Below are 71,483 nucleotides of genomic sequence, written 5' to 3' on the forward strand. Positions count from 1 at the left end.
GAATAAAATATCTGAGTCCAAACACGAAATTCCGTCTCTCGAGCATTTAATCCTGACTCTAGAAAAACACAAAAGAAGATTAAACGCGATACCCCCCTCCCCAAATTCTCCTGGCGGTGGGCGCTGGGGGCGGGGCGCGGGTGGAGTCCAGGTGAGGAGCTCTGGGCGCTCTGGGACTGCCTGAGGAGTCATCAGCGCCGCGCGCTCTGATTGGCTCAATTATTTTGGTGCCTTCTCTGATTGGCTGAGGAGAGGCCCGGGAGTTGAGAGGAGGAGCAGGAGAGATCCTGTCCCAGGCTAGCGGTGGAAGAACATCCAATTAACAAGGCATGCAGATAATTTCCCAGTGGTGCCCACACTCCTGTAGGAACTAAATGCACCGAGGATCTCACGAGGGTCACCAACTCTCTGGCGGCCAAATCCAGCCCTGCGCTCCCTCCGGGTGCGGGCACTCTGGGAAGGGCTCAGCTGCGGGTCAGATGGCCGGAGAGTGGCTTGGTGGTCACCTCGTGTGTGAGGCACTGATGGGCTGGGGAGATGCGTGGACACTGCAGATCATCACTTCCAAGCAAAAATCATTCCAGGAAGGAGTAACAGCTTCTGACAGAGACCAAGTGTTGCCACCAGGTGCTCCTGCCAACAGCCGCCTGCAGAAAGGAGCACACACACCAATGCACGTGGGCTTTGGCTGTCCTCTGGCAGAGAAGTCCCCAGGGGACACAGGTCTCTGTGGCAGGAGCAGGCACCAGCATTGGCAGGCCTTGGGGGCGGCAGGTCTCCTTTGGCAGGGACTCTGCCACACCTGCTGATTTCACTGCTCCCAGGGCTCAGAGCAGCATTCGTGCCCTGGGCCATACGTCCCGTGTCTGTGTCACACTCCTGTGTGTGTGACGGCCACCCAGCACCGGGTCTTGTCCCAGAGCGGCCCTGGCAGCTGCTGTGGAAGGCCCCGATGCCCTTCCTGCTGCAGCTGCTTCGGCAACCGTGGGGGCTCCTTCTGCTGCCCTGAGCAGGCAGAGCAGAGGAGCATCTGCTTGTTGTTTGAGCCATTCCTAAAATCCCTGTTGGGCTCTCCTCGAACCTTGGGGGAACGTCTTCCTTGCAAGCTGGGCCACTTTGGGGGGGGTGGGGGTGTCCCCAGGGCACGTGGAGGTGTGTCCTAGGGCTCTTTGTGACACAGTGCACCGTGGTCACCGTGCAATAGGAAAGGGACAGAGCGTACAAGGGTGACCCTTTGTGACACGTCGTGACATAGGTGCTGGCGGTGACACGGCCACACCACAGTGCTCGGTGCACTCGTCGGGACAGGACGGAGAGAGCGGTGCTGTGAGGAGCCCCCACACAGCCAGCTTGTTCCCTACTGACCCGGAGCTTTTCCAAAGCGTTTCCTCTGCAGGTGGCCTCGAGGACAGACTGCAGGACACGGTGTCCTGTAGCCTTCCCAAGGCTTCTCTGTTGCAGCTGCCTACAAGGCACAACTGCAGCACTTGCTCATCTGGAGCTTTTCCAAGACATCTCTCCTGCAAGCAGTCCCAACTCCAAACAGTGACATGGAGCAGACACCACCCAGAGTGCCCAAGCTGGCCTGGGTGAAAGAGGAAGAGGAGGCTGCAGCTCCCTCAGCACAGCAGCCTGAAGAGCTGGAGCAGATCCAGCTGCTGCAGGAGGGTGAGTAGCAGATCTGGGCCACAGAGCTGGTGCCTGCAGCCAGCTTAGCCCCATCCCATCCCATCCCATCCCATCCCATCCCATCCCATCCAACATGCCCATGGATAGGACAGAAGAGGGGCTGGGGCTGAACCCCCAGGCAGCCACACCCCATCCCTGGAGCATCCCAGGGCTGTCCCTGCCTGGAAATGCAGGGCTGGCCTGTGTTCTCCGGCCTCTCCCACAGCCCCTCAGCCCTGGCTGCGCTCGCTCTTTGCCAGGTGCCGCCATGGACCCGACACAAGAGCAGGACCCTGCCCGTGGCCGCTTCCGCAGAACAGCGCAGGTACTGCAGCCATCCCCACCTGGGCTGGGCCTGCTGTCACTGCTCAGCCCAGCACCGTGCTTGGAGCACTCCATGGATTCTCCCTCTCTTCCTGCCCTTCTCCTGCAGATGATCTATGAATTCATCATGTGCATTTGGCGGGAAGAGACCACCGGTGTGGGCACTGGGCTCTTGGCAAACTTTCCCCTCTTCACTGCTGAGACCGGGGCTGCCATGCTGGATTTGCTTGTGGAGAAGGGGGTCTCCAATCCAAAGCAAGTAAGCAGCCTGTGGCCAGGAATTGTGTGGCGCCTCAAGCCAGCTCTGCTGGGTTCCTTCAGTCTTTGAGGCCCAGCCCAATAGGGTGGGAAGGGCAGCACTTCTCAAGGGAAGCTGGGGAACCTGCTGCTCGGGCAGGTGTCCAAGTCTCCCCGGGCCTTCTGCAGGTGCCAGCCATGGTGAGGTACATCCACAAGTGGCTCACGGCCAATGAGTCTGCTGGGCACAGGCTGGACAAGGCCCTTCTGGAGCTGACCAGGGAATACCCCTGCGATGTGCTGATGACTCTCTTGCGCTGGGCCCCATCGGGTGACAGGTACGGCAGCCCCACCTGCCTTGAGGGTTTAGGGTTCCCCGGCCTGTTACCCTGTAGAGCCTGTCCCTGGTGACTGCCAGACAGGGGGACAGTTCCAGGAGCCTCAGGCGCCTCCGTTTGCCAGTGCTGCCATGTCAGCCCCTGAGCGTGCTGCCACGCTCCCTCCCTGCCCCTCAAGATGCCTGCACCCCCGTGGGCTGGCTGGGTGCTGCCAGCGAGGGCCGGTGGGCAGAGGCAGGGCTGACGGCCAGCGCGGGCCCCTGCAGCAGCCCAGGCCACAGTGCTGTGGCCCAGACCCCCCTGACACAGAGCTCTGACCCCACAGAGCTGCTACGGCCATGTGGGGAGTGATCATGTCCTCCACTGGGACTGCGGAGCCGGCGCTGCAGATACTCCTCAATGTGCTGAACGCCTGGCCAGTGGACAGTGTGTACACCTCCGATGGGGACAGCACAGGAGTCTTTGCCCTGGCTGTGAGTTCCTGCAACTGACCTTTGCTTGTCCCTAGGCCACCTCTCCAGCAGCTAGCTCTCTGTCCTCCCCCCAGCTGCATCTCTCTGCCTCAGGCACTGCGCTGAAACCTGCCTTAGGGGCAAGGTTCAGGGGCACCAGGCTGGGTGACCCCGCGGTGTCTCCCCCGGCAACTCCCTGGCATGCTCGGGCCCTGCCACACGGATGTCTTGGCACTGAGTGTTGTCTCTGGGTGGTTCATTTTTTGCAGGCAACCGTGACACTGTGGAGGGTCTTCAACCTGACCTGGTGCCCACCTATAGTGTTGGAGTATTTTCCCCGTCTCTTTCTGTGTCTGCTCTTCCAAGTTTACATCAGCGCACTGGATACACCAGAGGAGGTTGATACCTTCTGGAAGGGGTGCCAGGAGCAACTGGGCCTTGCCACCAACCCCCAAAGGTGCTCCATCCCAGTCCTCCCAGTCTCCCCATCCCTTCCAAGGCAGGAGCCAGGGCTGCCAGCATGACCTGGGCTTTGCTCTGCACACAGGTTTGCAGTGCAGACCCTGAAGGTCCTGCTCTGCCGAGTGCACTGTGAGCGTGTTGTGGTAGCCATGGAAGGCAAGGCTGGCTGGGACACGCTGCTCTGTACTGACACCCACCACTATGCAGTGGGACTCCTGGCCAGGTGAGACCCCCTTCTCCCTGCTGCCCCCGGCACTTGTGCCCAGGGTGCCCCACACAGTTCCCATGGGCATGGGTGAGAGGGCTTTGTCACAAAGAGACGGACGAGCAGACTGGAAAAGGCTGGCACAGGAGGGTGCCCGGGAACAGCCGCCTCCCAAAGCACCCACGGGGTGCTTGGGAAAAGACCAGAACTCCGTGGGTCACTCCTGGGAGAGCTTTGCCCTCCCGGCTCAGGGGCAATGATGCCTTTTCCCCCCACCAGGGAGATGCGCTGTGTCTCCATGATCTGGTGTTGCGGCTTCATCTCCTGCCTCTTGGAGCTCCTCAGCCAAGACATTTCAGACTGGCAGCTGCCTGCCATGGCGTTCCTTGTGGAGGTGAGCCCCATGGGCAGCACAGCTGAGCTGCCTCCCACCTCTCTGCCCTCTCACAGCCGCAGCTGCCTGGGACGGTGCCCGTGCCCTGTGCTGCTGCCTTGGCTCAGCCCTGTGCAGTTCTGAGCTCCTGCCAGCTGGGCACCCCGGTCACTGCTTTGTGCCTTTCAGGTCCTGGACCTCCTGGACATCAAAGAATGGGGTGACAGCCTCCTGGAGATCATGGCAAGGCGCCTGCAGAGCACGTCCAGGGAGATGCGTCGCCTGGTGCTCAGAGGCCTCGTGCAGCTCAGCAAGGACCCCTCGATGGTGAGAAGACAGCAGCGGCTGAAGCTGTGCTGGCAGCGTGGGGCTGGGGAAAGCAGCCCCTTGGGCTTGGCTGGGCTTTGGGAGCTGTGGCAGCTGCTCCCAGCTCTCCTGCGTTGCTGTTCAGCTGCCCGAGTGCTTCAGGACAGGCCTTCGGCCCCTGGGCTCCACGGCAGCAGCAGCAGCAGCAGCGTGGGCTTGCCCCGCCTTGTCTTCCGTGCAGAACATTAGAATGTACAGCCTGACAGAAAGCCTTGCGGACCTGTTGCGGGATGCAGATGAAGACATCGTTGAGATGACCGTCGCGGTGCTCAGCTTTCTGCTCTCGCACAGACACCTCGCAATACCCAGCCCCATCGCCCTGCGGCTGGCTGGCGCGCTCTGGCCACTGCTGGACAACGTAAGGCTCTGTGCCCCCAGCCACGGCCACTGGGTGCTGCCCCCAAGTGTGGTGCCCCGTGGATTTTTGGGTCTGTGCACAGAGGGGTCTGGAGCAGCTGATGTGGAGGGCTTTTGCTTCCTTTCCAACAGGACAACCGCCATGTGCAGCTGCTCTCCATTCGCCTCTTCCAAGAGGTGATGAGGTTGGTAGCGGCCAAGGGTAAAAAGCCCCTCAAGATGCTTGTGAGCAAGAGCCTGCTGCCACTCTTCTTCAACTGCCACCATGAGAACATGCGTGTGGCAGAGGTGAGGACTCCTGGGCGCTGCTGTCCTCCTGGCAGGGGACTCAGCTGTCTCCCTGCACCCGGGCACCTCATGGGCTCCAGCCTCCTCCTGGCCTTGGCACAGGGAGGCAGGTCCTGTGCCCTGGGCCGCCGTGCCATCTCTTGGTCTCTGCTGCTCTGCAGGCCTCTTGTGAAACGCTGCTTTCAGCAGTAAGCTTCCTGAAGAGGAGAGATCTTGAGCAGCTGCTGATGGCGGATCAGATGTGGAGGTTTGGCGAGTGCTTGGTAAGAACGCTGCTCCCTTCCCTGGGCTGCCCACGCGGGCTCTTCTCCAGGCTCCTCTGGCCCCAGGGCCGGAGCTGATGGAGCCCCGAGCTCCATCAAGCCCGCGCCTTGCCGGGCCCTCTGCCCCGCTCAGGGATGTGCGGGCAGGGCAGGCCGGGGCCAAGGGACAAAGCCCGCGCCAACCCTTCCCTCCGTGCCCTGCCGCTCTCTCCAGCTGGCACAGGACAGGAGCCGAGCGGCCGAGCTGCTGCGCCAGGCGCTGCCGTACCTGCGGAGCCCACAGGAGCCCCTGCGAGAGGCGGCCCTCAGGTTTCTTGGTGAGCCACAAGCCCGGCTCCCTCCCCGCCCCGCCGCAGCTCGGCCCCAGCCCCGCCTGCTGCCCCGGCAGCGCCATCCGGGCCGGGGCTCTGGAGCCCCGCCTGCCCTCGGCGCCGCTGCCGCCCTCTCGCAGCCGTGTCCTTGGGCGTCAGGATGCGGCGAGGGCCGGGCCTGAGCCCTGCAGGGGAAGGCGCTGCTGTGGCCGCAGGGCTGGCAGCGCCGCTGCGGGGCAGCTGTGCGGCTGGGGCCGTGACAGGCTCTGTGTTGGCAGGGATGGCCGGGCGGTTCCTGAGAGAGCAGCAGCGAGAGTTGCAGCTCATGTGCAGGGGTGAGTGAGGCCAGCGGGCTGTCAGCGGGGGCTGGCGCTGGCAGCTGCGTTCCCTGCCCCGGCTGGGAGGGCTCTGCTCCCTGCGCGCACGAGGGGCGGCGTGGGCAGAGCACAGAGACCTTCCAGGGGCCTGCGGGAGGGACATTCGTGGCCAGCGCCTTCCAGCTGATCCTCGCTGTCTCCTGCTTCCTTCAGGCTATGGCAAGAGCTGCCGTGTGGGAGGGATGGGGCAGGACGGTGTCCCCAGGTCCCTGCAGATGCAGGCTCTGACTGTGGCTCTGTTCCTCTCTCTTCCAGCCCTTCAGGACATGACAGATGACACCAGCCCTGCCATCTCATGCCTGGCTCTTCAGACTCTGTACATCAACAGAGCTGTACAGAGCATTCCCTCCTCCCGACTCCAGCAGATGCGAGATGGATTCCGCCGCCTCTGGAAGTCACGGCCTTCCCTGTGTCGCAGGGGCTGGTTGTCCTGCGTGAGCAGTGTGGAGAACTGATCTGGGAGGCTGCGTCTGCTGGGGCCACCTGATCCTGCAGGGAACATCTCTGCACTTCAAGGACGTTCTTTCACCCCACTGTAGGATTAGTAAATTGCTGTTGTCATACACAGAGGTCCAGGAGCTTTCTTCTGGTGCCAATGGGGAAGAGGGCAAAAAGGGTGCTTGTGCTCGCCAAGTTGGCCGAGCGTGCGGTGTGGAAGGGAAAGTGGCCAAAAGGCTCTTGGCCTTTGGTGGTTCTGTGGAAGCCTTAAGGCTTCCGACAGAGCGGGCGGGCAGAGGCCGGAGCTGCGGCGGGGATCCCTGAGAGACCGGTCCCTGGAGATGGCCGGCACCCCTCTGCCAGCCTGGAAGCGCCATCTGTGTCCTGCCCGTGTGTTGCTGGCTGGATTGCTGAGGGCTCTGAGGTGCCTCTTGATGCGGCTCCTCTGGAGCTCCTTCAGCAGCCAGGCAGGCCTGGGGGAGGCGTGGAGGGCACGGGACAGTGGGAGGCCATGAAGGGCTGCGGTGCTGCCAAGGCCTGCCCGGAGAAGGCAGTGGGAAGGCGTGAGGGGGATGCGTGTGGCGCTGGGTGGCGGGAGGCTGTGATGGGCCAGGAGGACTTGTGTGGATGGGTTGGTGGGAAGCCCTGAGGAACTGGGTGGCAGAGGCCATAAGCAGCCCCCAGACAGCCACCTTCTTCCTGCCAGCCGGCTGCTCTGGCGCTTCCCCGACGCGTCTCTGGTGCCTGTGGCAGAAGCCCTCGAGGCCTGGCCTCAGCAGGACGGTGGGGACAGCCCCGAGGTGCCCAGGCTGCTTTGGCCAGGGACAAGGAGAGACAAGGAGGCCCTGCTGGAGCACGGCCACTGGCTGCTGCAGGCGAGGAGCAGTGGGAAGTGGCAGCGCTGGCGATCAGCCCGGGTCCCCAGAGCTGTCCAGGCCACTGTGCTGTGTGGCCAAGACTCCCCTGACACTGAGCTCGGGACCCACAGAGCTGCTGCCACCATGGCAAGAACGATGTCTCCTAGAGCTGGCCTGTGGAGCTCCTGCTGTCAGCGTGGCTCTGGACACCAGAGAAAAATGACCAGAGTGTGCACAGGAACAGCAGCACCCAGAAGGCTTGTACCTCCTCAGGAAGACATGCACACCAGACAGGATGCCAAAAGAGGGGATGCTATGGGCACAATTTTTCGTGGCCTGGCAGAGGCTGTCAGGGAAAGTGGTCACCATGGTTTTCTCTTGCCTTGCCAGAATCACAGCAACGCTTGGCAGCTTCAGCTGCAGCCTGTCCCCCTGACTGACCTCAGCGGCTCTGCTCGAGGGCACACTCGCCTTCCAGAGTCGGCTGTTGCAAGGCAGCAGCGTTGGTGCCATCGTTAGAGACTCTGATGGGACACGAGCCCTTAGCTGCAGCTGCTGACACTCTCCTCCATTGTTATAGTTTTGACTTGCCAATTTAAATATACTCATTTTTCTGTTGTGAGACAGAACCAGGAGCAAAAGAGCAAGGCAGGCCTAAAAGGTAAAAAAGGTATAAAAGACTTTATTAACTACACAAAGAAAGAGAAAGAAAAGCAAATTCAGAAGAAGATCTCTAGAGCACGCATTCCTTCCCTCTCCCAACCTTCATAACAACAAAACAAACATACAAAAAACTACTTCAGTCAGTTCCCAAGTTAAATAGTCCTTTTCAGTTCACTTTGGAGAGAGAAGTTTCCTCTTGTCAGGCCATAGGGACTTCACCACAAGAAGGGAAAAAAACAGTCCCCTCGTGGCTTCACTTTCACGATTTGCATCTGCCCGGGAAAAAACTTGCAAAGTCGTGAAGTTCCTCCCATCTTCACAGCTTTCCCAAAGCTGTGCTTATGGGCCATACTCATGGGGTATTTACTTTTAAGAATAAACTGTTCCAAACCAAACATTTTCTTCATCTCTCTTTCTCTCTGCTCATGCTCCATCTCCAGAAAAAGAGATCCCCTTTTCTCCTCGGGGTGAAGGATTCTCAACACAGATGCATTTTGATTAACAATCTATCAAATGGAACATCTCTAACCTCCCCGTGTCTTTCTCCGTGGTTTATAGGAATATTCAGTACATCAGTTCATCCCTACAATCTTACAAAAGGATTTTCAGCCATCTTCACAGCATCTCCTCATTCTCCTTCCATCTAAAGAAACTTAGCTCTTGCTTCACTGACTTTGGAGCATCTCCTTTTCCCCTCTCATATTCAAAGGAAAGCCGGAGGTCTGCAAAATCTTACCTGAGCACTAAAGAGTTAAAGTTTCACACAGAAGTCACGGCGCTGGGTGTGGGGGCGGCTGAGATGTTAATCAGCTTTTCTGGAGCTTGCTGCAGCCCCGCACTGCCCATGGCCACCCCTGCTTCCAGACAGGGCCCGGCTGCCTCCCCCAGGCCGTGCGGGGGCTGGGCGGGCTCGGCCCCTCCAAAGCTGCTCCGAGCCAGCAGCAGGAGCCGGGCCCCACCAGAGCCGCGGGCTCGTAGGGGAGGAAGCCGGGCTAAGGTCTCATCAATGAGCCTTTCCTCCCCCCGGCCATCGGGTTCCCTGGTTTGCAAACGGGGCCCAGCGGCCTCCCGAGCTCCCCCCACATGGGAGGGAGCCCGGGCTGGGCCGTTGTTACCTGCTCAGCCACCGGAAATGAATGAGAGTTTTTTCCCGGGTTACCGCCTTCAAAATGTGTGCTCACCGAGCGAACTAACTTTCTCCAGTTGGTTGTTCAGGCTGTCAATAACCAAACCAGCCTCCAATTGGTCCCATCAACTCCCAGAGGGAGTTCTCACAGAGAGAATTTCTCTCTTGAGTTTCTTCTCCCCAGGTGTAACTAGCACAGAAGTTGATATTAGGGAAGATCCTGGTGCTTTCCACCAGTTTTAGAGGGTCATAAACGCTTTGGGGGATTTCCCGGTTAGTTTATGGGCAGGTGTGACCCCTATTTTGGTGTTGATGCTTTCCGCCAATTTTGGGGGTTCTAAACGCCTTGTGGTGGACTCACTTCCGTGGGTTCTGGTGCCGCCCGCCCACGCTTCCAACTGGTCCGGACTGGTGCTCCCAGTGCCGCGTGGGGCGGGGCCGCGGGGACCCCCCAGGGCACAGCGCGGCTGCTTTGGGGCTGGCGGCACCGCCCGGCGCTGGGCATGGGGCGTGTCGGGGGAGCTGGGGCCCTACTGGTGCTACTGGTGCTGCTGGGAGCTCACCTGTCTGGGGGCCAGCGGGACTCGGGTGAACGTGTGTGCTCCCCCCGGGGACCCCCAGCCCCGTGTCACTCTGCCCCCGAACGGCTGCTCCCAGTATTCCCAATAAAGCTTCCCAGTTTGCCTGGTCCTTTTTATTGGGGGCCAGTGGGGTAGGACTTGGAGGGACCCCGCAGGGGGAGCCATGATTGGGGGGGGGGGGGGTCGCAGAACTGGCCCCAGCATGGATCAGGAATGGGGAAATGGGGACCCCCAGGAATGGTCGTGTCCCCCCCTTCTCACCCTGCTCTAGGGGACCTTGGGAAGACCCTGAACCCCAACATGGCACCGCCCCAACCCCAAAGGTGCCAGGATCCCGATAAACAAACAGGGGAATTTGGGGAGGGGGTGCATGGGGGGGTGCCCAGGCTGGCCCAAGAGCCCAGCGCTGCCCCAGCCTGACCTGCCCTGGCTCCATCCCAGCTCCTACCACAGGATGTGACGGTGTTGGGAAAACAGGGGGATGAAGGGTGGGTGCTGGGCACAGGGGGAGCAGGAAAAGGGATGGAGGCAGAGGAGGGCTCAGGAAGGATTGGGAGAAGGACTGGAGAGGAGGCAGGACTAGAAAGGAGGAGGAGTGGGACATCTCTAAATGCAATTTGGCAGTCCCAGGGCCTTGACCAATTCTTTAGGGGTACCAGCCCCCTCTTTTCCCATGCTCTTCCAGTCCTTTTCCACTGTCCCCCAGTCAACCACCCCTGACCTCATGCTTCTTTTTGAAAGAGGTTTCCAGGTCCCTCCTGCTCACTCTCGGGGTCCTATCCCTCTTTTCCTCAATACGGGCAGCTCCTCAAAGATTCTTTCTAGTGGAATACCAGTTTTGGGATTTTCGGTGCTCAGTTTTGGAAGGGGACAGCTCTGTCTGGCTTTCCCCTCCCTGTTGTGGCCTCTCACCTGCCCCTGACAGCCTGGGGGTGCTGGGATTTCCCTGCTGGGGACAAGGACGTTCATTCCCTTCCAGGAGCCCAATGCCCGGCTGGGGCTCCAGGGCAGGGGGTCCTTGAGCAGCTGCCCCAGAACCTCCGCCAGGGTCTCCCAGCGCAGCCGGAGCCGCTCGGCCTGGGGTCCCCAAAGGCCTCAGCGAGCCCCAAGTCCCTGCCAGGAACCCTCAACTCCCTCCAAGCCAGCATCCCCCACAGCCCCTGCAAGTTCCCCCCATGGCACCGGCCGTGGCCGTGTCCCCACATGTCACTGGCCATGTCCCACCATGTCCTCACCCATGGCTGTGTCCCCACCATATTTCCATCCCTGTCACTGTCCCCCACATCTCCATCCATGCCCGTGTCCCCCCATGTCACCACGTATGGCCATGTCCCCCTCCATGTCCATGTGTCCCCATGTCACTCTCCATGTCTGTGTCCCCACCATGTCATTGTCCCCCTGTCCCCACCCATGTCACAGTTCAGTGTCTTTATTTTCAACCCAGTGTTGGATGTTTTAAAGGGATTAAGAGAAATAAAAAGGAAATCAAGGCCAAAGGAAAAGGATTTCTGTGTCCATGCTGGCTGACGATTCATATGCTTGGGTGGGAGGGAAGAACCTTTTCTGGAGGGGTTACCACCCCACTGTCTCCAAAATCTTGGTCTTTGCCCCAGTTCATCACCATTTTTCTGTGGAAAACACCCTTGGACAATCAAAAAATCAAAAATCAAAATCAAAATCCTGGAATCTCTGAGGATGGAAAAGACCACCAAGATAGGACTGAAAACAGAAGATTTTCTGGGGTTGAACATCAACAAATTCACTCTCCCCAAGGAATTCCCAATGTTGGTTTCCATCCCGATGGACGTTCCTGTCCCTGCATTCATCCAGGGAGACAGGATGATGCACAGCCCCCCCAGCCAGGTGTCTTCCCAACACGGATCACCAGGACCACGGATCACCAGGGCTCTGCCCAACGGGGGTCACTGGGGATCATCCAACACCGATCCTCCCATGGGAGATGGAACTGGAGCAGAGCACAAAGCTCTTCCCACACTCGGGGCACTCACAGGGCTTCCCTTAGTGGAGCCTCCGTTGGTGTTGGGTCAAGGTTGAGCTCTGTGAGAAGCTCTTCCCACACTCAGGACACTCGTAGGGCCTCTCCCCAGTGTGGATGCGCCGGTGCCTGATGAGGTGGGAGTTGCATCTGAATCCCTTCCCGCAGTCGGGGCAGCGGAAGGGCCTCTCCTCTGTGTGAATCCGCTCATGTACAAGGAGATTGGAGCTTCTCTGAAACCTCTTCCCACACTTGGGACACTCGTAGAGCCTCTCCCCAGTGTGGATGCGCTGGTGTTTTCTCAGGTTGGAGATGTGTCCAAAGCTCTTCCTACATTCCAAGCAGGTGTAGGGCCGTTCTCCTGTGTGGATCACCTGGTGCTGCATTAGACCAGAGATGTCTCTGAAGCTCTTCCCACATTCCCCACACTCGTAGGGCTTTTCCCCAGTGTGGATCATCTGGTGCTGGATCAGATGGGAGCTGTAGCTGAAACCCTTCCCACATTCCAAGCACTTGTGGGGCTTCTGCCTTCCAGGAGACTTCTCCACCAGCTCTGAGCTCTGCCTGGATCTCCGGCCGCCTTCCCGGCTCAGGGAGGGTCTTTCCTCCTCACAGCTCCCTGGGCTGGGTTTGCAGCCCCTCCTCCTGAGGGATCCCAGGAAATTTTCCTCCTCCGCCATCTGCCCACCCCATGGGAATGAAGAATCCTGGTTTGGGGAAAAAACAAGAGGGGACTGCCTTGAGCTAGAGGTTCTTCCAACCGATGTGCAGCTGAGGAAGACACTGGGCATCCTGTGTTTGTAAGGACCTCCCAAACACCAAGATTCATCCCAAAAATCCTCCAAATATCAAGACACAGATCAAAAACTCCCAAAAAAGCAAGACTCAGCCAAACCCCCTGCAAAATACAAAGATTCAGGCCCAGCAAAAAAACAAAGCACCACGTCTTAGCCCAATAAAGCTCAGAAACAACAAGGTTCACCCCTCTGAAAATGGTGGATCCCCCTCTCCAGTCACCTGCTGAATGTGGAGGGGGGGGCCAACACACTGGGACTGGAGGGACGCTGTAGGTTTGGAATCTTGTGCTGCTTCCCATTTCTGATCCTCCTGTGTCTCTGCTTTTCCTCACATTCCTCTTCCTCCTACTATTCCTCCTTCTCCTCCACAATCCCACCTTCTCCTCCTATATGCATCGTTTGATCATTTTGTTCTTCAACTCTGCTTGTCCCTCCCTCCTCCTGCTGCCCCCAGGCCCAGCACCCACTGCCGGCTCCCTCTTCCCCCCAAACCCACAGCATCCCAGCGCAGGGGCAGCGATGGAGCTGGGGCAGCTCGGGCTGGGGCAGCGCTGGGCTCTCGGCCGCTCCCGCCCGCACTCGCTCCCCACTGCAGCCGCTGCCGCCACCACAGCGCGGGGGGGCCCGGCCTTGGCGCTCCCCCCCTCCCACCTCCCCAAATTCCCCTGCCGGGGGGCGCTGGGGCCCGGGCCGGGCGCAGGTGGCTCCAGGTGGGCAACGCTGGGAGCTGCGGCTCTGCCTGGACACTGCTGCGTCATCACCGCCGCGCGCTCTCATTGGCTCAGCGCTGCCCGAGGGGCGGGGCTGCACCAAGCCGGGACACCCTGCTCCAGGGGGGATGGCCCCAAAACGGGGGACCCCCATGCAAGGAACAACAGCAAAGGGTCTCTACAAACACAGGCTGCGAATCCGCTTGGACACAGGGCCGGGGACGTGGACATAAGGAAGTGACAGCAGAAGCCATCAGGGTGAGAAAATGTTATTAATTGACCACACAGACTGCTGCTCAGCCAAGGTCCTGCTCAGTTCATGAACTCCCAGAAGAACAAAGACTTAACAGAGCCAAGAATATCACTAGCTATACAAAAGTGGAGTGCATATTAAGACCCAAGTACCCAGGGGCTCTCACATCCTTACACCATCTTCAACCAGGTGCCCTCCTCACACTGACACCATTCAGTCCTTGATGGCCAAGATGCTTTCTAGGGAGGCCAGTTACACAGGGTGGTAAACTGTATTTTGCCTTTGAGTGGGAACAAGAGATAGAAGGGAAAATGGAAAAGACATGGACGGTCCTTCTGCAGGGATGCACGGAAGCACCAGCCTTATTGGGGCAAGCCTTGCAGAAAATATCACAAGAATTTACCCCACGCCCAGGGATTGGGTTAATGCAGGATGTGGATGACTTGCTGCAATCAGGAGGACAAGAAGTGGTAGAAGAAGCCTCCGTGAAATGGCTGAATGTTCAGGCTAAACAGCATCTTTAAATATTTGATAAAAAAAAAGGGCAAATGGTGGAGAAAAAGGTAAAATATTTGGGACTTATTTTGACTGCAGGCTTCTGGTGTATTGACCCAGAGAGAGACCAGGGAAGCTCAGAAATAACCCAGGATTAAAAAGGAGTTGCAAGAAGTATGACGATTAATAGGAAATTGCAGGATCTGGATTGAGGATTCTCTGTTCTAGCCAGAACACTTTGTGACTTTTAAACACCAGATAGTCTCAATGCTGTGGTATGGATACAAGAAATGGAACAAAACTTAAGATAATGAAATAAACAAATGATTGATGCTGCAGCCATGGCTCTACCAGACTCAGAAAAAAAATTTGAATTGGATGTGGATGTTAAACAGGGCCATGCCAAAGGAATTCTTGTGCTAAAATGTTTAGCCCAGTGGCCAGAGTGGTCTCATTGTCTGCAGAATTGTGCAGCCACAGCTTTAATGGGACCTGAGGCCCAAAAACTGATGGCAGCAGATCTCCTGTTGTTCAAGTCTGGCACCAAGTGAAAGCTTTGATAACCAAAGGAGCCTCTACATGGATGAGCAGTGCTCGGTGATTACAGAATGAAACTTGTTCAGTGGCACAGGAGGATTTAGAATTGAGGACAGGGCAAGGGTTTAACCCAGGCTCCTGATTGAACAGCCTGCACAGGGGGCTGGGAACAAACCCATGACTGCATTCAAGTGACAGAGCTCCAGAGCCAGGCTGGGAGAGAATTAGGAGAAATTCCCTGGCCTGCGGGATAAAATGTGTTTATGGATGGCTCTGCAAGGGCAGGAGAAGGGAAAAGAGCCCCAAGACACGCTCTGATGAAGGAAAGGGAATTAGACCAAGCTCAGGTTACCGCCTGCATGGTCAGCTCAACCGGCAGAGCTGGGTGTGCTTGGAAGAGCCTGGCACTGAAATGCCCTGAGCAGGAAGGCTCAAATATCTTCTGGTGACAGCATGGCAGCTAACAGGGTGAAAAAAGCAATTCTGACTTCTGTTGAGTCGACTGCTGCTGTACTTGAGAGAGAAAACACAGCACTCTCTGATCCTTATGAAAAAGTCCTCTTTATTTTTCTGACTTTTTCTTAAATATCTTTCTTAATGTTCCCAGGTAAGCGCCTGTGATTGGTTCCAAGTTTAGGCTGCTCAGCCCTCTGAGCAATAGCCCCTGCAGCTTAGGACAGAATTGAAGACAGACAAGGATGTAACCCAATGAGTTCCAGCCTATCTCTGTTCTCTGGGGGCCTGTCTGTTAGGCCAGGCCACTTCTCTTAGCAGAGGCCAAATTCACTGCCCAGTGTAAACCAGCTAACACTGTAACATTGTTCAGCAATCTCTGGATCGCTTATTAAGGTATTTCTAAAACAAATAACTCCAAGATAAGTGATTGTGGAAACAACAGACTCTCAGATGGGGAACTCACTTTACAGCAAAGACCCTTCAGGGGGTTATGGCTGCTTTAGGAATACAATGGGACCTCCACAAGCCGTGGAACCCCCAGAGCTCAGGTCAGGTAGAAAGAATGAATGGGGAAATAAAGAAACTCCTTTGGAAGCTGGTGATAGAAACCAAGATGCCATGGATACAGCTTTTGCCATTGACTTTGGCAAGAATAAAAGCCAGACCCAGGGCAGATATTGAATTATATCCCTTGGAATTGATCTTTGGAATTCCTTACCCTCGTAATTCTCCACCTAGTGGAGGGTGGAGATAAGGGATGTATGGACAGGAGAAAAGGAAAAAAACCTGAGAAAATGAAAAATAACAAAATGATTGGACCACCAGCTATGTCTCCTCCACACTGAGAAAAAGAAATTTGAATTCTAAGTGTGTTATAAGTGTACATTATATTATTGAGTTTTTGCAAATATTAAAATGAATGCTATATGCTGGAAAACATTGCTGTATGAATATAGTTTCTTTTAGTTCTGCAATTAACAAAACTTATAAATACTTGTGTCATAAATATATTTTTCTTGGAGTATAATGTAAAAATCTTTTGTTCATGTAACTAACACAGAGAATCGTAAAAAAGATAATCAGAAAATTATTCAGATTCTTGGAATTATGGGACACCAAAACCCCAGGGAAGGAAAAAATGATTTACAGGTCAGAGGAGAGTGATTCTGAATAATGCATGAAGGTCTATGAATATGCAACATGTTGCTGCATTTAGGAAGTGTTTTCTGAGTCAGTGTGTGCCCTTGGCTGAAGGCCAAGCATCCGGCCATTATAACCTTTGGCCAGAGCCAGGGCAGATATTCAATTATCTCCCTTGGAATTGATCTTTGCAATTCCTTACCCTGGGAATTCTCCACCTAGTGCGGGCTGGAGATAAGGGATGTATATTTCAAGCAGTCTGTGGCCAGAATCCTGTCTCTTGTGAAATCTCTGCCACAGGAAGCTGGGCTGGCACAGAGCCTGCCTTGGCACTTTGCTGTTCACAGCATCCACCCAGGACTCTGCCTCTCAATTACACTCACACACTGGGCTGTCCGGGATTCCATTGTTGGAAAGTATACCAAATTTAAATTTATTTAATATGCCATTTTACTAGTCAGGCTGGGTTTGCCTTTCTCTCAGGAAAGAAATTTTAAAAGATTTTTTTTAATGGATGTTGCACCACTCAACAGAGATGAGTTTAACATCTCAACAGACTGGGAATAGCCCAAAAGATTCCCACAAAGATAACAACATTCAACAAAACATCAAGGAAACATCAGCAAACATCAAGGAACACCCACCCCAGACACTGCCCCGGCATAGATGGAGACACCTGGTCTGGAAAAGACTGAGAAGGAAATCCAGGAGTGGGACCTCATTAACATCATAGGAGGAGAAATCCAGATCCAATATGAAACCAAAAACTAAGAACTACACAACCTGGAAGCAATAAACACTAAACCAATGGATTTCAATGCGTTCAGACTGTAAAATTTCAGGAATAATCTAGCAAAATTCACATCTTATGGAATGATTTTCTCTGCACACCCGGGCTATGTGTGGATGAAATTATTTCTGTTGCACATCCTGACCAGAATCAAGTAATGTCTTAACTCTCTAACACTAAAGATATTGCTGGAGTGTTTTTTATTGTCCCTGCAGTTTCAGTGACAAGATTACACCATGAGAAAAATTTTTCACATTAATCCTACTTTTAGATTGTCAGTTAGGTTTGGGCCAGGGGTGTGACAACCAATTTTTACTCCTAGGAGAAGAGGCAGAAAAGACTTGATTGCATTGGAATATTTTTCTATATATTTGTGGTGGCTCTTAATGACGGCAGAATTTCGGAATGGATCTTTAGAAGCTCACCTTTAAGTTGCATTTTGCAAACCTAGAAGAGTATTAATGGTGAGGCTTTAACGCATAAACTGTTAATAAAAAATGGCTAAAAAAAATAAAAAAAGAAAACTAAAGCAGATTGTGAGGGTGGACGTGTGAATCACCTAAAGGCTGCTCTGGAAGAAAATCCTAGTTCCAGGCAGCCAGGAGAGGAGTTTTAGAAATGCAAATTAACATTGCTCTGGAGAAGTGTGGACAATGCCCAAGGGCCTTCTTGCCAGGGGGAGGAATTTCCCTGAGTCCATCTGCCCCTCACCCCCAGCTCTGCCTGCTTGCACAGATGGAATTTGCACAACTAAAGGCAGAGCCCATAGTGAGGATATCTGACTGCAACAGAAACTGGTTAAGCTGCAAAGGGAAACAGCAAACGGAGAATATTGAGCAAATTTCATGAAAAAAAGTGTGTGTGGGGGGGGATCATCCCTCTCCCCAAAGCAATGAGGTGTTTTTGCTAGTCCAGAGAAATCAGTTGGGAATCCAAACATTTTATCATTTCATAAGATAAAAGTGTTCAATTGATGCAGCCGTGGCAGGAGGGAGCACCTAAAAAAGGGAAAAAGATGAACGGCCACCAGAACAAATGCTACAACACCAGGGACCAGCCCCTGGGAGCCCTAACGAATTCATATCAGGACACAGAAAATCCATCCATAATTTGAGTGGCATAATTAGGTTAAAAAGTGTCCTTGAAATAATAACCAAGCAGACAGCTCCAGCTCCTGACCTTCCTGCTGACCAAGCCGCTGAAATGAGGAACGAGACATTTCACCATGGGATGGAATCAGATTATCTACTTACAGAAGAAGGAGGAGTTTGTGGAAAATTAAATCATTCAAATTGCTGTTTGCAAATAGATGATAACCGAAAAGTGGTGAAACAGATAACAAAGGAAATATGAAAATATCTCGTATTCCGGAGAAAGGATGGGAATGGGACACGTTTTCGTGGTTCCCTGGCAGACCATGGCTGAAACGAATGCTGCTCCTCCTATGACGTGCTGCAGCAACTCTCAGCTTTTTACCATGCACGACGCCTTGGGCCAAAGAGGATGCAGGAAAGGAGATAGAGTCAATGGAAATTAAAAGTTTGTAAAGGGAATTCTTGAGAATATGAGAAAAGGAGGGATTGAAAGCAGTAAGATTAATATCGTAGTGGGGGTGCATATTAAGGGGGACATGCAGTAGGTGGATTGGGAAGTCTGAACCTTCCAAAAACGTCAGCCAGCAGGGAAGGGGAGCGGGAGGTGCAGAAGAGAAAATGAGGATAAAAAGGAGGCTGCGCTTTAGAGACCGCATGGCAAATGCCGCATGGCCTCTCTCTTTGATCATCAATAAAGTCACTTTTACAGGACTCCTCTGTCTCCTTTGGGCACACAAACCTCTGGCCACGGGAATTTTCCCGCACAGCCCCGGGCACAGGGCAGACACCTCTGTGCCACCCACAGCAACCGGGACGAGCCAGCGCTGCTCCGGCACCGGCTCCTGCCGAGGCCCCAGCGGGAAGGAGACCGCGGGCAGCCGCTCCCGCAGCGCCCTCAGCCCAGCGCCAACACGGGCCGGCACCGGCACAACCAACCCGCCAGAGCCCCCTGCCGCCCCCGAGGCCCGCAGCGAGCCCCGAGCCCCCGCACAACCGAGCGCGGCTCCCACCTGCGCTGGGGCCGCCTCCGAGCTCCGCCGCCGCCTGTGGCTGAGGAATTCGATGGGATGTGTTGCCTTAACCTTTCTGACCACTCCCAGCCCATCTATGCCAGCATTCAAGCCCTCAAAGAAGGTGTGAATAAACTTCGGGTAGATCATGGGTACGACTGGCTGAACTGGCTCTTAGGGCACTGGGGACTCACTGGCTGGGTCGGGAATTTAGTGAAAATAGGTTTGTATGTATTAGGCATCATATTATGCATTGTAGTAGTTATTCCTTGTATTTTACAGTGTGTTAAGAATTTAATCGACAAATCGCTTAAGAGTGTATTTTTAGTTAAAAGAAACGGGGGAGGTGTGGATATGGGTAATGCAAATGAGACTGATAATACTGCAGATTTAATCAGCAAATGCAGCCTGACAACGAGGATGCCTGGCAAGAGCAAACAGAGATCTGACTGCAAGAGGACTGGATCACGTCTGGGTTATGGGAAATAAGATTTTACTAAGTCCAAATGTAAAGTTTGTCTATGTGAGAGTTTGTCTATGTAAGGTTTGTCTATGTGATTGCAGTAAAATATTGCCAGCCTTCCTGTAAATGGTATATAAGCACATGTAGTGCTCAGTAAAAATTGGATTTTGATCACCATTCAGTGTCCCCGTCTCGCTCTCTCATCGTTGATAGTTCAAGTCCTCCCAGTGGGCTCCTGGAAAGAGAATGGTGGCACATCTACTGCCTGCTACCCCCCTCTAGGCAATATTCAACTGTTTAGTTCACGGACTCATCTTCCAGCACTCTTAGTGGGGTCAGCAGAGCCACTTCCCACTGGTGGGGGCAAAGAGCACCCTCTGTGCCTTTGTGGTGGGAGCAGACAGTGTTGTCTCAAAGGAAAGGTCAGAGAGAGACCAAGCTGGACCTCTGCCTCCTGCCCCTCACCCCACAAGGGCAGGAGGGCACAAAACTGAGCACTTGTAAAATTTTTTTCTGTCCTGTCATTTCCAGGAGCTTGACTAGCTCGAAGGAGAGGATTCATAGGATTTCTTGAGGATCACTGCCAGTGCACAGCACACATGGCATCCCTCACCCCTTACATCATCATGGCATGGAGGGGTAGGAACCAACAACAGCCCTACCCCACTGCTCCAGAAGCCAAAACCCCCATGCAAGCATTTAGTTATGGCCTTCTTAGAGAACCACATTGAGAGGAATGTTGAATTTTTTCTTTACAAATGAGCTGTGGATCTGCCTGTAGATAAGGCTAGCACTGAGAGATAAAAGAAACAATGGGATGGATTCCACTGATTGATGAATGGAAAAAGATATTTGCCTTTACAAACAAACTGTAGGGCTGCTGATAAATGAAATTAGATATTGAAAGATGAAAGAAGTAACGGGGGAGAAAACTATGAGTTCTGTAAGAATTAAAAATTAAAAGGGAGGGTTATACATTAGAGGGGAATTTCAGGTATCAGGCGTTCCGGGAAGTCTGTGCCTCTCAAGTACCTCAGCCAATGGGGAAAGAGAGAGGGAAATGAGGCCAGGAAAATAGGATAAAAAGGAGGCTGCGTCCTCCAAAAATTTGAGAGATCCCAGGGAAATATCCCATGGCCTCTCCCTTTATTCCAATAAAGTCTCCTTTTTGGACATAAAACTCTGGTGTTTGAGGATTAATTTTCCTGACAGAAAGAACTTTGGGATTCTTACCTGCACAAGCACGTGCAGTGCCTCAGTCATAAGTGCCTCAGAAATATCAGAAGTGTGTCTTCTTCAGAGTGTGGTCACAAGGGTTCAGAGTTGGAGCCAGTTCTGCGGGCAGGCTGATGAATAGTCTGGGGCTCCTCTGCAGAGCCCCATTCATTCTGGGGCTGCTTTCTGCTGGTTCTGCTGGACTGGCTCGAGTGAAACACACACCCAATTAACAGCAGTTAAATTACTCTGGCATGAAACAGTGGGGAACAGGCAGAGCAGTGAAGGGCAGCATGGACCAGTTGTTCTGGCAGGTCTGACGAGGTCTGCTTTGATACAGCACTCACAGAACTCTGCTCCACCTGTGACACTTCCACATGCAGTAGATGACTGTTCCTCTTCACAATATCCAGCAAGGCAGGTCAAAGATACTTTTACCATTTTCATCTTCAAAAGGGAGAAGAAATCAGCAGCAAACATGAAGTAACCAGTCAGAGATCCCGGGAAGAAACAAAAGAACAAAGAGTAGTGGAAAAAACCAGGTGGAGCAGTGATCCTTATCTCTGTGGGAGATATCCTCTGCTAATGGGCCATCTGTTAAAACCAGGTGGGGCAGTGTTCTTTATCTTTTCCACAACCCATCCTTCCTCCAGGGAGATATCTTCTGTTAATGGGCCATTGAGTGCCACTGCATGACTGATAAAATTCCATCATCCCATTGGGAGATGCTCCAGCCAGGGGGAGGAGCCAAGCCTTTCCTACCTAGATAAAATCTGAGATTTGGAACACCAAGGCAGCCCTTCCCCACTGGTTTCCAGAGGACAAGAGCTACCAGAACTTTCTACAGCATCACTACTACAACAAAACCACTTCATCGGGACTGCTACCACCACCCTAACTAGTGGAGTGTCACGTTGTATTCTGATTCTGTCAGTTGTTTTCTTTTATACTATTGCATGTATTTTTTTTCTCTTATCTTTTTTCCTATAGAATTGTATTTCTGACTGATTCTCTCATTGGTTTTGCTTTCAAACCAGCACATGTCTGGAGGGGATTTTGGCTGAAGCTTGTTATTTGGGGAGTTTTTGATCCGTGTCTTAAAGTTTGGAGGATTTGAAGCAGGAATCTTGGTGTTTGGGAGGATATTACAGACACAAGATGCTCAATGACTACCAGAGATGAACTTGGGCAAGTAGGAACACCCAGTTTATGGAGCTCTCTTCTTGTTATTTCCCCCTAAACCAGGAATTTTCATTCCTCAGGTGTGCAGGGATGGAGGAGGCAGAAAAGCCCTGGAGATCTCTCACGAGGAGGGGCTGCAAACCCAGCCCAGGGAGCTGCGAGGAGGAAAGACCCTCCCTGAGCCGGGAAGGCGGCCAGAGATCCAGGCAGAGCTCAGAGCTGGTGGAGAAGCCTCCTGGAGGGGAGAAGCCCCACAAGTGCTTGGAATGTGGGAAGGGTTTCAACTACAGGTCCCAGCTGATCCTACACCAGAGGATCCACACTGGGGAGAAGCCCTACCAGTGTGGGGAATGTGGGAAGGGCTTCAGCAACAGCTCCAACCTGATCCAGCACCAGGTGATCCACACAGGGGAACGGCCCTACACCTGCTCGGAATGTGGGAAGAGCTTTGCATGGAGCTCTGACCTGAGAAAACACCAGCGCATCCACACTGGGGAGAGGCCCTACGAGTGTCCCAAGTGTGGGAAGAGGTTTCACACCAGCTCCAATCTCCTCCTACATGAGCGGATTCACACAGAGGAGAGGCCCTTCCGCTGCCCCGACTGCGGGAAGGGATTCAACCGCAACTCCACCCTCACTGTCCACTGGCGCATCCACACTGGGGAGAGGCCCTACGAGTGTCCTGAGTGTGGGAAGAGCTTCTCCAGGAGCTCTCACTTGACCCGACACCAACGGAGTCACCACTAAGGGAAGCCCTGTGAGTGCCCCGAGTGTGGGAAGAGCTTTGTGCTCTGCTCCAGTTCCATCTCCCATGGGAGGATCGGTGTTGGATGATCCCCAGTGACCCCCGTTGGGCAGAGCCCTGGTGATCTTTGGTCCTGGTGATCCGTGTTGGGAAGACACCTGGCTGAGGGGTTTCTGCATCATCCTGTCTCCCTGTGGGCACCTGGATGAACACAGGGGCAGGAACGTCCATCAGGGCCCAAACTGACATTGGGAATTCTTTGAGGAGAGCAGATTTGTTGACTTTCAACCTCAGAAAATATTCTGTGTTCAATCCTATCTCCTGGTGGTATCCAGGAATATCCAGGAATGGTCTTGGAGATCTTTTCCAACCTCACTAATTCCCGGATTTTCATTTCCTATTGCCCAAGGTTGTCTTCCGCAGCCACATGGTAATGAACTGAGGCAAAGACCAAGATTTTGGAGACAGTGGGGTGGAAAGACCTCCAAAAAATGTTTTTCCCTCCCACTCAAGCACATTGGTCCTCAGCTCACACAGACACTGAAATCTTTTTCTTTTAGCCTCGATTTGCTTTTCATTTCTCTTCATCCTTTTAAAACAAGTAACACAGTTGAAAATAAAGACACTGAACTGAGACATGGGTGGGGATATGGAGGGACAAAGACATGGTGGGGCACAGACATGGAGAGTTGAATCATGGTTTTAAAGAGTTAAGATTTTTGCTAAGGGTAGAAGGAGTTTCCATGGCCAAGATGTACGTTAGGTAGGTAATTACTTGATGCTTAGGAAAGAGCTAATTGGTATAATTATCTGCTATTATGAACTTAGGTATAGAAGAACCTAAATAATAAATAAAATAATAATGCGTTAATCATGAAGCACGAGGCCTTGGATTGTGCCACAGGATCACAGAGACCTGATGAAGACTCTCCTGACTTCATCCTTTGAGACCACTGACCCATTTCGAGAGCACCGACCCAATTCAAGAGAAGAACTGCGCATGCTTGAATGACGAATGGGCTCATTTTAATATGGGATGGGGATGGGAGGTGCTGGGGTTATGCACATGTATTGTATGTAAGATCTGGGGCAATAAATAGAGGGCAAAGAACCTTGTTCGGGGCGGTCACGCCTTTGGGAGGTGACTCCCGTGCCGGTGAATAAACACACCACTTTGTAACTTTAATTAGTTACAGCGCCTTTGTCCGTGATTATTCCGGTTTTTAATGATTCAAGGGGACAAACTGTGGTCACGTGGGGACACTGCAGGGTCATCTTAGTGACCCAAAACAGGACAGGTGACTTCAGGGTGGCCCCGATGTCCCCAAGGCAAAGGCACCAAGGTCCCCAGTGTCCCTCGGGGTGACAGTGCCGCCCCCATGTCCCCACCCTGTCCCTGCATCCCGGGCTGCCTCCAGCTTTCACATCACTTCCTTGTGTCCCTCCACCGAGGTTCCCAAGGCCACCACGATGTCCCCGAGGGCCTGGGCAGCTCTGGGGAACCCCTGTTGCCATGTCCCACATGTGTCACCATCATGTCCCTGTTAACAGCGTCTACCAAGTACCCCAGGTGCCATGTCACCGTGTCCAGCTGCCCCTGGACATCTGCAGTGTCCTTGCTGGTGGCCGCGGTGGCCTCGGCGCTGGCCCTGGCGGTCGCCACCCCCTGGGCACAGTCACGCAGGTGCTGGGCCATGGCCCAGTGCTCACAGGCGATGGTGGCCAGGTGTCACCACGATGTCACCGAGGCCTGCAGGGTCACCTGGCAGGACACGGCCACTGTGCCCAGAGCCAGCAGCAGGTGACTGTCTTTGGTCACCCCCAGGGCAGAGTGTGCCAAGTCCAGAGACACTGCGGGGACATGGGGACACCGCACAGGTGGCACTGGGGACACGGCAGCAGGGCAACCAGCACAGTGGCACCTGAGCAGTGGCACCAAGAACACCCCAGAGCCACCAGCCCAGGGCTGCCCCAGTGTCACCATCCCAGTGCCACCCATTCAGTCTCAGTGTCACCAGCCCAGTGTCCCCAGTTCAATCCCAGTGTCCCCAGTTCAACCCCAGCGCCACCAGAGCTGCCCCAGTGTCCCCAGTCCTGTCCCAGTGTCACCAGCTCAGTGTTCCCAGTTCCTTCCCAGCCCAGTGTCACTGCCCCATTGCCACCATACCAATTTCACCATCCCAGTGCTCCCAGTTCCCTCCCAGTGTCTCCAGTCCATCCCAGTGTCCAGTGTCTCCAGTCCATCTCAGTGTCCCCCATCCTGTCCCAGTGTCCCTGTCCCAGTGCTCCTAGTTGTGTCCCAGTGTCACCATCCCAGTGCTCCCAGTTCAATCTGTGTCTCCAGTTCCCTCCCAGTGCCACCACCCTATTGTCCCCATACCAAAGTCACCATCTCAATGTCACCAAACCAGTTCCCTCCCAGTGCTCCCAGTGCCAGCCCAGTGTCCCCCATCCTGTCCCAGTGCTCTTGTCCCAGTGCTCCCAGTTGTGTCCCAGTGCCACCAGTTCCCTCTCAGTGTCACCATCCCAGTGCTCCCAGTCCCATCCCAGTGCTACCCCCCCATTGTCACCATACCAGTGTCACCAACCCAGTGCCACCAGTTCTGTCACCACCCAAGTGCCACCAGCCTGGTGTCACTAACCCAGTTCCAGCCCAGTGTCCCCAGTCCTATCCCAGTGCCACCAGTCCTGTCCCAGTACCACATCCCCAGTGTCCCCATACCAATGTCATCACCAGCCCAGTGTCCCCAGTGCCATCCCAGTGTCCCCCATCCTGTCCCAGTGTTCTTGTCCCAGTGCTCCCAGTTGTGTCCCTGTGCCAGCCCAGTGCCACCCCGTCATTGACCCATACCAGTGTCACCAGCCCAGTGCCACCGGTCCTGTCCCAGTGCCACTAGCCCAGTGCTCCCAGTGCCAGCCCAGTGCTCCCAGTGCCAGCTCAGTGTCACCAGCCCAGTGTCCCCAGTTCCATCCCAGTGCCACCAGTTCTGTCCCAGTGTCACCAATCCAGTGTCACTGGTCCTGTCCCAGTGTCCCCAGTGCCATCTCAGCATCACCAGTGCCACCCATGGCACCACCCCAGTGTCCCCAGTTCAGTCTCAGTGTCCTCAGTCCTGTCCCAGTGCCACCAGCCCAATGCTCCCAGTTCCATTCCAGTGTCCCTGTCCCATCCCAGTATCCCCCATCCTGTTCCAGTGTCCCTGTCCCAGTGCTCCCAGTTATGTCCCACTGCCACCTGTTCCATCCCAGTCCCATCCCATTGTCACCAACTCATTTTCCCCATACCAATGTCACCATCTCAATGTCACCAAACCAGTTCCTTCCCAGTGCTCCCAGTGCCAGCCCAGTGTCCCCATCCTGGGACAGGGTGGGTCTCTACTGGTCCATACTGGTCTATACTGATTTATACTGGTTTATACTGGTTTATACTCCTACAAAGCACCATCAGCCCCACGGCCGGCCCATGCCCAGCCTGGAGCCCAGCTCACCCAAACTGGTCTGTACTGCTCTATACTGGTCCATACTGATTTATACTGGTCCACACTGGTTTTTACTCACACACAGCAGCACACAGCACCATCAGCCCCATGGCCAGCCTGTGCCCAGCCCATAGCCAGCTCTGGCACTGCTGTGCCCCTTCCTCCTCCTGCTCCAGCATCATCATCACTGCTGCCTCAGCCAGGACCGCTTGGAGCCCCGCAGCTCCTGCTTGTCCTCGTCCCCCAGGGTCCCCCGGGCCACCGCCGGGGCCACCTCGGCCTTTCTGGCCTCCTTCAGCTCTTCCAGGGCCACTTGGGCTTGATACAGCGTGACCTTGGCTTCAGCCAGTGCCGTGGGGACGGTGCTTGGTGTCCTCAAGGCCTCGGCCAGGGCCACCAGGGCCACCAGGGCCACCAGGGCTCAGTGCCACGCGGTGTCCACCTGGGCCAGCTCGGGGGGGAGGGCAGGGGGGGACAGCTGGGGACAGTAAATGGGGGTTAGGGGGCGGGGGAGGGGTTGGGGAGTTCTGGGGAGGGTTTGGGTGGGGTTTGGGTGGTTCCAAGTGAGAATTCTCAAGGATTTGGGGTTTCCCAGATGAGGCTGCAGGAGGTTTTGGAGTTCCCAGGTACCCAGATTAGATTTTTGGGGGGGATCCCAGGTGAGCATTCCCAAGGATTTGGGGTTTCCCAGGTGAGGGTCCAGGGGGAGTTTTGGGGTTCTCAGTATGATAATTGATAAAAGATTCGTGTTAATCACAAAAGCATTGGGGTTTATATAAACCAGAATACTAAGCTCTGAAGTGAAGCATGGACACTAGATAATGGAAATTATATGATAAAATAATTCTGTTTAAAATCACTTTGTTATATTACGTTGTATTATGTTACATTATAATATGTTATGTTATGTTTTCCAAATAAGTTGTATCGGCTACCAGCTTGCAAAATCAGACTTCCCAGAAAGCCCTTCCTGCCTTTGTCTGATCAATGCTGCCTATCTCAAGGACCAGATTTCCAGAACTTCTCTGGTGGATATCTACAAGGACCAGATGGCTATCTGTGACTGATTATCACCCAAAGGCTTTGTGAATTTGTGTAAGGATGTTTATTCAACCACCACTACTTATGACAACAAAAAACCAAAAATTATTGATTACAACGAGAACCCACAGTATAAGAAGAGGCTGCAAACCAAGGTTCGGTGGAGCGTGGAGTGGGCGGTGACCCCTCACGTTCCCCAGCGCCCTGCTTGCTCTTTCTATATCAAATAAAGCAATCTAAATTTTGCTGAATATAGAGACTTTTGTCTCTCATTTATAACAGTAACAACTGTAGTACTCTTTCTAACAGTTCACATCACACATTTTGCTCAAGTCCCTTGGGTTCATGGAGCTTGAGCAGGTAAAACTATCTTGTCAAATACCAGCAATAGTCCAGTGACAATTTTAAGTGCCAAAATCATCAACCAGTACTTTTCCATTGATGATGTGGTGCCTACCAGATCAACAGTGTTACTAATTATAAGAAATACAAATGCTATAACTTATTCTAAAAGATGATGTAGATTGCTTTCTGGTTTTGTTTGAACTGAACACGTGAGGAAGGTGAGAGCCTTTATGTCCACGTTTGCTCTGGCTACACAATGGTTATTAAATACTCTAAGAACAGACATAGTATAACTTCAGAGGATTCCATGGTGTGCAGGTATTCCAAGGAAGACCTTCCCAGCAGGGCTGACAGCACCTTCTTGTACACCTCCCACATAGGCAGGGAGAAGTTTATGGCAGAAGTCAGGCATGGACACATACAAAACCACCGAGAAGAGAGAGAATGTATTCACAGTAAATGCATATAAGACAAAACCCCTCAAAACACTATCCCTTACATACATATACCAAATATTACTATTAAGTTTCTGTTAAGTATTGGGTAAGCCAATTCGGCAGTATACAGATGTAGTGATTCTAGATTACTAATACATCTAACCTGTCACACAGCTCTAAAAATGGATTGCATGTAAGGTTGTCACCCTTTTTTGGTGGGGAGGCAGGACAGTTGGTAATTAGATTCGGCTCCTTGTCCTATTATTTTGATCTTGTGTATTAATATAAAACAAATGGGTACTGTTGTATATAGTTGGTTTTTCTAAAAGAACTCATTAAGGAATACGTCACACAAGCAATATTTGACTACATTCCCTACATATTTAATTTCTAAGTACATAAGCTTCATTTGGATTCCAAAATGCCTTGGAAAGTGTGAAACACCAAAGAGTAAATGCCAGTGCATCATCCACCACCTTTTGTGCAAAAGGATTCATTCAACAGCTGTGTGGGAAACCAGACACTGCATCTGGATCATAAATCAATAATGTACCTGAAAAGTGACACAAAGAGAATAAATATATGCCAGCAGCCACGGAGGTCAGCATGGGAGTCCTGTTCCAGATGTCAAACAGATGCAAGTACAGATGTGGATCAGTCAGAGAGCGCTGGTACTGGGCACAGGACGCGAGACCACGCCGCGAGGGGCACTCGTTATGGGCCACTCACCGGGGCTCGCTCCTTCGCCAGAGGCCACTCAGTTCCTCACCGGGGGCCAGTCCCTCTCTCGCCGGGGGTCGGTCCCTCGCCCTTCGGGGATCGGTTTCTCTCCCACCGGGGGTCGGTCCCTTCCCCACCGCACTCCGCTCCCCCACGCCGCCCCGGCCGCCGCCGCTCCCACTCTGCCGCACCAACGGCCCCTCAGCCGGGCCCGGCCCCTCCGAGCCCCGCCCCCGCCCACCGGCCCCAGCCAATCCCCGCCCGCCCCGCCCGTCCCACGGCTCCCCATTGGTGGCCGAGCAGCGCGAGGGGCGCAGGCCCCGCCCCCGTGGCGGTGCTCGCGCCCAGGGTTCGGCCGTCACCGGGGCAGCGGCGGAGCGGGGCCCGCGCGCAGCGGCCGCTCCTGCAGGGCTGCGCTGCGAGCTCCGACAGCAACAACAGCGGGGGCAGGAGGCGCTTCGGCCAGCGGGCACGAGGGATCCATAAATAAACCCCAACGTTCTGGAACAGTGGGAACTGGTGTCCAAAGAAATAGTTTACACCTGCACTTGGGTTACAACATCCCCCTGTAGGGCTACGGGCTGGTTACTTCAGGCGGCCACAGAGCTCTTAAGGGGAACTGGGCTGACTTGACTTGTTACCAAAGTGGCCAAAGAGTCCCGAAATCAGACTGGGCCTCCTGGAATTGTTACTAAACTGTCCACATTCCACTGATCGTTCCCCGCAGTTTCCAATCATCCCACAGAAAAAGACCTCGAGGTGCTGGCCCAGAGCTGCCGAACACGAGCCCAGGTGTGCCCAGGTGGCCAAGAAGGACAATGGCATCCTGGCCAGTGTCAGCAATAGTGTGGCCAGCATGACCAGGACAGTGACTGTCCCCCTGTTCTGGGCACCGCTGAGGTCTCACCTTAATCCTGGGGTCAGTTTTGGGTTCCTCATTACAAGAAAGACTTTGAGGTGCTCGAGTGTGTGCAGAGAATTGAGCTGGGGCGGGCTCTGGAGCACAAGTCAGATGAGAAGCGGCTGAGGGAGATGGGGGCTCAGCCTGCAGGAAAGGAGGCTCAGGGAGGACCTTCTCTCTTTCTCTACAACTCTCTGGAAGAATGCTGGCTTAGGAGGGATTCCTAGTGATAAAGTATCTGTCCCATGACCCTTTGTGCCAAAAAGATGGTCACTGTGTTTTTAGGATTTGAGAACCACGAAACCTTGAGGAGGACAGAGGGGTTTGCTCTCAGACACGAGTTTTTAAAGGCTGCCTAGGCAGTTTCACATTGTGATAAAGGTGTACGCTCTGCACGAGACTTTGTGGGGGTGGGTCCTGCCTGTCAGAGTCTGGAAAAGGTAATCTTTTGTGAGACATCCTGAGGGGCTGGGAATGTGTGCTAGGAGTAGATCAGATCTCTGGGAAGGTAGTGCTCTGCTCCACGATGTCTGTCAGTCATGGCACACTGGAGGCACCCAAGTGGCCAAGAGACCAGAAATCCCTCTGGGGAGGAAGGCCCAGGATGGGCTGAAAAGGTTTGGGGCCACCATAGGAAAGAAGGATCACCATAAGGCAAACACATGATCCTTTAGCCCTACCTTCATCTTGGAGTTTTACATCACTGGGACCCAGGACTCTGTAGACAGATGTCTGTTTTTCTAGATCTTTCCTGTCTTTCTGGTTCCTTCTTTCTTCTCTCTCACAGAAGGTAACATCAAATGAGTGTAAAGGTTTTCTATGATCAGTGGGCGAAGTCTATGCTAAGTGGTGTTGTGTTTACTCTTTTGACAATGTTCCTTAATTTTATCTAGTTGGCCTTTAAAATTTTTGCCAGTTTGCCAGTAAACTGTGTGCTTTTAACCTCTGGAGAATATCTTGTTGGAATTTTCTCCTAGTAAATCTACCTAGAGCAAAAGAATCTTGGTTTAATCCTGGAGTTCAGTGACTGGGGTGCAGCCCTGGCTGCTTCCCTTCCATCAGTGGATCAGGGCAGTCGGTTGCATGGTTGCTGCGGGAGCTTTTGTGCATTCGGCTTCGGGACTTTGCTACGCTGCAATTCGGCAATGGGATCCAATGTGCCTGCTTTCCCTGCCTCCCTGCTGCTCGGGAATGCAGAGCCGGAGCGCGGTGCGCCGCCTGGAGCCGGGGCAGTGTCCGCCGTCACCCGAGTGCCCGGGGGAATCGCGGCCTTCGCTGCCTTTTGTCCGAGCGGCCGCTGCCCCTCCGTGAGGGCCCGAGCGAGCACCGGAGCGCCCCCTGCTGGCCGTGACTGACCCTGGCCCCGCCCCCTGCTGGCCCTGACTGACCCTGGCCCCGCCCCCTGCTGGCCGTGACTGACCCTGGCCCCGCCCCCTGCCGGCCGTGACTGACCCTGGCCCCGCCCCCTGCTGGCCCTGAGTGACCCTGGCCCCGCCCCCTGCCGGCCGTGACTGACCCTGGCCACGCCCCCTGCTGGCCGTGCCTGACCCTGGCCCCGCCCCTGTTAGCCGTGAGTGACCCTGGCCACGCCCCCTGCTGGCCGTGACTGACCCTGGCCCCGCCCCCTGCTGGCCGTGACTGACCCTGGCCCCGCCCCCTGCCGGCCGTGCCTGACCCTGGCCCCGCCCCTGCCCCGCAGCCTCTCCCAGCGCCCCCTGCCGGGTGTGGTCATAACTGCACCAAAGGGCAAACAGCGCTCAGCAGGGGCAAACTCCTGTGTTTGTGCTGTTTGTTCTGTTCTGATCTGTACATGTTTCATACTAAAGAATTGTCACTCCTTTTTCTGCACTTTTACTTGGAAGCTCCATAACTTTAGAAGTTATATGGATTTGGAGGGACGGGTCTTCTTTCCATTCCAGGAAACGTCCCACCTTCCTTAGCAGACACCTTTCCTTTTAAAACAATAAAGTTTGCTAAAATATCCAAACCTGGGAAAATGTCAAGATTTCGTGTACTTCATGGTTTCACATATGAAGAAACTGGGCTATCTTTCCATTTCAGGGACATTTTCACAAAGGTAAGTGCATTAAGATTTAAATTCTACCCTTTTCTTCTCAAGCAGTGCATTCCTTCAAGTCCAAAAGCAACAAAGTCATTATAGGTAACAGTGGCAGAATATGCTGTCGCTGTTACTGTCACAGGGACTCCCAGCTCACTTCACCAGCTCCTCTCTGTTATCGCTGCCCAGTGAAGAAGAGTCACATTTTCTTTGTCTGCCAGTCGAACATCATATCCTGCTTCTACCAGTTCTTTGCATCACTCTGGCATTCCACACCTTAAATGAGACAAAACTGATTTACTTATCATTTTGTTAAATATCCTCCAGTTTGGAGACAGTTGCATCCAACAGAAAAAATCCATCTCAGGAAGCATCACCCAGCAGTTCCTACTTGAGCAAATTCCACATTGCATTCAAAGGAAGCCTTGTAAAAAGGGTGAGGCTGTGCCCTGAGGAGTAGATGTTTCAATTTAACAAACCTGCCTGAAACGCTTTTGGTTTATTTACAATAGTAGCCGTGATTTTTTCTTCTTCCACTACAGGGAGAAAACGAAACTGAAAATGTTTTCTTTGTAAAAATGGAAACTTTTAACAATGGACATCACACTCCTGGTGAAAATGTGTCACTGCCCTTGGAGAATTGGCAGTCACCGCTCACAGGACATTAGAAAAGGGATAATTATCACTCCCAGCTCAGCCTCCAGACCCGGGCTGACACACAGAGCTCTTGCCACCCCCTCACGGTGGGGTCCTGGCTGGAAGGATCACAGCTCGGGTCAGGCCTTTGGGTAGAGACTTGGAGAGCTATTCAGGGTACAGAAGGGTTGGCAGCTCTCATAAAAGAAAAGAAAAATTAAAGAGCATGTATATTTATTAAAAAAAAAAAAAAAAAAAAAAGAAATGATTTCCAAGCCCTATTTTGGCAGGTCAGGGCAGTAGACAGAAGGTGGCACAGATTTGTAGTTGTTACATTCCTACAACTAGAGCTGTTACTGTGCTTTCCATCTCTGTCAGTTGTTTATAGGGTAAAGGAAGATATTTGGGGGAGCATAATGAGCCCAACACCATGGGAGCAAGTTCAGGATCTCAACAGCCTTCATTTCTGAATGATCGGGAAACCCGAGAGACAAATTCAGGTTATTTGTTTCTGAACGTGGAGAAGGGGAAATTCAGAGCTGACAAAAATATACCATACTGGGGTGATCAACTGCAGGGAGAACTCTTCCTTGCTGGTCAGGAGGTGTGTCTTGGTTTGAAAGTCTGCTAGGGAAAGCAGGACTCTCTCTTGAAATTGAGAAAATAAATCCATTCCCTTTGAATTAGTATAATTTTGAAATTAAGGGGCTCTCAGGCAAAGATATGGAGATAGGAATAACAACAACTATGAAATTAACAACAAAGAGAACACGAGCCCAGTTCCAGTCTCTGGGCCACGGGCACTTTCCCCTTTGGTGCAGTTGCTGTCACCGCTGGCAGTGAGCTCTGGCAGATTCCCGGTGGACGGGGCAGATGTGACGATCCCGGCACCTGCAGGGGCACTGGGGTGATGGCAGCTGTGTCCCAGATGGGAAGGGATGGAGGAGAGGCAGGATGCTGGGAAAACAGCAAGCTGAAGCAGGAGGGCGTCCAAGCAGGGCTGCGGGGTCCAAAACAGAGAGGCAGCTCCCGGCGTTGGGATGGTGGGGGGGTAGCAATGACCTTTCTGCTCCGAGAGCCAAAAGCGAGCGAGAGCCAGCAACTGCCCCCACCCTCCTTTACCTGCTTCCAATCTCACCGTGTTCCCCCTTTCCCTCCCCCCACCCTCCGAGAGAAATTCCCAAAAAAACAGGGAGGCTCTCCCTGGTGCTAGGACCTAACCATCAGTGCTTCTTAGCATGTCAATGGGAAAAAAATTCCACAGGCAGAGAGGAAAGGAAAAACCAACCCCCAACAGACGCTTATCCAGTTCTTCACTGATTTGAGGTTTATCAGCTGTTGCAGACACTGGGATGATGGTACAATGTTTTAATGTTTGGCAATAATCTAATTTCACAAGTGTTTTTAATTATATCTGTTATCGGAAATGTTTTGGATTGTTGTATCAGAATTATTCCCAGATACTGTAAGTTTTTGTTTTAGTACATGTATTGTTTTGTTTTGAACTTCCCTTTACATTCATGGCAAGAGTCATGAATGCTGTTTTTAAAACACGGAAGGGGGAATTAGCTCCTAAATATTTACATATTTATAAAATTTTTTTTCAATATTTATTCCAAAAAAAGGTAAAATATTTTAATGAAAGGCTCTTCAATTGAAGGTACAATGACAAAGTCTAATTAATTCATTAACTTAAGGAGAAGGTATGCACGTGTTTTTATCATCAACAACTTCAAAGTAGTCACCTGTTCATTCAGCCAAACATCAGTTGCCTCCAAGAAAATGAAGCCCAGTGAGAAGAAAAAGAACCTAATCACCATGCAGCCTTCGTGGCCAGAACAAAACCAGAAGCAGGACTGCCAAGACATGGCTGTGTCTGGAAATTTACAGGCAAATTGCCAACAAAAGCCTTGTGTCAACATCATGGTATAGTGTTCCTACTAACCTTCTTCAGTTATTCCCTGTTCCAGGATCCAAGAGCACATTCAGTGATGTCAAAGATCCACATTTCCAGCTAATGGACTATTTGGACTTTAAAACAATGGTCATTTATTCCCATTTCCCTAGGACACACTGGACATTATTATTTTGTTTTCGCATGCTGTGAAACCCTGTGTCAATGACATGATAGAATTTGCTAAGTTTTGTTGATTGTAATCTGTCTTTTATGTATCTTATCCCATATCTAACAGATAACCAGTGATAACCTTAATGAGATAACACCCTCACAAGAGAGAGCTATTTTAACATCAGAACATATGAGCCTTTTTTGAATTAACAAAAAAGGGTGAGATGTTGCAGTCAGGTAGACAAATTATAAAAGGCTTCATAAAATCAGGTCTTGCTCTCTGCTAATTAATAGCTAGCCTGTCACTTCTTCTATGTGCAGCTAAGTTACTTGCTTGTTCCCAGGTGAAAACAATCTTCAGCATGGCAACAATTAACACAACAAGCTATTCTGGTAAGAGAACCATTTGCACCTGCAAGAAATAAGAAATCTGTCGTGCTGGGGACAAGGACGTTCATTCCCTTCCAGGAGCCCAATGCCCGGCTGGGGCTCCAGGGCAGGGGGTCCTTGAGCAGCTGCCCCAGAACCTCCGCCAGGGTCTCCCAGCGCAGCCGGAGCCGCTCGGCCTGGGGTCCCCAAAGGCCTCAGCGAGCCCCAAGTCCCTGCCAGGAACCCTCAACTCCCTCCAAGCCAGCATCCCCCACAGCCCCTGCAAGTTCCCCCCATGGCACCGGCCGTGGCCGTGTCCCCACATGTCACTGGCCATGTCCCACCATGTCCTCACCCATGGCTGTGTCCCCACCATGTTTCCATCCCTGTCACTGTCCCCCACATCTCCATCCACGCCCGTGTCCCCCCATGTCCCCACGAATGGCCACATCCCCCTCCATGTCCATGTGTCCCCATGTCACTCTCTGTGTCTGTGTACTACCGTGTCTTTGTCCCCCATGTCCCTACCCAAGTCACAGTTCAGTGTCTTTATTTTTATCCCAAAGTTTGATGTTTTAAAGGGATGAAGAGAAATGAAAAGCAAATGCAGCCCAAAATTAAAGGACTTCTGTGTCCATGCTGGCTGAGAATCCAGCAGGGAAGGAGTGAGGGAAGAATATTTTTGGAGGGTTTTCCACCCCACTGTCTCCAAAATCTTGGTCTTTGCCCCAGTTCATCACCATTTTGCTGTGGAAGACACCCTCGGACAATCAAAAAATCAAAAATCAAAATCAAAATCCTGGAATCTCTGAGGATGGAAAAGACCACCAAGATCATTCAGTATTCCTTGAAGCCACCAGAAGATAGGACTGAAAACAGAAGATTTTCTGGGGTTGAACGTCAACAAATTCACTCTCCCCAAGGAATTCCCAATGTTGGTTTCCATCCCGATGAACGTTCCTGTCCCTGCATTCATCCAGGGAGACAGGATGATGCAGAGCCCCCCCAGCCAGGTGTCTTCCCAACACAGATCACCAGGGCTCTGCCCAACGGGGGTCACTGGGGATCATCCAACACCGATCCTCCCATGGGGGATGGAGCTGGAGCAAAGCACGAAGCTCTTCCCACACTCGGGGCACTCACAGGGCTTCCCTTAGTGGTGACTCCGTTGGTGTCGGGTCAAGACTGAGTTGTCTGAGAAGCTCTTCCCACACTCAGGACACTCGTAGGGCCTCTCCCCAGTGTGGATGCGCCGGTGGACAGTGAGATGGGAGTTGTGCCTGAAGCCCTTCATGCAGTCGGGGCAGCGGAAGGGTCTCTCCTCTGTGTGAATCTGCTCATGTACAAGGAGATTGGAGCTTCTCTGAAACCTCTTCCCACACTTGGGACACTCGTAGGGCCTCTCCCCGGTGTGGATGCGCTGGTGGTATCTCAGGTTGGAGATCTGTCCAAAGCTCTTCCCACATTCCAGGCAGGTGTAGGGCCGTTCTCCTGTGTGGATCACCTGGTGCTGCATTAGACCAGAGATGTCTCTGAAGCTCTTCCCACATTTCCCACACTCGTAGGGCTTTTCCCCAGTGTGGATCATCTGGTGCCGGATGAGATGGAAGCTGTCTCTGAATCCCTTCCCACATTCCTCACACTCATAGGGCTTTTCCCCAGTGTGGATCATCTGGTGCCGGATCAGATGAGAGCTGTAGCTGAAACCCTTCCCACATTCCAAGCACTTGTGGGGCTTCTGCCTTCCAGGAGACTTCTCCACCAGCTCTGAGCTCTGCCTGGATCTCCGGCCGCCTTCCCGGCTCAGGGAGGGTCTTTCCTCCTCACAGCTCACTGGGCTGGGTTTTCAGCCCCTCCTCCTGAGGGATCCCAGGAAATTTTCATCCTCCGCCATCTGCCCACCCCATGGGAATGAAGAATCCTGGTTTGGGGAAAAAACAAGAGGGGACTGCCTTGAGCTAGAGGTTCTTCCAACCGATGTGCAGCTGAGGAAGACACTGGGCATCCTGTGTTTGTAAGGACCTCCCAAACACCCAGACTGATCACAAAAATCCTCCAAATATCAAGACGCAGATCAAAAACTCCCAAAAAACCAGGATTCAGCCAAAACCCCCTGCAAAATATAAAGATTCAGGCCCAGCAAAAAAACAAAGCACCACGTCTTAGCCCAATAAAGCTCAGAAACAACAAGGTTCACCCCTCTGAAAATGGTGGATCCCCCTCTCCAGTCACCTGCTGAATGTGGAGGGGGGGGGCAACACACTGGGACTGGAGGGACACTGTAGGTTTGGAATCTTGTGCTGCTTCCCATTTCTGATCCTCCTGTGTCTCTGCTTTTCCTCACATTCCTCTTCCTCCTACTATTCCTCCTTCTCCTGCACAATCCCACCTTCTCCTCCTATATGCATCGTTTGATCATTTTGTTCTTCAACTCTGCTTGTCCCTCCCTTCTCCTGCTGCCCCCAGGCCCAGCACCCACTGCCGGCTCCCTCTTCCCCCCAAACCCACAGCATCCCAGCGCAGGGGCAGCGATGGAGCTGGGGCAGCTCGGGCTGGGGCAGCGCTGGGCTCTCGGCCGCTCCCGCCCGCACTCGCTCCCCACTGCAGCCGCTGCCGCCACCACAGCGCGGGGGGGCCCGGCCTTGGCGCTCCCCCCCTCCCACCTCCCCAAATTCCCCTGCCGGGGGGCGCTGGGGCCAGGAGACAGACGAGTGACAGATCAGGGGGGCTGGGAAGAGTCGGCAGCCAGAGAGCACTGAAAATCTCAGCAGGGACTACAGTGGCATCTTCGGGGACTAAACATGGCAGGGCACCCATGGAGGGTAGAAAGGGAAAGCCAGGAAGGGCACCCGGGAAAAGGGCTGATGATCCCAAAATATCTCTGAAGGGTCCCAGGGGAGCATCTTGAGGGAGTTTTCACATTCTCCCAAAGGTAATCAAGGACAGGGACACTCAGGGGGGCAATAAGGGAAGTCCAGAAGGGATTTAGACAACAGGGGGATGGATGGTGGTGGTGTGCTGGGAAGGGATTGTGTGAAGGGGAGTGTGCAGGAATATGGTTCAGGCAAGAAGAAGCAGGAGCAATCTATGTGGGAAGAAAAAGGGTGATGGAAAAGAGGAGGAAGAGAAAAATACTGAGGATGGGGATGTTTTTCAGCAGGCTCTTATCCTCAAAAGTTGCCAGCTGCTGCAGATCCTTTGTATCCCCGGTTGCCAGGACAGGCACACAAGGAGGTCAGGATTGCAGGGGGTTTCTCTGTGCTGGGCAGCGGCAGGAGCGGGCGCAGAGGGGCGGCACCGGGAGCACGGGCTGGGGGCCTGTGGGGAGCTGCGGGGCCGGGCCGGGGCTGTGGGGCAGCCGGGGCTCAGCGCCGGGCGCTGCCTGAGCCCAGCACCCCCCGGCAATTGCAGGCCCGGCAGTGGCCCCCGGCCCCCAGGAGGCTGCGGGACGCCCCGGCCGCTGCCCGGCCCCGTGGAGCTGCCGGCCCTGCCCGCCGGGGGGGCCGCGTTTGGACACTGCGGCAGGACAGGCACCGGCTCTGGGATACGGGCTGGCCACGGCAGCCACAGCACAAGGAGCAGCACGAAGGAACAGCTGGGAAATGGGCATTGGACGTGCAAGCATCCAGATTAGCTTTTAAACATTTTCCTTGGGTCACTGCAGAAAGGAATGATTTAGCAGAAAGCTCAGCAGCTGTCAGAGGATGAGCACCCCCAGGCACTGAGGGGGCTGCAGGAGGGGCAGAAGAAGCCCCTGGAGCACTTGGTCACAAAGGCACAGCAGGGGAATGCAAGAAGGGAGGAGGAAAAGGCCAAGGGGAAGGCAAAGGCCATGGCAGAGTTTCTACAGCCCCTGAGGGATGAACCCCAGGGCCCAAGGGGGCCCCAGCACCCAGGGGCTCTCACATCCTTACACCATCTTCAACCAGGTGCCCTCCTCACACTGACACCATTCAGTCCTTGATGGCAAAGATGCTTTCTGGGGATGCCCACTTACACAGGATGGTAAACTGGATTTTGCCTTTGAGGGGGAACAAGAGGTAGAAGGGAAAATGGAAAAGACATGGACGGTCCTTCTGCAGGGATGCAGGGATGCACCAGCCTTATTGGGGCAAATCTTGCAGAAAATATCACAAGAATTTACCCCACCCCCAGGGATTGGGTTAATGCAGGATGGGGATGACTTGCTGCAATCAGGAGGACAAGAAGTGGTAGAAGAAGCCTCTGTGAAATGGCTGAATGTTCAGGCTAAAAAATATTTTTGATTATTTGAAAAAACAGCGCAAATGGTGGAGAAAAAAGTAAAATATTTCGGACATATTTTGACTCAAGGTTTGTGGTGTATTAACCCAGGGAGGGACCAGGGAATCTCAGAAGCAATATTACCCAGAACTAAAAAACAGCTGGGACAATTCTGAGGATTAACAGGGATTTGCAGAACCTGCATTGAGGATTCTCTGTTCCAGCCCGAATATTGTACGACTTTTTAACCCCAGACAGCCCTAGTATTATGGTATGGACATAAGAAAAAGAACAAAACTTGAGAAAATGAAAAAACAAAGTGATTGACGCCACAGCCATGGCTCTACCAGAGTCAGAAAAGAAATTGGAATGGGATGTGGATGTTAAACAGGGCCATGCCAAAGGAATTTGGAATTCCCGGCTGCAGGAGTAGCATGGGAGGGCACCACTGACCCTGCACTGAAGGCAACGCAGCAGCAGCCAGGGCTCCACATCGGGCCAAGCCCCTGGGCCTGCCCACAGATCCTCTGCTGAAATCCTCTGCCTGGGCACCCTCCTTTGGCATCTCCACACACTGGGGCCAATCCTTGCTGCCACTGCTGGAGCTTCGCTGCTTTCTGTGCCTGCACTGCCACAGCTGCTGGGGAAGACAACGGCACAATTCCACTCTGCCCCTCAGTTACACTCACACACTGGGCTGCCGGGGATTCCATGGTCGGAAAATATAGCAAGTCTAATTTTAAAAATCTATTTCTCTACTCAGGCTTCATGTGCCTTTGCATTGGGGAAACGAATTTTAAAGAGATTTCTAAGGAATGTTCCTCCACTCAACAGAGAGGAGTTTAACATCTCAATAGACTGGGAATAGCCCAAAAGATACTCACAAAGATAACGACCATTAAGGCCCATCAGCAAACATCAAGGAACACCCACCCCAGACACTGCCCCTGGCATAGTTGGAGATGCCTGGTCTGCAAAAGGCTGAGAAGGAAATCCAGGAGTGCGGACTTAATTAATATAGAGGGGAAGAAATTTGGGTCCGATAGGAAATTAAATAGTAACAACTACACAACTTGGAAGCAACGAACATTAAACCAATGGATTTCTATGGGTTCAAACGGTAAAAAGTTAAGGGAAAATCTAGTAAAACTCACGTGTCATGGAATGATTTTCTCTGCACACCCGGGCTATTTGTGGATGAAATGATTTCTGCTACACATCCTGGCCAGAATCAAGCAATTCGTTGATTCTCTAACAGTAGAAATGCTGTTGAAGAGTTTTAGTTCTTCCCGCAGTTTTGGTGACAAGACTACACCATTAGAAGGTTTTTTCTTAATAATCCTACTTTTATAAGATTCATTCCAGGCAGAGTCAGGAGAGCAGCTTTAGAAATGCAAATTAACTCTGCTGAAGAAATGTATGGACAATTTACCAAACTATTCTTGCCTGGGGGAGGAATTTTGCAGATTTCCTCTGTCCCCCACTCCAAGCTCTGCCTGCCTGCACAGATGGAATTTGCACAACTAAAGGCAGAGCCCATAGTGAGGATATCTGACTGCAACAGAAATTGGTAAAGCTGCAAAGGGAAATAGCAAACGCAGAATGTTGGGAAGACTTCATGAAAAAAAGCGGGGGGGAAATCATCCCTCTCCTCACTCCAACCTGTGCTGTCACTGTCCAGGTTATATAGGGTGTATTGGGGCACTGGGGTGTTTTTGCAGCCACAAGTTCAGGGAAATGAGTTGGAAATTCGAGTATGTGGCGATTTAATTAGAAATGCAAACTAACACTGCTAGGGCAATGTGTGCAAGATGTACCAAACTCTTCTAGCCTGGGGGAGGAATTGGGCTGATTCCATCTGCCCCTCACCCCCAGCTCTGCCTGCTTGCACAGATGGAATTTGCACAACTAAAGGCAGAGCCCACAGTGAGGATATCTGACTGCAACAGAAATTGGTTAAGCTGCAAAGGGAAACAGCAAACGGATAATTTTGTGCAACCCTCATGAAAAATAGTGTGTGTGTGTGGGGAATCATCCCTCTCTCCAGAGCACTGGGGTGTTTTTGCTAATCCAGAGAAACCAGTTGGGGATCCAAGTATTTGATGATTTCATAAGATTAACGTGGTCAATTGATGCAGCCCTGGCTGCAGGGAGCACCCCAAAACTGGAAAAAAGATGAACAGACACCAGAACAAATCCTACACCACCATGGACCAGCCCCAGGTAGCCCTAACGAATTCATATCAGGAGACAGAGAAGTCATTTATCATTTCGATGGCATAATTAGATGACACAATGTCCTCAAAATAACACCCAACCAGACAGCTCCAGCTCCTCACCTTCTTCCCGACCAATCCACTCAGATGAGGAATGCAACGTTTCCCGATGGAATGGAATCAGATGATCTATTAACAGAAAGTGGAGAAGTTTGTGGAAAATTAAATGACTCAAACTGCTGTTTGCAAACAGATCACAAAGGAAAAGTGGTGAAACAGATAACAAAGGAAGTGAGAAAGTAGCTCATATTCCGGTCAAATGTGGAAAGGAAGGGAATGGGACACGTTTTCGTGGTTTCCTGGCAGACCATGGCTTAAACGAATGCTGCTCCTCCTCTGACGTGCTGCAGTAACTCTCAGCTTTTTACCATGCACGACACCTTGCGCCAAAGAGGATGCGGGAAAAGAAATTGAGTCAATGGAAATTAAAAGTTTGTAAAGGCAATTCTTGAGAATATGAGAAAAGGAGGGATTGAAAGCAGTAAGATTAATATCGTAGTAGGGGTGCATATTAACGAGGACATGCAGTAGGCGGATCGGGAAGTCTGAACCTTCCAAGTACCTCAGCCAGTGGGGAATGGGAGAGGGAGATGCAGACGGGAAAATGAGGATAAAAAGGAGGCTGCATTTTAGACACCGCATGGCAAATGCCGCATGGCCTCTCTCTTTGTTCAGGAATAAAGTCACTTTTACAGGACTCCTCTGTCTCCTGCGGGCACACAAAGCTCTGGCCACGGGAATTTTCCCGCACAGCCCCGGGCACAGGGCAGACACCTCTGTGCCACCCACAGCAATCGGGACGAGCCAGCGCTGCTCCGGCACCGGCTCCTGCCGAGGCCCCAGCGGGAAGGAGACCGCGGGCAGCCGCTCCCGCAGCGCCCTCAGCCCAGCGCCAACACGGGCCGGCACCGGCACAACCAACCCGCCAGAGCCCCCTGCCGCCCCCTCGGCCCGCAGCGAGCCCCGAGCCCCCGCACAACCGAGCGCGGCTCCCACCTGCGCTGGGGCCGCCTCCGAGCTCCGCCGCCGCCTCCCCGGGCTCCGGCCGCTGCCGCCGCTGCCGGGCCCGCACAGACGCTGCCACAATGGCGCCTTTGCTGCTCTGCCCAATCAGCGCGCGACAACCAGGAGTGACATTGGCACAATCAGCCAATGGCAGCGAGGGCCGGGCTCTGCACACGGCCCAGCCTCGGCCCGCGCTCTCAGGGCCCCCCGGGCTGTGGGAGGGCAAAGGCGGAGATGAGGAACAGCCCTGGAACGGGCCCGGGCCCGAGCCGCCATTGGCCTGGAAACACAAACAAAGTTCTCCGCAGCTCCCGGCACGCCTTTCCCAGCCCTGCGTGTTCGCTGGCTCCGGCTCAGCGGGAAGCCCTGGAGCCTCACTGCCGCTACCCCTAATTAGAAGCATCAGTGTATGGCTTTGTTTTCCCCCAAAAAGGGAAAACTGCCCCAAACCCCAGTGGATGAGTGGGAGAGGGGAGAGATTTCTGGCAGAAAACTCCAAAAACTCAGAGCAGTGTAATGAGAATAAATGAAGACCCTTTAAACCAGCTTTCCTCTACCCATCCCTCCTTCCAGCTTCATCTCCTACCCCGGCAGTGCAGAAACGACGCTCACTTTTTAAAATATTAATGGTTTCTGAAACCTTAACAAAATATAATAAAGGTCTTATGACAAACGACGCTGTTGTTTTTGGGGTTTTTAAAAGTCTCATAGGTTTATTAAACTTTAGCATAATAATACACTAAAAGACTGAATTAGGAGAAAAATCAGCGCTGGTAGCACAGAACTAAAGCAGCAGACCCGGGTGTGATTTGGGGACCCAGGGGTGTCCCCTGTCGCCCCCCGCCCCCCCCCCCCCCCCCCCCCCCCGATCTCGGCCAACGGGTGCGAGCGGCGCGGCCCCGCTGCTGAGCACTGACCCCGCCCCGGGGGCCGCCGGGACCCCCCCGAAAAAACCCGCACCTGCACCCCCCCTTCAGTCCCTTCGACCTTCCCAGTCCTGGGGGAAAAATGGGAAAGGGGAGGACCTGGGACGGGATCACCCGAAGACCCCCGGGGTGACGAGCGGGGGAGGGAGGGTTGGGCTCGCGCTGAGTGGGGGGTCCCGCGTGAGGATTTCGGGGGGGTTCGCTCGAGGAATTTTGGGGGTCCCCTTGCGCCGGATCCTCGTGCATAGGGCTCCTCTCGTGCCACCGTCTCCTCGTGTCACCCAGACCAGTTTGGGGAGCTCTTTGTGTCACCCAGAGGAATCTGGGGGCTCCTCGTGTCACTGAGAGCCCCGCGAGTGTCACCAAGAGCTCCTCGAGTGCCACCAGGAGGAACGGGGGGATTCCTCGTGTCACCGAGGGCTCCGCGAGTGACACTGAGAGCCCTGTGTCACCAAGAGCCCTTCAAGTGCCCCCAGCTCCTTGTGCCACCAGGAGCTCCTGGAGTGCCACCAGCTCCTCGTGTCACCGAGAGCCCCTCGTGCCACCAGGACCTCGTGCCAGAGAATTTGGGGAGAGTCTCTGTGCCACCCGGAGCCCCTGAGTGTCACCAGCCCCGTGCCAGGGTCCCCAGTGTCACCGGGGTCTTTCTCTGTGTCACACACCAGGAACCGACCCCCCCTCCGAGCACCAGGACCCCCGAATTTAACCGTCCTCGTGCACCGGGACCCCCTCAGGACCCTCGAGTTTCCTCTCTCCCCTCCTCGTGCACCGGCATCACCGGACCGCCCCCCCTTTCCCGAGGAATCGCCGGAGACCCCCTCCATCAATCACCGGGCACCGGGACCACCAGAGGACCTCCCCCATCAATCAGCACCGTCACCGTGCACCGGGACTCTCCCCCACCATCGAGCAGTGACACCCCCTCATCGTGCACCGGGACCGCCGGACCCCCCTCAAACATCGCCAGCCTCGGGCACTGAGATCACCGGAGACCCCTCCATGAGTCACCGGGACCCCCCCGTCATGCACCAGGACCACCGGAGACCTCCCCAGGAATCACCGGACACCCCCTCACGAATCACCGGGCACCGGGAAGCCCCTTCGGGCACCGGGACTGGACCCCCCCTCGTGTACCGACCACCCTCCGGTGCACAGGGCCCGGACCCCCCTTTGTGCCCCCCCTGCCCATCCCGGGGATTCCGCCCCTCCCCTTTGACTTCCCCCGGGAACAGGAGCGGGAATGGGGGGGGGACGCCGTCCGCTGGGGGGGCACCGGGGTGTCCCCAGCACCGGGGTGAGTCCCTTGGGGCTCGCTCCGTTCCCCCCCCCCCCCTCCCTCCTCTGGTTATCACCAGGGACCCCCCCAATTTACCGGGGCTCCTCCTATTCACTGCCCCCCCGTTCACCGACCGCCCCAAAGCGCTGGGACCCCCCCGGATACTTGGGACCACCCCAGGGCGCCAGGACCCTCCCCCCCCTCCACTCATCAAGACTCCTCCCCCCAAATGCATGGGACCCCTCCCTCCCCCCCACTCACCACCCCCTTCTCAGCACTCCCCGGGCCCTCCCCATTGATCGAACGCTCCCATGGCTCCCCCGGGGCCTGACTGGCTCCGCCCCCCGGGGCCGCCACTGCGCGGAGCCTTTCAGTAAACGCCCACCGGTCTTTTAGCCACGCCCAGTGAGGGGCAGGGCCGAGCGTGGCGGCCAATGGGAAGCGGCGGGAGCGTAGCGGGGATGGAGAGGGCGCAGGAAATAATGGTGTGTGGAGCAGTGGGCCGGGCCCTGGGAGAGACGGCCAATGGGGAGAGGAGGGGGCGGGGCCTGGGTGTGGCGGGAAGGGGAGCGCGGGGAGGAGCGGGCAAGAAATGGGGCGGGGGAAAGGGGGTGGGGCCATCAATGGGGCGTGGTAAGGGGCGGAGCGATCAATGGGGGCTAAAATGGGACCCCTTGGGGACATGGCGGGGGGGATTAGGGACACCTGGGGTCCCAAATGATCCCAAATCCTGCTGGATCCCAAGGAATAATCCCAAATGATCTCAAATCTGGGATCCGATCCAGTTCTAAAATTACCCCAAATTATTCCAAATCTTGCTGGATCCAGGAAATGATCCCAAATGATCTCAAATCCCGAATCCTGGATCCCAAAAAATCCTGCATCCCAAAAAATCCCAGATCTCAAATGCTATTGGATCCCCAAAATCCAATTCTAAATGATCTCAAATCCCAGATCCCCCCAAAATCCCAAATCCCAGACCCCAAATCCTGCTGGATCCCCAAAAGCAATCCTAAATTCGATTCCAAATCAGGGTCCTGGCAGGGTAAAGAGATCCCTGGTTGGGGAAAATGGGCTCCAAGGGGGTGCTGTCAGGGTAAATCAGAGCCCTCAGGGGAGGATCTGGGCCCCGGGGGGTTAAACTCCACTCCGAAAGTGTCACCCAGGTCCTGGCAGGGTAAACAAAGCCCTCGGGGGAGGATCAGGGCCCTCCCTCCTCCGAGCCTCAACACCCTCGTCCCACACAGCTCCAGGCAGAGCCTCCGTATGGAGACCGGGATGGAGCCACAGGTGGGAACCCCAAAATCCCGCGGGGTTACTATCCTGGGAGAGGGAGTCGGGGGGGATTTCTGGGGGGATTTTGGGGCGTTTGGGGCAAGTCTGGGACCCCCCAGCGCCGAGGGAGGGAAAAGGGGAAGTGGAAAGTTCCAGAGTCTGTGGAGTTCAGAGGGGCCAGGGAAAGGGAAAAGGGGGGGGACCCCCTAGATTCCTGGGGAGATTCAGGTGGGAACCCCAAAATCTCACCTGGGTACCTAGGAACCCCAAACTCCCCCTGGACCCTCACCTGGGAAACTCCAAACCCTTGGGGGGACCCTGGGGGACGAGGACGAGCAGGAGCTGTGGCTCCAAGGGGTCCTGGCTGAGGCAGCAGTGGTGATGATGCTGGAGCGGGAGGAGGAAGGGGCCCAGCAGTGCCAGAGCTGGCTATGGGCTGGGCACAGGCTGGCCATGGGGCTGATGGTGCTGTGCACTGCTGTGTGTGAGTAAAAACCAGTATGGACCAGTATAGAGCAGTTTGGGTGAACTGGGCTCTGGGCCAGGCACAGGCTGGCCATAGGGCTGATGACTGTGTGTCAGTGAAAACCAGTATAAACCAGTACAGACCACTATAGACCAGTAAAATCCAGTATAGACCACTATAAACCAGTATGGACCAGTATAGAGCAGTACAGACCAGTAGAGACCAGTTTGCGTGAGCTGAGCTCCAGGCTGGGCATGGGCTGGCCATAGGGCTGATGGTGCTGTGTGTGAGTAAAACCCTGTATAAACCAGTATAGACCAGTATAAACCAGTATAGAGCAGTATGGACCAGTATAGAGCAGTATGGGCCAGTACAGACCTGTACAGACCAGTACGGACCAGTAGAGACCTTCCCCTGTCCCGGGATGGGGACATTGGGCTGGCACTGGGAGCACTGGGAGGGAACTGGTTTGGTGACATTGAGATGGTGACATTGGTATGGGGACAATGAGTTGGTGACACTGGGATGGGACTGGGATGGAACTGGTGGCAGTGGGACACAACTGGGTGCACTGGGACAGGATGGGGGATATTGGGATGGGACAGGGACACTGGAATGGAACTGGGAGCACTGGGCTGGTGACACTGGGACAGGACTGAGGACACTGAGATTGAACTGGGGACACTGGGGTGGTGCCATGGGTGGCACTGGTGATGCTGAGATGGCACTGGGGACATTGGGACAGGACCAGTGACACTGGATTGGTGACACTGGGACAGAACTGGTGGCACTGTGATGGAACTGGGGACACTGGGATGGTGACACTGAGCTGACACTGGGAGCACTGGGCTAGTGACACTGGGACAGGACTGGTGGCACTGGGCTGGTGACACTGGTATGGGTCAAGGAGGGAGTGGCACTGGGCTGGCACGGGGACACAACTGGGAGCACTGGGACAAGAGCACTGGGACAGGACTGGTGGCACTGGGATAGGACTGGGGACACTGGGCTGGAACTGGGTTAGTGACACCAGGCTGGTGGCACTTGGGTGGTGACAGACAGAACTGGTGGCACTGGGTTGGTGACACTGGTATGGTGACAATGGGGGGTGGCACTGGGATGGGACTGGGAGCACTGGGATGGTGATACTGAGAGGGAACTGGTGGCACTGGGACACAACTGGGAGCACTGGGACAAGAACACTGGAACAGGATGGGGGACACTGGGATGGCACTGGGAGCACTGGGAGGGAACTGGATTGGTGACATTGGTCTGGTGGCACTGGGCTGGCACGGGGGACACTGGGATGGTGACATTGGGATGGTGACACTGGGCTGGCACTGGGAGCACTGGGAGGGAACTGGTTTGGTGACATTGAGATGGTGACATTGGTACGGGGACAACGGGGTGGTGGCACTGGGAGGGAACTGGAGACAGATTGAACTGGGAGCACTGAATGGTGACACTGGGACACAACTGGTGGCATTGGGATGGAACTGGTGACACTGGGACACAACTAGGAGCACTGGGACAGGGACTCTGGGACAGGATGGGGGACACTGGGATGGGACTGGAGACACTGGGAGGGACTGGAAGCACTGGGATGGTGAAATTGGTATGGTGGCAATGGGGCAGTGACACTGGGCTGGCACTGGGACCACTGGGAAAGAACTGGGAACACTGAGCTGGTGACACTGGGACAGGCCTGGGGACACTGGAATGGGAGTGGCTTGGTGGCACTAGGTTGGTGACACTGGGCTGGTGACAGTGGGATAGAACTGGTGGCACTGGGATGGAACTAGGGACACTGGGTTGGTGATACATAGGTAGCCCTGGTGCCACTGGGCGGATGACACTGGGACAGGGCTGAGGACACTGGGATGGCCCTGGGTTGGTGACATTGGGCTGCTGACACTGAGACTGAACGGGTGACACTGGGGCAGCCCTGGGGACACTGGGCTGGTGGCTCTGGGGTGTCTCTGGTGCCACTGCTCAGGTGCCACTGTGCTGGTTGCCCTGCTGCTGTGTCCCCAGTGCCACCTGTGCGGTGTCCCCATGTCCCCACAGTGTCCCTGGACTTGGCGTGCGCTGCCCTGGGGGTGGCCAAAGACAGTCACCTGCTGCTGGCCCTGGGCACGGTGACTGTGTCCTGCCAGGTGACCCTGCAGGCCTCAGCAACATCGTGGTGACACCTGGCCACCACCGCCTGTGAGCACCGGGCCATGGCCCAGCGCCTGCGAGACCGCACCCAGCAGGTGGTGACCACCAGGGCCAGTGCCGAGGCCACCGTGGCCACCAGCAAGGTCACCACAATGTCCAGGGGCAGCTGGACACGATGACATGGCACCTGGGGTACTTGGTAGACCCTGTTAACAGGGACATGATGGTGACACATGTGGAACATGGCACCAGGGGTTCCCCAGAGCTGCCCAGGCCCTCAGGGACATCATGGTGGCCTTGGGGACCTCGGTGGAGGGACACAAGGAGGTGATGCGAAAGCTGGAGGCGGCCCGGGATGCAGGGACAGGGTGGGGACATGGAAGTGACACTGTCACCCCGAGGGACACTGAGGACCTTGGTGCCTTGCCTTGGGGACATCAGGGCCACCCTGAGGTCGCCTGTCCTGTTTTGGGTCACTACAATGACCCTGCAGTGTCCCCACGTGACCGCAGTTTGTCCCCCTGAATCGTTAAAAACCGGAATAATCACGGACAAAGGCGCTGTAACTAATTAAAGTTACAAAGTGGTGTGTTTATTCACCGGCACGGGAGTCACCTCCCAAAGGCGTGACTGCCCCGAACAAGGTTCTTTGCCCTCTATTTATTGCCCAAGATCTTACATACAATACATGTGCATAACCCCAGCACCTCCCATCCCCATCCCATATTAAAATGAGCCCATTCGTCCTGCACGTGTGCACAGTTCTTCTCTTGAATTGGGTCGGTGCTCTCGAAATGGGTCAGTGGTCTCAAAGGATGAAGTCAGGAGAGTCTTCATCAGGTCTCCGTGATCCTCTGGCACGATCCAAGGCCTCGTGCTTCATGATTAACGCATTATTATTTTATTTATTATTTAGGTTCTTCTATACCTAAGTTCATAATAGCAGATAATTATACCAATTAGCTCTTGCCTAAGCATCAAGTAATTACCTACCTAACTTACATCTTGGCCATGGAAACTCCTTCTACCCTTAGCAAAAATCTTAACTCTTTAAAACCATGATTCAACTCTCCATATCTGTGCCCCACCATGTTTTTGTCCCTCCGTATCCACACCCATGTCTCAGTTCAGTGTCTTTATTTTCAACTGTGTTACTTGTTTTAAAAGGATGAAGAGAAATGAAAAGCAAATCGAGGCTAAAAGAAAAGGATTGCCTTGTCTGTGTGAGCTGAGGTCCTATGTGCTTGAGTGGGAGGGAAAAATAATTTTTGGAGGACTTTCCACCCCACTGTCTCTAAAATCTTGATTTTTGCCTCAGTTCATCACCATTTGGCTGTAGAAGACAACCTTGGGCAATAGGAAATAAAAATCCGGGAATTAGTGAGGTTGGAAAAGATCTCCAAGACCATTCCTGGATATTCCTGGATACCACCAGGAGATAGGATTGAACACAGAATATTTTCTGAGCTTGAAAGTCAACAAATCTGCTCTCCTCAAAGAATTCCCAATGTCAGTTTGGGCCCTGATGGACGTTCCTGCCCCTGTGTTCATCCAGGTGCCCACAGGGAGACAGGATGATGCAGAAACCCCTCAGCCAGGTGTCTTCCCAACACGGATCACCAGGACCAAAGATCACCAGGGCTCTGCCCAACGGGGGTCACTGGGGATCATCCAACACAAATCCTCCCATTGGGGATGGAGCTGGAGCAGAGCACGAAGCTCTTCCCATACTCGGGGCACTCACAGGGCTTCCCTTAGTGGAGACTCCGTTGGTGTCGGGTCAAGTGAGAGATCCTGGAGAAGCTCTTCCCACACTCAGGACACTCGTAGGGCCTCTCCCCAGTGTGGATGCGCCGGTGCCTGATGAGGTTGGAGTTGCGGTTGAATCCCTTCCCGCAGTCGGGGCAGCGGAAGGGCCTCTCCTCTGTGTGAATCCGCTCATGTAGGAGGAGATTGGACCTGGTCTGAAACCTCTTCCCACACTTGGGACACTCGTAGGGCCTCTCCCCAGTGTGGATGCGCTGGTGGCTTCTCAGGTCAGAGCTCCAGCCAAAGCTCTTCCCACATTGCGAGCAGGTGTAGGGCCGTTCCCCAGTGTGGATCACCTGGTGCTGGATCAGGTTGGAGCTGTTGCTGAAGCCCTTCCCACATTCCCCACACTCGTAGGGCTTCTCCCCAGTGTGGATCCTCTGGTGTAGGATCAGCTGGGACCTGTAGCTGAAACCCTTCCCACATTCCAAGCACTTGTGGGGCTTCTCCCCTCCAGGAGGCTTCTCCACCACCTCTGAGCTCTGCCTGCATCTCCGGCCGCCTTCCCGGCTCAGGGAGGGTCTTTCCTCCTTGCAGCTCCCTGGGCTGGGTTTGCAGCCCCTCCTCGTGAGAGATATCCAGGGCTTTTCTGCCTCCTCCATCCCTGCACACCTGAGGAATGAAAATTCCTGGATTAGGGGGAAATAACAAGAAGAGAGCTCCATAAACTCGGTGTTCCTCCTTGCCCAAGTTCATCTCTGGTAGTCATTGAGCATCTTGTGTCTGTAATAACCTCCCAAACACCAAGATTCCTGCCCAAAATCCTCCAAACTTTAACACACGGATCAAAAACTCCCCAAATAACAAGCTTCAGCCAAAATCCCCTCCAGACATGTGCTGGTTTGAAAGCAAAACCAATGAGAGAATCAGTCAGAAATACAATTCTATAGGAAAAAAGATAAGAGAAAAAAAATACATGCAATAGTACAAAAGAAAACAACTGACAGAATCAGAATACAACCTGACACCCCGCTAGTTAGGGCGGTGGGAGCAGTCCAGATGAAGTGGTCTTGTTGTAGTAGTGATGCTGTAGAAAGGTCTGGTATCTCTTGTCCTCTGGAAACCAGTGGGTAAGGGCTGCCTTGGTGTTCCAAATCTCAGATTTTATCTAGGTAGGGAAGGCTTGGCTCCTCCCCCTGGCTGGAGCATCTCCCAATGGGATGATGGAATTTTATCAGTCATGCAGTGGGACTCAATAGCCCATTAACAGAAGATATCTTCCTGGAGGAAGGATGGGTTGTGGAAAAGATCAAGAACACTGCCCCACCTGCTTTTAACAGATGGCCCATTAGCAGAGGATATCTCCCACAGAGATAAGGATCAGTGCTCCATCTGTTTTTTTCCACCACTCTTTGTTCTTTTGTTTCTTCCTGGGACCTCTGACTGGTTACTTCATGTTTGCTGCTGATTTCCTCTCCCTTTTGAAGATGAAAATTGTAAAAGTGTCTTTGACCTGCCTTGCTGGATATTGTGAAGAGGAACAGTCATCTACTGCAAGTGGAGCAGAGTTCTGTGAGTGCTGTATCAAACCAGACCTCGTCAGACCTGCCAGAACAACTGGTCCATGCTGCCCTTCACTGCTCTGCCTGTTCCCCACTGTTTCATGCCAGAGTAATTTAACTGCTGTTAATTGGGTGTGTGTTTCACTCGAGCCAGTGCAGCAGAACCAGCAGAAAGCAGCCCCAGAATGAATGGGGCTCTGCAGAGGAGCCCCAGACTATTCATCAGCCTGCCCGCAGAACTGGCTCCAACTCTGAGCCCTTGTGACCACACTCTGAAGAAGACACACTTCTGATATTTCTGAGGCACTTATGACTGAGGCACTGCACGTGCTTGTGCAGGTAAGAATCCCCAAGTTCTTTCTGTCAGGAAAATTAATCCTCAAACACCAGAGGTTTATGTCCAAAAAGGAGACAGAGGACTCCTTTTTGCTTTATTCAAATAAAGGGAGAGGCCATGGGACTCCCTTGGGATCTCTCAAATTTTTGGAGGACACAGCCTCCTATTTATCCTATTTTCCCGGCCGCATTTCCCTCTCTCTTTCCCCATTGGCTGAGGTACTTGAGAGGCACAGACTTCCCAGAATGCCTGATACCTGAAATTCCCCTCTAATGTATAACCCTCCCTTTTAATTTTTAATTCTTATAGAATTCATAGTTTTCCCCCCGTTGCTTCTTTCATCTTTCGATATCCAATTTCATTTATCAGCAGCCTTACAGTTTGTTTGTAAAGGCAAATATCTCTTTCCATTCATCAATCAGTGGAATCCATCCCATTGTTTCTTTTATCTCTCAGTGCTAGCCTTATCTATAGGCTGATCCACAACTCATTTGTAAAGACAAATTCAACATTCCTCTCAATCCCTCCTCTTTTATTTGTTTAATAATTGTCTTTACAAACTTTAGCTATCATTGACTTAATTTCTTGTTCCTGAGTTCTTTTTGGTTTTGTAATTATTTGGAGTGACATCAGTTTCTGTCCTTTTGTAACCATCTCTGGATCAGTGGGCGTGGCTATTACCTGCATCCCTTTGATCACATGTTGAATAAGTTGTACTAAGCAAGGGAACATGCCTGGCAAAAAGATTAGAGTTGCTACAGCACATAAGAGGAAAAAAGCAGTTGTTTAACTTATAGTCCACCAGGTAGCCAAGAAAACATGTCCCATTCCCATCCTTATCATGTTTGGACTGGTACATGAGCTAATTTTTTAAATTCATTTTGCAATTTGTTTCACCACTTTTCCATTGTCATCTATTTGCCTATTTAGGCAATAAGTGTCTTTTTCAGAAGAATGAAGCCGCCATGGACTTCCTTCTTCATCCCAAAATCCTGTTCCATTACGGACCTCACTCAGGGTGCTAATCTACTATTTAGGTTTTACTGGGCTGGCCACCCATGGCCCGTTTTCAGATTCTCCTGGCCCTCCACAGACCCAACAATTGCTAAGGTTAAAGGTTTTTGCTACTTCTTCTCCTAAGGTCAAAAAATTATTTTCCCATTCTTGGCTCCAACCTAACTGATAATATAAAGGTAACATTATTAAGAGAAACATTCTGATTTTGTAATCTAATTTCCTAACTTCTTTTTTACTTTCACGTTGTCTTCCACACCACCTGTGGGGAGTGAAGGCACAGAAACAGCTTAACATAAAGAAAACAGTGACAGCAAGGGTTGGCCCCCAGTGCCTGGAGATCTGAGAGGAGGGATGCCCACACAGACTATTTCAGCAGGCACTCTGTGGGTGGGCACACGAGGCTTCCCCCGATGTCGACGCCCTGGCTGCTGCTCCAGTCCCCTCCTGCCGAGTGTCAGTCGTGGCTTCCCGTCCTTCTCCTCCAGCTGAGATGCCCAAATCTCTGGGGCTGCAGAGACCTTGGCCCGAGTGTGATGGGTCCAGCCGTGTTCAGCTGTCTTGACGGCTGTGTCTGTGCTCAGCAACGCCTGGAAAGGTCCACGCCACTTGGCCACCAGTGGTGCTTCTTCCCACTCCTTAACCAGGACCCAGTGTCCCGGTTGGATGTTGTGAACAGCAAAGTCCAAAGGCAGGGTCTGTGCCAGCTGAGCTTCCTGTCGAAGAGATTTCACAAGAGACAGTATCCAGCCACATATTGTTTCAAATACACATCACTTATCTCTATCCCCGCACTCGGCTGAGAATTACAAGGGTAAGGAATTCCAAACATCACTTCAAAGGGAGATAATTGAATATCTCCCCTGGGTCTGGCTTTTATTCTTGCTAAAGCCAGGGGCAGGAGCCGTACCCATGGCATTTTAGTTTCTATCACCAGCTTCAGGAGATGTTTCTTTATTTCTCCATTCATCCTCTCAACCTGACCCGAACTCTGTGGGTGCCAGGGGGTATGGAGGTTCCACTGTATCCCTAAAGCAGTCATAACTCCTTGAAGAATTTTTCCTGTAAAATGAGTTTCCCTATTTGAATCTATTGCTTCCACCATCCCATATCTTGGAATTATTTGTTCCAAAAATACTTTAACAACTGATCCTGTTGCTGAAACAGTTGGAAATGCTTCTGGCCACCCGGTTAATTGACATACTATTACCAGAAGATATTTAAATCTTGCCGCTCGAGGCATTTCAGTAAAATTTACCTGGCATCTCTGGAAGGGACGTACTGCCCAACGCCTCCCTCCCCTGGCCAGTTTCTTTGTAACTTTGTTGTTGGTTTTAGCACAAGTCAAACAGCCTTCAGTGGCTCGCTTTGCCAGGCTAAAGAGACCAACAGCAGCGTTCATTTTGAGGAAGGCTTCTGCCAGTCCTCGGGAGCCCCAATGACTCCCTTCATGAAGTTCTTTTAACAATTGTAAGGCTCGAGCTTTTGGTATCCACTGCTTACCATCCCTTGTAAACCAATTTTTTTTTTTTCTTTCCTCTGCCTCACTCTTTTTAATTATCTCAAGTTCCTCTGGTGGAAAAGAGAGTTTCTCTGGCAGTGGTGCAGTTACTGGGAGCAAAGGCAGGATCTTAGAGACTTCTGGCAACAATGCAGCTTTCCGAGCTTCTTCATCAGCCAGTCGATTTCCTATTGCCTCCTCCGACCATCCTGCCTGATGCCCCTTAGTATGGAATATTGCCACCTTTTTTAGTAAATTCACTGCCTCCCATAGGCGAGAGATTAAGTTCTCGTGAGCTAACGTCTTTACTCTGCAGCTTAATAAACCTCTTTCTTCCCATAGTTTTCCAAATGCATGTATTACCCCATATGCATATTTAGAATCAGTAAATATATTTACTGTCTTGTCCTGGTATAATTCACAGGCTCTCACAAGCCCGTACAGCTCTGCTGTCTGAGCTGACCAGGTGTGTGGTAACCTCCCTCCTTCCTTTAATTGCTTCCCATTTACGATAGAGTATCCTGTAAATCGTTTCCCTTCTACCACCTTGGAGGACCCATCAATGAACACGTTCTCTCCCTCAGGCCAGGGAATATCCCGTAGATCTTCCCTAGCCCGTGTCTGGAGGTCTATAACCTGGATACCATCATGGATTTCTTCCTGGCCCCCCTTTTCTCCAGGGCCATTTAAATAAGAGGCTGGATTAAAAATTTCCCCACCTTTAAATTCTAAATCCTCCTGTTCCATTAAACAAGATTCATACTGTAATAATCGAGCACTCGTCATCCACTTAGAGGCTCTCTCAGTTAACAAAGCTTTAATCTGATGTGGGACTTTAACAATGAGATGCCCTCCCCTTGTCAGCTTTCGGGCCTCAGCCACCATCAGAGCTGTGGCTGCACAGTTCTGCAGACAATGGGGCCAGCCTCTGGCCACAGGGTCTAACAACTCAGAAAAACAGGCAACAGGCCTCCGTGTTCCCCCATGCTCTTGCACCAAAATTCCTTTAGCATGACCCTGTTTGACATCCACATATAGTTGAAATTTTTTTTTCTGCATCTGGAAGAGCTAAGACTGGGGCATTAACCAATTTGTCCCTGGGGCTGCCCATACTTCCTAATTTATTTCAGCATAAGCCTTCTCAGATATTTTACACAAAGATATCACAGTTTCGGACTCCGTGTCACTTTTTTACAATGCTAATTTGCATTCCCATTCTAGCCATCAAATCTCTTCCCAGTAAATTACAATCACAATTAGGAACAAACAAGAATTCATGCACTTCAAATCTGTCCCCCACATCTATTAACAGCGGTTGAATAAAATGCACTCGCTCATCCTTTCCGCTTACTTCTTGAATAACCAAGGATCTTTTTGACAATTTCCCCCCCTTAGGTATAAAATTTAAGGTGGACCGAGAGCCCTCCCCCCCCCCCCCCCCGTGTCTACCAGAAAACACACCTCCTCTCGATCCGGACCCACCTTAAAAGTTATCAAGGGCTCCTGAGTGGTGGGTCCTTGGTATAATAGGAGCCCCTGACACCCCTAACAATCCATTTCCATTATCCTCTGGACTTCCTCCTCCTGAGGGTCCAGTTGTTTCTGCGGACACTCGTTTTTCCAATGCCCTTCTGCCCTGCAGAGAGCACACTGGTTCTTCCCCAGCCGCTGTTTGGGTCGGCTGTCCCCTGCCGAGGAGGGAATCCCTCTGCCCCTTCCTTGTGACCGACCCCGTCCCCTCTGTCCCTGGGGACCCCTTGGACCCTGTGGTTTATTCCTCCGGGGCTGCAAAAACTCTGCCATCATCCTTGCTTTAGCTTCTGCCTTTTCCTCATCCCTTCTTACACATATCTGCTGTGTTTTTCTAACCAATTCCTCTAGAGGCTTATTTTGCCACTTTTTATCTTTCTATACTCCTTTCCTTATATCAGGCCAGGCCTTAGTAATAAATTGTACTTTAAGCAATGTGTTGAAGGCTGGCCCTTCAGGATCCATTCCCCCGTGCTTCCTCAAGGCATCCCTAATCCTCTCCAACCAATGAGAGGGGCTTTCCTGTTTCTCCTGTTCCAACGACATAGCCTTAGCTATGTTGTTAGTTCTGGGAGCCGCTGACTTGATTGCCCTGATCAAATAAGCACGGCAATCACGGTGAGCCAGACTGGCCTGGTTATTTGGGTCCCACTGGGGGTCTGCCTGGGGGATGGCATCACCCACCGTAGGTGCATTGGGTCCAGCCCCCCCTGCTGCTTGTGGATGTTCATCCTCCCACAGCTGCCGAGCTTTCTGCAAAATCATTTATTTCTCTGATGACCCAAACAAAATTCCCAAAAGAAAATCCCAATCCTTTCACGCATAATCCGCATTTCCCAAATATTTCTCTATCTTTACCCCCACCCCTATGGGATCATCCAAATATATATTTTTTTTTTATTTAAACCCTCTTAAATCCTGGGTAGTAAGTGGTACAATTACAAACTCAAATCCTCCCCCTTGACTCCCCAAAGGAACTTGACAGAGTGGCATCTGGTGTACCCCTGTCTCTTGGGGGGCTTCTGATGCCCTAAACTGAGTTCAAATTCTAGTTCTGGGGGGTGATACAACATGCTGCTCCCCTCCCCCTACACCATCATCCTTCTCAGGTGGGGCTGTAGGAATAACATTTCCCTGATCCCCTTGCTCTGAAAGTTAAGGATACAGACGACCTGCAGCTGGCAACACTGGAGGACAAGACAGGGGAAGGTGCTGAAAAACATCCCAATCCTCACCACTTTCCTCTTCCTCCTCTTTTTCCTCTTCTCCTTTTTTTCTTAACACATAAATTTTTCTTGTTCCTTGTCTGACCCATATTAATCCACATTCCCTTTCAATCCATCCTTTCCAATTCTCCTCTAGATACCTCCACAAAATTCGACACAAATGAATTTTATCTGTTCCATAATGTAGCCATATAAGTCCCCTTGCCAACTTATACTCTGGCCACACAAAATAACAATATTTTACCATAATTTCCATAGTTACTTCTGGGTGAATATACAATCTGTCCCAAGACCTCAGCATTCTCCCCAAGGGACTCTCCGGGGGTATTATGGGATCGTCATCCCATTTGCCGGGGCCCCTTCGCGGCTTCACCTTTCCAACCCTCTCTGGGTGCCCCGTTTTACCTGTGCTACCCTCCATGGGTGCCCTCCCAGGGTTGCTCCCTGAAGATCCCATTTTACTCACCGGTGAGATTTTCAGTGGTCCTTCCCTGCGGACTCTTCACGGACCCCCCTGGTCCGCCACTCGTCTGTCTCCTGGACAGTCTCGGGAACCCAATGGATCGCCCGGTACCGGCCGGCACCAAGGGGAGCTGATCACCCAAACTGGGTGAGGCGCCTTCAGCTCCACTCGCTGCCCCGGACGGTGGAAAGATCCCGGACGAGCCCCCAAAATTGTCAGGAAAATTAATCCACAAACACCAGAGGTTTATGTCCAAAAAGGAGACAGAGGACTCCTTTTTGCTTTATTCGAATAAAGGGAGAGGCCATGGGACATTCCCCTGGGATCTCTCAAATTTTCGGAGGACGCAGCCTCCTTTTTATCCTATTTTCCCGGCCGCATTTCCCTCTCTCTTTCCCCATTGGCTTAGGTACTTGAGAGGCACAGACTTCCCGGAACACCTGATACCTGAAATTCCCCTCTAATGTATAACCCTCCCTTTTAATTTTTAATTCTTACAGAATTCATAGTTTCCCCCCCGTTGCTTCTTTCATCTTTCCATATCCAATTTCATTTATCAGCAGCCCTACAGTTTGTTTGTAAAGGCAAATATCTCTTTCCATTCATCAATCAGTGGAATCCATCCCATTGTTTCTTTTATCTCTCAGTGCTAGCCTTATCTATAGGCTGATCCACAACTCATTTGTAAAGACAAATTCAACATTCCTCTCACATTTATCATGGATTAGTGTGTATCGACCCCCTAAACTCCGAGTTTTTGGGGGACTTTCAGCACCAAGAAAATGGAGATGTAGAGCATCCACAGTATGCCACTGGGATCCATCTCCAAGAGATCTATGGATGCTCTCCATCAGAGAGCAGAATTCCATTGGGATCCACAGAGTGGTGAGGTTTTCTACTTAATCTGTCTCTTTCACTCTCCCCCACCTCTATTCCATTTCTACTTTTCTCTTTTTTTTCATTCTCTCTGCCACTTGTTTACTCTACAATAAAATCCATACTATTGACTTTGCCACATGCTCTCATTTGCAACCTTATTGAGGCAGAGCCATTTCTGATCATTTTCATCAGTGGATCAGAACAAGGGGCTAGAAGCCCTCCAGTCTGGCTGCTGCTCCATGCCACTTCCAGGGGCTTGGGCTGCTGAAGGGGTGCTGGGCTGGGCCCTTTGTGACACAGGGCCGTTCTATCGGGTTCCTGGGTGCTGTTGGCCATTCTGTTGTCCTGGTGACATGGCACAGCCCCGCCCTGCAGGGGTATATACGGGGCACAGGGCCCTGCGCTGCCCAGTGCCAGGAGTGCCACTGGCTCAGGAGGAAGCAGCTCCTGGGACCTCTGTGCTCCAGACAGTTGCACATGGAGAAGGAAAAGGTGAAGCCCAACGCCAAAGCAGCCAGCCCCATGCCCAGCAGGCTGGAAGAGCAGGCCCTCAGCGGGCAGTGGCTGGGGACAGGCGACAGCTCAGGCCTGCAACCATGCAGCAACCTTAGCAACAGCTGCCATGAGGGATCCCAAGGGGAAGCCTGCATTGAGCAGGAGCTGTCCCCACTGAAACCAGCCTGTACCAAGAAGAGCCCCATGAGGAAGCGTGCTCTGTGCAGGACCTCTCACCAGCAGACGAGGATGAAGGAGATAGAGTCAGCCTCCTGGAGCTGTAGGAAGACCAGGCAGAGAGAGAACGCAGATGGGCAGGTCTGTCAGCAGGCGTGTTCCCCTGGGCTGCCCCTCGCCAGGCCTGGGTTGAGCCGGGACCAGCTGAGCCGAGCTCCCCAGGCCCGTGCTGTGCCTGCCCTGCCCGTGTGGAAGCGCCTGCACCCATCAATAACCATCGATCCCGGCTGCGGCGGGCACTGCGGGCGCTGCGCCGCCTCTGCCGCTGCCCCTGCCTGGCTCCACTGCCCCAGCAGGAGGGCTGGAAAAGGAGCAAAAATAAGAAAAAAGAAACAGAAAGGATAAGAATAATAAGAATAATTTTAAAATGATTAGGACAAAGAATAGTAATTAAGAATAAGGAATAAAACCCAGTAAGAATAAGAATGAGACTATAAGAATAAAAGAATATAAGAATAAGATGTAGAAGGAAGAGAACAGGTTGAAGAAGCCAATAAGAATAATAGTAGTAGAGAAAAATAATGGGAAGAAGAATAATAAAAATACTAAGTTGAAGAAGAAATAGTGGTAGCAGTAAATGCCATAATCATTATAAGTATAGACAGAAGAAGAAGAAGAAGAAGAAGAAGAAGAAGAAGAAGAAGAAGAAGAAGAAGAAGAAGAAGTCCTGCATGGTTGGAATCCCTGTCCCTCCTTGTCCCTAGCCAAACCAGACTGGGCACCTCGGGGCTGTCCCCACCGTCCTGCTGAGGCCAGGCCTCGAGGGCTTCTGCCACGGGCACCAGAGACGCGTCGGGGAAGCGCCAGAGCAGCCGGCTGGCAGGAAGAAGGTGGCTGTCTGGGGGCTGCTTATGGCCTCTGCCACCCAGTTCCTCAGGGCTTCCCACCAACCCATCCACACAAGTCCTCCTGGCCCATCACAGCCTCCCGCCACCCAGCGCCACACGCATCCCCCTCACACCTTCCCACTGCCTTCTCCGGGCAGGCCTTGGCAGCACCGCAGCCCTTCATGGCCTCCCACTGTCCCGTGCCCTCCACGCCTCCCCCAGGCCTGCCTGGCTGCTGAAGGAGCTCCAGAGGAGCCGCATCAAGAGGCACCTCAGAGCCCTCAGCAATCCAGCCAGCAACACACGGGCAGGACACAGATGGCGCTTCCAGGCTGGCAGAGGGGTGCTGGCCATCTCCAGGGACCGGTCTCTCAGGGATCCCCGCCGCAGCTCCGGCCTCTGCCCGCCCGCTCTGTCGGAAGCCTTAAGGCTTCCACAGAACCACCAAAGGCCAAGGGCCTTTTGGCCACTTTCCCTTCCACTCCGCACGCTTGGCCAACTTGCTGAGCACAAGCACCCTTTTTGCCCTCTTCCCCATTGGCCTGAAGACTCTGGGCACCAAAAGAAAGCTCCTGCACCTCTGTGTATGACAACAGCAATTTACTAATCCTACGGTGGGGTGAAAGAACGTCCTTGCAGAGCAGAGGTGTTCCCTGCAGGCTCAGGTGGCCCCAGCAGACGCAGCCTCCCAGATCAGTTCTCCACAGTGCTCACACAGGACAACCAGCCCCTGCGACACAGGGAAGGCCGTGACTTCCAGAGCCGGCGGAATCCATCTCGCATCTGCTGGAGTCGGGAGGAGGGAATGCTCTGTACAACTCTGGTGATGTACAGAGTCTGAAGAGCCAGGCATGAGATGGCAGGGCTGGTGTCATCTGTCATGTCCTGAAGGGCTGGAAGAGAGAGGAACAGAGCCACAGTCAGAGCCTGCATCTGCAGGGACCTGGGGAGACCCTCCTGCCCCATCCCTCCCACACGGCAGCTCTTGCCATGGCCTGGAGGAAGCAGGAGACAGCAAGTATCAGCTGGAAGGCGCTGGCCACCAATGTCCCTCCCGCAGGCCCCTGGAAGGTCTCTGTGCTCTGCCCACGCCGCCCCTCGTGCGCGCAGGGAGCAGAGCCCTCCCAGCCGGGGCAGGGAACGCAGCTGCCAGCGCCAGCCCCCGCTGACAGCCCGCTGGCCTCACTCACCCCTGCACATGAGCTGCAACTCTCGCTGCTGCTCTCTCAGGAACCGCCCGGCCATCCCTGCCAACACAGAGCCTGTCACGGCCCCAGCCGCACAGCTGCCCCGCAGCGGCGCTGCCAGCCCTGCGGCCACAGCAGCGCCTTCCCCTGCAGGGCTCGGGCCCGGCCCTCGCCGCATCCTGACGCCCAAGGACACGGCTGCGAGAGGGCGGCAGCGGCGCCGAGGGCAGGCGGGGCTCCAGAGCCCCGGCCCGGATGGCGCTGCCGGGGCAGCAGGCGGGGCTGGGGCCGAGCTGCGGCGGGGCGGGGAGGGAGCCGGGCTTGTGGCTCACCAAGAAACCTGAGGGCCGCCTCTCGCAGGGGCTCCTGTGGGCTCCGCAGGTAGGGCAGCGCCTGGCGCAGCAGCTCGGCCGCTCGGCTCCTGTCCTGTGCCAGCTGGAGAGAGCGGCAGGGCACGGAGGGAAGGGTTGGCGCGGGCTCTGTCCCTTGGCCCCGGCCTGCCCTGCCCGCACAGCCCTGAGCGGGGCAGAGGGCCCGGCAAGGCGCGGGCTTGATGGAGCTCGGGGCTCCATCAGCTCCGGCCCTGGCGCCAGAGGAGCCTGGAGAAGAGCCCGCGTGGGCAGCCCAGGGAAGGGAGCAGCGTTCTTACCAAGCACTCGCCAAACCTCCACATCTGATCCGCCATCAGCAGGTGCTCAAGATCTCTCCTCTTCAGGAAGCTTAGTGCTGAAAGCAGCGTTTCACAAGAGGCCTGCAGAGCAGCAGAGACCCAGAGATGGCACCGCAGCCCAGGGCACAGGACCTGCCTCCCTGTGCCAAGGCCAGGAGGAGGCTGGAGCCCATGAGGTGCCCGGGTGCAGGGAGACAGCTGAGCCCCCTGCCAGGAGGACAGCAGCGCCCAGGAGTCCTCACCTCTGCCACGCGCATGTTCTCATCGTGGCAGTTGAAGAAGAGTGGCAGCAGGCTCTTGCTCACAAGCATCTTGAGGGGCTTTTTACCCTTGGCCGCTACCAACCTCATCACCTCTTGGAAGAGGCGAATGGAGAGCAGCTGCACATGGCGGTTGTCCTGTTGGAAAGGAAGCAAAAGCCCTCCTCATCAGCTGCTCCAGGCCCCTCTGTGCACAGGCCCAAAAATCCACGGGGCCCCACACTTGGGGGCAGCACCCAGTGGCCGTGGCTGGGGGCACAGAGCCTTACGTTGTCCAGCAGTGGCCAGAGCGCGCCAGCCAGCCGCAGGGCGATGGGGCTGGGTATTGCGAGGTGTCTGTGCGAGAGCAGAAAGCTGAGCACCGCGACGGTCATCTCAACGATGTCTTCATCTGCATCCCGCAACAGGTCCGCAAGGCTTTCTGTCAGGCTGTACATTCTAATGTTCTGCATGGAAGACAAGGCAGGGCAAGCCCACGCTGCTGCTGCTGCTGCTGTGGAGCCCAGAGGCCGAAGGGCTGTCCTGAAGCACTCGGGCAGCTGAACAGCAACGCAGGAGAGCTGGGAGCAGCTGCCACAGCTCCCAAAGCCCAGCCAAGCCCAAGGGGCTGCTTTCCCCAGCCCCACGCTGCCAGCACAGCTTCAGCCGCTGCTGTCTTCTCACCATCGAGGGGTCCTTGCTGAGCTGCACGAGGCCTCTGAGCACCAGGCGACGCATCTCCCTGGACGTGCTCTGCAGGCGCCTTGCCATGATCTCCAGGAGGCTGTCACCCCATTCTTTGATGTCCAGGAGGTCCAGGACCTGAAAGGCACAAAGCAGTGACCGGGGTGCCCAGCTGGCAGGAGCTCAGAACTGCACAGGCCTGAGCCAAGGCAGCAGCACAAGGCACGGGCACCGTCCCAGGCAGCTGCGGCTGTGAGAGGGCAGAGAGGTGGGAGGCAGCTCAGCTGTGCTGCCCATGGGGCTCACCTCCACAAGGAACGCCATGGCGGGCAGCTGCCAGTCTGAAATGTCTTGGCTGAGGAGCTCCAAGAGGCAGGAGATGAAGCTGCAACACCAGATCATGGAGACACAGCGCATCTCCCTGGTGGGGGGAAAAGGCATCATTGCCCCTGAGCCGGGAGGGCAAAGCTCTCCCAGGAGTGACCCACGGAGCTCTGGTCTTTTCCCAAGCACCCCGTGGGAGCTTTGGGAGGCGGCTGTTCCCGGGCACCCTCCTGTGCCAGCCTTTTCCAGTCTGCTCGTCCGTCTCTTTGTGACAAAACCCTCTCACCCCTGCCCATGGGAACTGTGTGGGGCACCCTGGGCACAAGTGCCTGGGGCAGCAGGGAGAAGGGGGTCTCACCTGGCCAGGAGTCCCACTGCATAGTGGTGGGTGTCAGTACAGAGCAGCGTGTCCCAGCCAGCCTTGCCTTCCATGGCTACCACAACACGCTCACACTGCACTCGGCAGAGCAGGACCTTCAGGGTCTGCACTGCAAACCTGTGTGCAGAGCAAAGCCCAGGTCATGCTGGCAGCCCTGGCTCCTGCCTTGGAAGGGATGGGGAGACTGGGAGGACTGTGATGGAGCACCTTTGGGGGTTGGTGGCAAGGCCCAGTTGCTCCTGGCACCCCTTCCAGAAGGTATCAACCTCCTCTGGCGTATCCAGTGCGCTGATGTAAACTTGGAAGAGCAGACACAGAAAGAGACGGGGAAAATACTCCAACACTATAGGTGGGCACCAGGTCAGGTTGAAGACCCTCCACAGTGTCACGGTTGCCTGCAAAAAATGAACCACCCAGAGACAACACTCAGTGCCAAGGCATCCGTGTGGCAGGGCCCGAGCATGCCAGGGAGAGGCTGGGGGAGACACCGCAGGGTCACCCAGCCTGGTGCCCCTGAACCTTGCCCCTAAGGCAGGTTTCAGCGCAGTGCCTGAGGCAGAGAGATGCAGCTGGGGGGAGGACAGAGAGCTAGGTGCTGGAGAGGTGGCCTAGGGGCAAGCCAAGGTCAGTTGCAGGAACTCACAGCCAGGGCAAAGACTCCTGTGCTGTCCCCATCGGAGGTGTACACACTGTCCACTGGCCAGGCGTTCAGCACATTGAGGAGTATCTGCAGCGCCGGCTCCGCAGTCCCAGTGGAGGACATGATCACTCCCCACATGGCCGTAGCAGCTCTGTGGGGTCAGAGCTCTGTGTCAGGGGGGTCTGGGCCACAGCACTGTGGCCTGGGCTGCTGCAGGGGCCCGCGCTGGCCGTCAGCCCTGCCTCTGCCCACCGGCCCTCGCTGGCAGCACCCAGCCAGCCCACGGGGGTGCAGGCATCTTGAGGGGCAGGGAGGGAGCGTGGCAGCACGCTCAGGGGCTGACATGGCAGCACTGGCAAACGGAGGAGCCAGAGGCTCCTGGAACTGTCCCCCTGTCTGGCAGTCACCAGGGACAGGCTCTACAGGGTAACGGGCCGGGGAACCCTAAACCCTCAAGGCAGGTGGGGCTGCCGTACCTGTCACCCGATGGGGCCCAGCGCAAGAGAGTCATCAGCACATCGCAGGGGTATTCCCTGGTCAGCTCCAGAAGGGCCTTGTCCAGCCTGTGCCCAGCAGACTCATTGGCCGTGAGCCACTTGTGGATGTACCTCACCATGGCTGGCACCTGCAGAAGGCCCGGGGAGACTTGGACACCTGCCCGAGCAGCAGGTTCCCCAGCTTCCCCTGAGAAGTGCTGCCCTTCCCACCCTATTGGTCTGGGCCTCAAAGACTGAAGGAACCCAGCAGAGCTGGCTTGAGGTGCCACACAATTCCTGGGGTGATCAAGCCCTGGCCACAGGCTGCTTACTTGCTTTGGATTGGAGACACCCTTCTCCACAAGCAAATCCAGCATGGCAGCCCCGGTCTCAGCAGTGAAGAGGGGAAAGTTTGCCAAGAGCCCAGTGCCCACACCGGTGGTCTCTTCCTGCCAAATGCACATGATGAATTCATAGATCATCTGCAGGAGAAGGGCAGGAAGAGAGGGAGAATCCATGGAGTGCTCCAAGCACGGTGCTGGGCTGAGCAGTGACAGCAGGCCCATCCCAGGTGGGGATGGCTGCAGTACCTGCGCTGTTCTGCGGAAGCGGCCACGGGCAGGGTCCTGCTCTTGTGTCGGGTCCATGGCGGCACCTGGCAAAGAGCGAGCGCAGCCAGGGCTGAGGGGCTGTGGGAGAGGCCGGAGAACACAGCCCAGCCCTGCATTCCCAGGCAGGGACAGCCCTGGGATGCTCCAGGGATGGGGTGTGGCTTCCTGGGCGTTCAGCCCCAGCCCCTCTTCTGTCCTATCCATGGGGATGGGATGGGATGGGATGGGATGGGATGGGATGGGATGGGATGGGATGGGATGGGATGGGATGGGATGGGATGCGATCAGGCTAAGCTGGCTGCAGGCACCAGCTCTGTGACCCAGATCTGCTACTCACCCTCCTGCAGCAGCTGGATCTGCTCCAGCTCTTCAGGCTGCTGTGCTGAGGGAGCTGCAGCCTCCTCCTCCTCCTTCACCCAGGCCAGCTTGGGCACTCTGGGTGGTGTCTGCTCCATGTCACTGTTTGGAGTTGGGACTGCTTGCAGGAGAGATGTCTCAGAAAAGCTCCAGATGGGCAAGTGCTGCAGTTGTGCCTTGTAGGCAGCTGCAACAGAGAAGCCTTGGGAAGGCTACAGGACACCGTGTCCTGCAGTCTGTCCTCGAGGCCACCTGCAGAGGAAACGCTTTGGAAAAGCTCCGGGTCAGTAGGGAACAAGCTGGCTGTGTGGGGGCTCCTCACAGCACCGCTCTCTCCGTCCTGTCCCGACGAGTGCACCGAGCACTGTGGTGTGACCGTGTCACCGCCAGCACCTATGTCACGACGTGTCACAAAGGGTCACCCTTGTACGCTCTGTCCCTTTCCTATTGCACGGTGACCACGGTGCACTGTGTCACAAAGAGCCCTAGGACACACCTCCACGTGCCCTGGGGACACCCCCACCCCCCCCCCAAAGTGGCCCAGCTTGCAAGGAAGACGTTCCCCCAAGGTTCGAGAACAGCCCAACAGGAATTTTAGGAATGGCTCAAACAACAAGCAGATGCTCCTCTGCTCTGCCTGCTCAGGGCAGCAGAAGGAGCCCCCACGGTTGCCGATGCAGCTGCAGCAGGAAGGGCATCGGGGCCTTCCACAGCAGCTGCCAGGGCCTCTCTGGGACAAGACCCGGTGCTGGGTGGCCGTCACACACACAGGAGTGTGACACAGACACGGGACGTATGGCCCAGGGCACGAATGCTGCTCTGAGTCCTGGGAGCAGTGAAATCAGCAGGTGTGGCAGAGTCCCTGCCAAAGGAGACCTGCCGCCCCCAAGGCCTGCCAATGCTGGTGCCTGCTCCTGCCACAGAGACCTGTGTCCCCTGGGGACTTCTCTGCCAGAGGACAGCCAAAGCCCACGTGCATTGGTGTGTGTGCTCCTTTCTGCAGGCGGCTGTTGGCAGGAGCACCTGGTGGCAACACTTGGTCTCTGTCAGAAGCTGTTACTCCTTCCTGGAATGATTTTTGAGTGGAAGTGATTATGTGCAGTGTCCACGCATCTCCCCAGCCCATCACTGCCTCACACACGAGGTGACCACCAAGCCACTCTCCGGCCATCTGACCCGCAGCTGAGCCCTTCCCAGAGTGCCCGCACCCGCAGGGAGCGCAGGGCTGGATTTGGCCGCCAGAGAGTTGGTGACCCTCGTGAGATCCTCGGTGCATTTAGTTCCTACAGGAGTGTGGGCACCGCTGGGAAATGATCTGCATGCCTTGTTAATTGGATGTTCTTCCACCGCTAGCCTGGGGCAGGATCTCTCCCGGTCCTCCTCTCAACTCCCGGGCCCCTCCTCAGCCAATCAGAGAAGGCACCAAAATAATTGAGCCAATCAGAGCGCGCGGCGCTGATGACTCCTCAGGCAGTCCCAGAGCGCCCAGAGCTCCTCACCTGGACTCCACCCGCGCCCCGCCCCCAGCGCCCCCCGCCAGGAGAATTTGGGGAGGGGGGTATCGCGTTTTATCTTCTTTTGTGTTCTTCCAGAGTCAAGATTAAATGCTCGAGAGACGGAATTTTGTGTTTGGACTCAGATATTTATTAATTCTTATCTATATTACAGTGAGTTCTACAGCACTTCTAGCTAACAGGCCAAAAATGGACACGTATCTCTATCTCTCTCTCTACAAGGCCTTTTAAGGGCCAATCTGTCCAATTAAGAACCGACAGCTAAATTCTTTTTACTTTTAACCCAACAACCAATCACCTGTGACCTGCAATGTGGAATTTTCTATCCAATTACAAAAGTACCACCAAGACCTGTGAAGAAGGTGAAAAAGAAAGAAAACTCCACCCTAAAACCTCCATCTTGTTTTATATATATTAATATAATCTAAAACCACAAATTCTAAATTTTCCACCATGGGACATTACACACTTCTATTCAAACTACACACCAGTGATCCCAGTTCTATCACAATTCTGGAAAGCTTCTTCACATCCTCAGGTCAAAAGCAGTGTTTTCCTGGGGGTCAATGCCTGTCAGCACAGAAAGCCCAAACCCCTCAGTTTCCAGGGTTCCAACACGGGGGAGGTGTCAGAGCCTGCCCGGAGCTGGCCATGGGGTGTGTGGGGCAGCTGGGGCCCTACTGGTGCCACTGGGAGCCCCCCGGGCTGGGGGCGTGGAGCTCTCGGGTGAGCGGGATGGGCGGGAAATGGTGAGATGGTGGCTCTTCCAGTCCGTCCCAGTCTCTTCCAGTCCATCCCAGTCTCTCCTAGTGCCTCCCCAGGCCCTGCCAATATCCTCATAGTCCCTCCCAGTGTCACAGAGTCCCTCCAAATTCCTCTCAGTCCACAGCCATTCCATTCCAAGTCCATTCCCTGTCCTTTCCAAGTCCTTTTTCAGTCCAATTCCAGACCACCACCCTATCACCCATTGCCCCAATCCGTTCCACTCTCTCTCGTTGTTTCCCCATTCTCTCCAGCTTCACTCCCAGTCCCTCTCAGTGCCACACCAGTCCTCTCCCATCTCCCCCACGCTGATCCCAAAGTGTCCTCACTCTCTCCCAGTGACCCCCAGTGTATCCATCTCACTGTGGCCCTCGAGCTCCCAGCCCGGCCCCGGCTGCCTGCTCTGCTCCCTGATGGATTTCTACCCTGCCAACATCCAGCTGAGCTGGTTCCAGGGCCAGCAGGAGCCCTCGGGACACGTGGTGGCCACCGACCTGTTCCTCAACGGGGACTGGATTTGTACCAGCTCCTGGTGCTGCTGGAAACCCCCCCGGCACGGGGTCAGCTCCAGCTCCAGGTGGAGCACGTCAGCCTGGAGCACCCCCTGAGCCGGCACTGGGGCACGGCCCGGACCCCACAGCAGGGGGTAGTGGGGGAAGTACTGGGGGGCTGGTGGGTGAATTGAGGTGTGCTGGGAGTAACTGTGAGGGAGTTTGAGATAGTCTGGCTTAAACTGGGAGTAAGGCTCGGGGGTCTAGAATGGCTAAGAAGGAGTCTGAAGGATGTTGGGGAGGGTGGGATGGGGTTCCGGGTGTCCTTCTGGGCACTGGGAGGGAGTTTGGGGGTACTGGGTGTAACTGGGAGGGATTTGAGTGAGCCTGGAGGGGATGGAAGAAGATCAGGGAGGGAAAAGCAGGGGTTGGAATGAGGTTGGTTGTGCTGGAGAGAAACTGAGACGCGTCTTGGTGTGTCCTGGTGGGGCTTGGAAGTGACTGTGAGAGGGTTGGGAGTCCTGTGCTAGTGGGGGGAAACTGAGAGGGGAGTTACGGGATCCGGAGAGGGACAAGAGGGGCTTTGGTGGGAGCTGGGGAGGCTGGGAAGAGGCTGGGAGGAGATTTTAAGGGGTCCTGGGTAGGCTGGAGGAAATTGGGAGGGTACTTAGAGGGATTTGGAGTATCTGTGACAGGTTTTGGGAGGGTCCTGACCCTTGTGATCCCCCAGAGATGTTGCCAGACACCGTCCAGAGCAAGGTGCTGATGGGAATTGGGGGCTTCGAGCTGGGCTTCAATCTTCCTAGAACTGGGGCTCGTATTCTACTTGTGCAAGAGGGAGGGGTCCTAGGGAGTCGTGTGCTCCCTCCACCAGCGCGCATGTGCTCCCCCTGAGGCTCCCAGTCCGGTGACATCCCCCTTTTCTCCACCCACAGAACTCCTGACCCAGCAGTGGCGGCAGACCCTGCCCATTGCCTCGAGACCAGCCAGGACACCCTGCTTTGTCCCCACACTGATATTGGGGGAGGGTCGTGTGTCCTCCCCAGCCCCGCTGTCACTCTGACCCCGCCTGGCTGCTCCCAGTAAAGCTTCTCAGTTAGACCCAGTCCCGTTTATTGTGGGGCGGGACTGGGAAAGGACTTGGGGGGACCCCGCGGGGGGATCGTGACTGGGCGGGGAGGGTGGGGTCCAGGTGGGGAACACTGGGTGCTGCGGGTCTGCCCGGCAACCGGTGAGTCATCACAGCTGCTCTCTCTGATTGGCTGAATCTTCTTCATCGCATTCTCTGATTGGCTGAGGAGAGGCCCGGGAGTGAGAGAAGGAACAGGAGAGATCCTGCCCCGAGCACCGGCACGGGAACAACAGAGCCAGCCTGGGAACAGCGAGGGAATTTATTACCAACCAAATCACAGCGGGACAAGGAGAAGGGAGAGAAATCTCTCCAACCAATTCCCCCCACGCAACGGGGATAACCAGGATCACGGATCACCAGGGCTCTGCCCAACGGGGGTCACTGGGGATCATCCAACACTGATCCTCCCATGGGGGATGGAGCTGGAGCAAAGCACGAAGCTCTTCCCACACTCGGGGCACTCACAGGGCTTCCCTTAGTGGTGACTCCGTTGGTGTCGGGTCAAGGTTGAGCTCCTGGAGAAGCTCTTCCCACACTCAGGACACTCGTAGGGCCTCTCCCCAGTGTGGATGCGACGATGGTCAGTGAGATGGGAGTTGCGTTTGAATCCCTTCCCGCAGTCGGGGCAGCGGAAGGGCCTCTCCTCTGTGTGAATCCGCTCATGTTTGAGGCAATCGGAGCTGCTGTGAAACCTCTTCCCACACTTGGGACACTCGTAGGGCCTCTCCCCTGTGTGGATGCGCTGGTGTTTTCTCAGGTCAGAGCTCCATGCGAAGCTCTTCCCACATTCCAAGCAGGTGTAGGGCCGTTCCCCTGTGTGGGTCACCTGGTGCCGGAGCAGGCCAGAGATCTCGCTGAAGCCCTTCCCACATTCCCCACACTCGTAGGGCTTTTCCCCAGTGTGGATCCTCTGGTGTAGGATCAGTTTGGACCTGTAGCTGAAACCCTTCCCACATTCCAAGCACTTGTGGGGCTTCTCCCCTCCATGAGGCTTCTCCACCAGCTCTGAGCTCTGCCTGGATCTCCGGCCGCCTTCCCGGCTCAGGGAGGGTCTTTCCTCCTCACAGCTCACTAGGCTGGGTTTGCAGCCCCTCCTCGCGAGAGATCTCCGGGGCTTTTCTGCCTCCTCCATCCCTGCACACCTGGGGAATGAAAATTCCTGGTTTAGGGGGAAATAAGAAGAAGACAACTCCATAAACTGGGTGTTCCTCCTTGCCCAAGTCCATCTCTGGAAGTCATTGAGCATCTTATGTCTCTAATAACCTCCCAAACAACAAGATTCCCAACCAAAATCCCCCAAACTTTAAGACAGGGATCAAAAACAACCCCAAATATCAAGCTTCAGCCAAAATGCCCTCCAAAATTATGCTGGTTTGAAAGCAAAACCAGTGAAAGACTCCAAGTCAGAAATAGAATTTCATAAGAAAAATATAAGAGAAAAAAATCCATGCAATAGTACAAAAGAAAACAACTGACAGAATCAGAATACAACCTGACACCCCGCTAGTTAGGGTGGTGGTAGCAGTCCCGATGAAGTGGTCTTGTTGTAGTGATGCTGTAGAAAGGTCTGGTAGCTCTTGTCCTCTGGAAACCAGTGGGTAAAGGCTGCCTTGGTGTTCCAAATCTCAGATTTTATCTAGGTAGGAAAGGCTTGGCTCCTCCCCCTGGCTGGAGCATCTCCCAATGGGATGATGGAATTTTATCAGTCATGCAGTGGCACTCAATGGCCCATTAACAGAAGATATCTTCCTGGAGGAAGGATGGGTTGTGGAAATGATAAAGAACACTGCCCCACCTGGTTTTAACAGATGGCTTATTAGCAGAGGATATCTCCCACAGAGATAAGGATCACTGCTCCACCTGTTTTTTTCCATCACTCTTTGTTCTTTTGTTTCTTCCTGGGACCTCTGACTGGTTACTTCATGTTTGCTGCTGATTTCTTCTTCC

This window comes from Sturnus vulgaris, unplaced genomic scaffold (assembly GCF_052056855.1).
Source record: "Sturnus vulgaris isolate bStuVul1 unplaced genomic scaffold, bStuVul1.hap1 Scaffold_195, whole genome shotgun sequence".
Classification (NCBI taxonomy): domain Eukaryota; kingdom Metazoa; phylum Chordata; class Aves; order Passeriformes; family Sturnidae; genus Sturnus; species Sturnus vulgaris.